Source organism: Anabrus simplex, chromosome 7 (assembly GCF_040414725.1).
Source record: "Anabrus simplex isolate iqAnaSimp1 chromosome 7, ASM4041472v1, whole genome shotgun sequence".
Taxonomy (NCBI): Eukaryota; Metazoa; Arthropoda; class Insecta; order Orthoptera; family Tettigoniidae; genus Anabrus; species Anabrus simplex.
This window is the reverse complement of record NC_090271.1, coordinates 365,963-438,051: the sequence shown is the minus strand read 5'-3', so window position 1 is coordinate 438,051 and position 72,089 is coordinate 365,963.

Sequence of the window (72,089 nt, the reverse complement as noted above, 5' to 3'; positions counted from 1 at the left end):
GGCACTGTACCCCACTGAGTACTACACGGCTGTACAGGCACTGTACTCAACTCAGTACTACACGGCAGTATGCACACAGTACTCCACTCGGTACTACACGGCAGTACAGGCACTGTACACCACTCAGTACTACACGGCAGTATGCACACAGTACTCCACTCGGTACTACACGGCAGTACAGGCACTGTACTATACTCAGTACTACACGGCAGTATACACACATTCCCCCACTCGGTACTACACGTCAGTACAGGCACTGTACCCCACTCAGTACTACACGGCAGCACAGGCACTGTACTCCACTCAGTACTACACGGCACTATACACACTGTACACCACTCGGTTCTACACGGCAGTACAGGCAATGTATTCCACTCAGTACTACACGGAAGTACAGGCACTGTACTCCACTCGGTACTACACGGCACTATACACACTGTACTCCATTCGGTACTACACGGCAGTACAGGCACTGTACTCCACTCAGTACTACACGGCACATTACACACAGTACTCCACTCGGTACTACACGGCAGTACAGGCACTGTACTCCACTCATTACTACACGGCAGTATGCACACAGTACTCCACTGGGGACAACATGGCAGTACAGGCACTGTCCTCCACTCGGTACTACACGGCAGTACAGGCACTGTACCCCACTCAGTACTACACGGCAGTATAAGCACTGTACTCCACTCGGTACTACACGGCACTATACACACAGTACTCCAATCGGTACTACACGGCAATACAGGCACTGTACTCCACTCGGTACTACACGGCACTATACACACAGTACTCCACTCGGTACTACACGGCAGTACATACACTGTACTCCACTCGGTACTACACCACACTATACACACAGTACTCCACTCGGTACTACACGGCAGTACAGGCACTATACTCCACTCGGAACTACACGGCAGTATGCACACAGTCCCCCACTCGGTACTACACGGCAGTACAGGTACTGTACTCCACTCAGCACTACACTGCAATATACACACAGTACTCCACTCGGGACTACTCGGCAGTACAGGTACTGTACTCCACTCAGTACTACACGGCAGTATACACACAGTCCCCCACTCGGTACTACACGGCAGTACAGGCACTGTACTATACTCAGTACTACACGGCAGTAGAGGCACTGTACTCCACTCAGTACTACACGGCAGTACAGGTACAGTACACCACTCAGTACTACACTGCACTATACACACAGTACTCCACTCGGGACTACACGGCAGTACAGGCACTGTACTCCACTTAGTACTACACGGCAGTACAGGCACTGTACTCCACTCCGTACTACACGGCACTGTACACAAAGTACTCCACTCGGGACTACACGGCAGTACAGGCACTGTACTCCACTCCGGACTACACGGCAGTACAGGCACTGTACTCCACTCAGTACTACACGGCAGTACAGGCACTGTACTCCACTCGGTACTACACGGCACTATGCACACAGTACTCCATTCGGGACTACACGGCATTACAGGCACTGTACTCCACTCAGTACTACACGGCAGTACAGGCACTGTACTCCACTCGGTACTACACGGCACTATACACACAGTACTCCACTCAGTACTACACGGCAGTACAGGCACTGTACTCCATTCGGTACTACACGGCACTATACACACAGTACTCCATTCGGGACTACACGGTAGTACAGGCACTGTACTCCACGCAGTACTACACGGCAGTACAGGCACTGTACTCCACTCGGGACTACACGGCAGTACAGCCACTGTACTCCACTCAGTCCTACACGGCAGTACAGGCACTGTACTCCACTCAGTACTACACCGCAGTACAGGCACTGTACTCCACTCGGTACTACACGGCACTATACACACAGTACTCCACTCGGGACTACACGGCAGTACAGGAACTGTACTCCACTCAGTACTACACGGCAGTACAGGCACTGTACTCCACTCAGTACTACACGGCAGTACAGGCACTGTACCCCACTCAGTACTACACGGCAGTACACCCAATGTACTCCACCCGGTACTACACGGCACTATACACACAGTACTCCACTCAGTACTACACGGCAGTACAGGCACAGTACTCCACTCACTACTACACGGCAGTACATGTACTGTACTCCACTCGGGACTACACGGCAGTACAGGCAATGTACACCACTCGGTACTACACGGCACTATACACAGAGTACTCCACTCGGTACTACACGACAGTACAGGTACTGTACTCCACTCAGTACTACACCGCACTATACACACAGTACTCCACTCGGTACTACACGGCACTATACACACTGTACTCCACTCGGTACTACACGGCAATACAGGCACTGTACTCCACTCGGTACTACACGGCAGTACAGGCATTCTACTCCACTCAGTACTATACGGCAGTACAGGCACTGTACTCCACTCGGTACTACACGGCACTATACACACAGTACTCCACTCGGTACTACACGGCAGTACAGGTACTGTACTCCACTCAGTACTACACGGCAGTATGCACACAGTGCTCCACTCGGTACTACACGGCACTATACACATAGTACTCCACTCGGTACTACTCGACAATACAAGCACTGTACTCCACTCGGCACTACACGGCACTATACCCACAGTACTCCACTCGGTACTACACGGGAGTACATGCACTGTACTCCACTCGGTACTACACCGCACTATACACACAGTACTCGACTCGGTAATACACGGCAGTACATGCACTGTACTAAACTCGGTTCTACACGGCACTATACACACAGTACTCCACTCGGTACTACACGGCAGTACAGGCACTGTACTCCACTCAGTACTGCACGGCATTATGCACACAGTACTCCACTCGGTACTACACGGCACTATACACACAGTACTCCACTCGGTACTACACGACAGTATAGGCACTGTACTCCACTCAGTAGTACACGGCAGTATATACACAGTACTCCACTCGGCACTACATGGCAGTACAGGCACTGTACTCCACTCGGTACTACACGGCAGTATACACACAGTACTCCACTCGGGACAACATGGCAATACAGGCACTGTACTCCACTCAGTACTACACGGTAGTATGCACACAAACCCCACTCGGTACTAGACGGCACTATACACACTGTACTCCACTCAGTACTACACGGCAGTATACACACAGTCCCCCACTCGGTACTACACGGCAATACAGGCACTGTACTCCACTCAGTCCTACACGGCAGTACAGGCACTGACTCCACTCAGTACTACACCGCAGTACAGACACTGTACTCCACTCGGTACTACACGGCACTATACACACAGTACTCCACTCGGGACTACACGGCAGTACAGGCACTATACTCCACTCAGTACTACACGGCAGTACAGGCACTGTACTCCACTCAGTACTACACGGCAGTACAGGCACTGTACCCCACTCAGTACTACACGGCAGTACACCCAATGTACTCCACCCGGTACTACACGGCACTATACACACAGTACTCCACTCAGTACTACACGGCAGTACAGGCACAGTACTCCACTCACTACTACACGGCAGTACATGCACTGTACTCCACTCGGGACTACACGGCAGTTCAGGCACAGTACTACACGGCAGTACAGGCAGTGTACTCCACTCGGTACTACACGGCACTATACACACAGTACTCCACTCGGTACTACACGACAGTACAGGTACTGTACTCCACTCAGTACTACACGGCAGTATGCACACAGTACTCCACTCGGTACTACACGGCACTATACACACTGTACTCCACTCGGTACTACACGGCAATACAGGCACTGTACTCCACTCGGTACTACACGGCACTATACACAGAGTACTCCACTCGGTACTACACGGCAGTTCATGCACTGTACTCCACTCGGTATTACACCGCACTATACAAACAGTACTCCACTCAATAATACACGACACTACATGCACTGTACTCCACTCGGTACTACAAGGCACTATACACACAGTACTCCACTCGGTACTACACGGCAGTACAGGCACTGTACTCCACTCAGTACTACACGGCACTATGCACACAGTCCTACACTCGGTACTACACGGCACTATACACACAGTACACCACTCGGTACTACACGGCAGTACAGGCACTGTACTCCACTCAGTACTACACGGTAGTATGCACACAAATCCCACTCGGTACTAGACGGCACTATACACACTGTACTCCACTCAGTACTACACGGCAGTATACACACAGTCCCCCACTCGGTACTACACGGCAATACAGGCACTGTACTCCACTCAGTCCTACACGGCAGTACAGGCACTGACTCCACTCAGTACTACACCGCAGTACAGACACTGTACTCCACTCGGTACTACACGGCACTATACACACAGTACTCCACTCGGGACTACACGGCAGTACAGGCACTGTACTCCACTCAGTACTACACGCCAGTACACAAATCGCACTCCATTCGGTACTACACGACAGTACAGACACCGTAATCCACTCAGCACTACACGCCAGTACACACAACCTAATCCATTCGGTACTACACGGCAGTACACACAAAGTACTCCACTCAGCACTCCACGGCACTCTACATACAGTACTTCACTCAGTACTACACGGCAGTACAGACACCGTACTCCACTCAGTACTACACGGCAGTACAGACACCGTACTCCACTCAGTACTACACGGCAGTACACATACCGTACTCCACTCGGAACTACACGGCAGTACACACACAGTATCCCCACTCGGTACTACATGGCACTGTACACACAGTACTCCACTCTTTACTACACGGCATTACAGGCACTGTACTCCACTCGGTACTACACGGCACTATACACACAGTACTCCAGTCGGTACTACACGGCAGTACATGCAATGTACTACACTCGGTACTACACCGCACTATACACACAGTACTCCACTCGGTACTACACGGCAGCACATGCACCGTACTCCACTCGGTACTACACGGCACCTTACACACAGTACTCCACTCGGTACTACACGGCAGTACAGGCACTGTACTCCACTCAGTACTACACGGCAGTATGCACACAGTACTCCACTCGGTACTACACGGCAGTACAGGCACTGTACACCACTCAGTACTACACGGCAGTATGCACACAGTACTGCACTCAGTACTACACGGCAGTACAGGCACTGTACTATACTCAGTACTACACGGCAGTATACACACAGTCCCCCACTCGGTATTACACGGCAGTACAGGCACTGTACCCCACTGAGTACTACACGGCTGTACAGGCACTGTACTCAACTCAGTACTACACGGCAGTATGCACACAGTACTCCACTCGGTACTACACGGCAGTACAGGCACTGTACACCACTCAGTACTACACGGCAGTATGCACACAGTACTCCACTCAGTACTACACGGCAGTACAGGCACTGTACTATACTCAGTACTACACGGCAGTATACACACATTCCCCCACTCGGTACTACACGTCAGTACAGGCACTGTACCCCACTCAGTACTACACGGCAGCACAGGCACTGTTCTCCACTCAGTACTACACGGCACTATACACACTGTACACCACTCGGTACTACACGGCAGTACAGGCAATGTATTCCACTCAGTACTACACGGAAGTACAGGCACTGTACTCCACTCGGTACTACACGGCACTATACACACTGTACTCCACTCGGTACTACACGGCAGTACAGGCACTGTACTCCACTCAGTACTACACGGCACATTACAAACTGTACTCCACTCGGTACTAGACGGCACTATACACACTGTACTCCACTCGGTACAACACGGCAGTACAGGCACTGTACTCCACTCGGTACTGCACGGCACTATTCACACTGTACTCCCCACAGTACTACACGGCAGTACAGGCACTGTACTCCACTCGGCACTACACGGCACTATACACACAGTACTCCACTCGGTACTACACGCAGTACAGGCACTGTACTCCACTCGGTACTACACGGCATTATACACACAGTACTCCACTCGGTACTACACGGCAGTACATGCACTGTACTCCACTCAGTACTACACGGCAGTATGCACACAGTACTCCACTGGGGACAACATGGCAGTACAGGCACTGTCCTCCACTCGGTACTACACGGCAGTACAGGCACTGTACCCCACTCAGTACTACACGGCAGTATAAGCACTGTACTCCACTCGGTACTACACGGCACTATACACACAGTACTCCAATCGGTACTACACGGCAATACAGGCACTGTACTCCACTCGGTACTACACGGCACTATACACACAGTACTCCACTCGGTACTACACGGCAGTACATACACTGTACTCCACTCGGTACTACACCACACTACACACACAGTACTCCAGTCGGTACTACACTTCAGTACATGCACTGTACTCCACTCGGTACTACACGGCACTATACACACAGTACTCCATTCGGGACTACACGGCAGTACAGGCACTGTACTCCACGCAGTACTACACGGCAGTACAGGCACTGTACTCCACTCGGTACTACACGGCACTATACACACAGTACTCCACTCAGTACTACACGGCAGTACAGGCACTGTACTCCATTCGGTACTACACGGCACTATACACACAGTACTCCATTCGGGACTACACGGCAGTACAGGCACTGTACTCCACGCAGTACTACACGGCAGTACAGGCACTGTACTCCACTCGGGACTACACGGCAGTACAGCCACTGTACTCCACTCAGTCCTACACGGCAGTACAGGCACTGTACTCCACTCAGTACTACACCGCAGTACAGGCACTGTACTCCACTCGGTACTACACGGCACTATACACACAGTACTCCACTCGGGACTACACGGCAGTACAGGCACTGTACTCCACTCAGTACTACACGGCAGTACAGGCACTGTACTCCACTCAGTACTACACGGCAGTACATGCACTGTACTAAACTCGGTTCTACACGGCACTATACACACAGTACTCCACTCGGTACTACACGGCAGTACAGGCACTGTACTCCACTCAGTACTACACGGCAGTATGCACACAGTACTCCACTCGGTACTACACGGCACTATACACACAGTACTCCACTCGATACTACACGACAGTATAGGCACTGTACTCCACTCAGTAGTACACGGCAGTATATACACAGTACTCCACTCGGCACTACATGGCAGTACAGGCACTGTACTCCACTCGGTACTACACGGCAGTATACACACAGTACTCCACTCGGGACAACATGGCAATACAGGCACTGTACTCCACTCAGTACTACACGGTAGTATGCTCACAAACCCCACTCGGTACTAGACGGCACTATACACACTGTACTCCACTCAGTACTACACGGCAGTATAGACACAGTCCCCCACTCGGTACTACACGGCAATACAGGCACTGTACTCCACTCAGTCCTACACGGCAGTACAGGCACTGACTCCACTCAGTACTACACCGCAGTACAGACACTGTACTCCACTCGGTACTACACGGCACTATACACACAGTACTCCACTCGGGACTACGCGGCAGTACAGGCACTATACTCCACTCAGTACTACACGGCAGTACAGGCACTGTACTCCACTCAGTACTACACGGCAGTACAGGCACTGTACCCTACTCAGTACTACACGGCAGTACACCCAATGTACTCCACCCGGTACTACACGGCACTATACACACAGTACTCCACTCAGTACTACACGGCAGTACAGGCACAGTACTCCACTCACTACTACACGGCAGTACATGCACTGTACTCCACTCGGGACTACACGGCAGTTCAGGCACAGTACTACACGGCAGTACAGGCAGTGTACTCCAATCGGTACTACACGGCACTATACACACAGTACTCCACTCGGTACTACACGACAGTACAGGTACTGTACTCCACTCAGTACTACACGGCAGTATGCACACAGTACTCCACTCGGTACTACACGGCACTATACACACTGTACTCCACTCGGTACTACACGGCAATACAGGCACTGTACTCCACTCGGTACTACACGGCACTATACACACAGTACTCCACTCGGTACTACACGGCAGTTCATGCACTGTACTCCACTCGGTATTACACCGCACTATACAAACAGTACTCCACTCAATAATACACGACACTACATTCACTGTACTCCACTCGGTACTACAAGGCACTATACACACAGTACTCCACTCGGTACTACACGGCAGTACAGGCACTGTACTCCACTCAGTACTACACGGCACTATGCACACAGTACTACACTCGGTACTACACGGCACTATACACACAGTACACCACTCGGTACTACACGGCAGTACAGGCACTGTACTCCACTCAGTACTACACGGTAGTATGCACACAAACCCCACTCGGTACTAGACGGCACTATACACACTGTACTCCACTCAGTACTACACGGCAGTATACACACAGTCCCCCACTCGGTACTACACGGCAATACAGGCACTGTACTCCACTCAGACCTACATGGCAGTACAGGCACTGACTCCACTCAGTACTACACCGCAGTACAGACACTGTACTCCACTCGGTACTACATGGCACTATACACACAGTACTCCACTCGGGATTACACGGCAGTACAGGCACTGTACTCCACTGAGTACTACACGCCAGTACACACATCGCACTCCATTCGGTACTACACGAGAGTACAGACACCGTTATCCACTCAGCACTACACGCCAGTACACACAACCTAATCCATTCGGTACTACACGGCAGTACACACAAAGTACTCCACTCAGCACTCCACGGCACTCTACATACAGTACTTCACTCAGTACTACACGGCAGTACAGACACCGTACTCCACTCAGTACTACACGGCAGTACAGACACCGTACTCCACTCAGTACTACACGGCAGTACACACACGTCGTAATCCACTCAGTACTACACGGCAGTACACACATCGTACTCCACACAGTACTACACGGCAGTATGCACACAGTACTCCACTCAGTACCCCACGGCAGTATACACACATTCCTCCACTCGGTACTACATGGCAGTACACACACACAATACTCCACTCGGTGCTACACGGCAGTACACATACCGTACTCCACTCGGAACTACACGGCAGTACACACACAGTACCCCACTCGGTACTACATGGCACTGTACACACAGTACTCCACTCTTTACTACACGGCATTACAGGCACTGTACTCCACTCGGTACTACACGGCACTATACACACAGTACTCCAGTCGGTACTACACGGCAGTACATGCAATGTACTACACTCGGTACTACACCGCACTATACACACAGTACTCCACTCGGTACTACACGGCAGCACATGCACCGTACTCCACTCGGTACTACACGGCACCTTACACACAGTACTCCACTCGGTACTACACGGCAGTACAGGCACTGTACTCCACTCAGTACTACACGGCAGTATGCACACAGTACTCCACTCGGTACTACACGGCAGTACAGGCACTGTACACCACTCAGTACTACACGGCAGTATGCACACAGTACTCCACTCAGTACTACACGGCAGTACAGGCACTGTACTATACTCAGTACTACACGGCAGTATACACACAGTCCCCCACTCGGTATTACACGGCAGTACAGGCACTGTACCCCACTGAGTACTACACGGCTGTACAGGCACTGTACTCAACTCAGTACTACACGGCAGTATGCACACAGTACTCCACTCGGTACTACACGGCAGTACAGGCACTGTACACCACTCAGTACTACACGGCAGTATGCACACAGTACTCCACTCAGTACTACACGGCAGTACAGGCACTGTACTATACTCAGTACTACACGGCAGTATACACACATTCCCCCACTCGGTACTACACGTCAGTACAGGCACTGTACCCCACTCAGTACTACACGGCAGCACAGGCACTGTTCTCCACTCAGTACTACACGGCACTATACACACTGTACACCACTCGGTACTACACGGCAGTACAGGCAATGTATTCCACTCAGTACTACACGGAAGTACAGGCACTGTACTCCACTCGGTACTACACGGCACTATACACACTGTACTCCACTCGGTACTACACGGCAGTACAGGCACTGTACTCCACTCAGTACTACACGGCACATTACAAACTGTACTCCACTCGGTACTAGACGGCACTATACACACTGTACTCCACTCGGTACAACACGGCAGTACAGGCACTGTACTCCACTCGGTACTGCACGGCACTATTCACACTGTACTCCCCACAGTACTACACGGCAGTACAGGCACTGTACTCCACTCGGCACTACACGGCACTATACACACAGTACTCCACTCGGTACTACACGCAGTACAGGCACTGTACTCCACTCGGTACTACACGGCATTATACACACAGTACTCCACTCGGTACTACACGGCAGTACATGCACTGTACTCCACTCAGTACTACACGGCAGTATGCACACAGTACTCCACTGGGGACAACATGGCAGTACAGGCACTGTCCTCCACTCGGTACTACACGGCAGTACAGGCACTGTACCCCACTCAGTACTACACGGCAGTATAAGCACTGTACTCCACTCGGTACTACACGGCACTATACACACAGTACTCCAATCGGTACTACACGGCAATACAGGCACTGTACTCCACTCGGTACTACACGGCACTATACACACAGTACTCCACTCGGTACTACACGGCAGTACATACACTGTACTCCACTCGGTACTACACCACACTACACACACAGTACTCCAGTCGGTACTACACTTCAGTACATGCACTGTACTCCACTCGGTACTACACGGCACTATACACACAGTACTCCATTCGGGACTACACGGCAGTACAGGCACTGTACTCCACGCAGTACTACACGGCAGTACAGGCACTGTACTCCACTCGGTACTACACGGCACTATACACACAGTACTCCACTCAGTACTACACGGCAGTACAGGCACTGTACTCCATTCGGTACTACACGGCACTATACACACAGTACTCCATTCGGGACTACACGGCAGTACAGGCACTGTACTCCACGCAGTACTACACGGCAGTACAGGCACTGTACTCCACTCGGGACTACACGGCAGTACAGCCACTGTACTCCACTCAGTCCTACACGGCAGTACAGGCACTGTACTCCACTCAGTACTACACCGCAGTACAGGCACTGTACTCCACTCGGTACTACACGGCACTATACACACAGTACTCCACTCGGGACTACACGGCAGTACAGGCACTGTACTCCACTCAGTACTACACGGCAGTACAGGCACTGTACTCCACTCAGTACTACACGGCAGTACATGCACTGTACTAAACTCGGTTCTACACGGCACTATACACACAGTACTCCACTCGGTACTACACGGCAGTACAGGCACTGTACTCCACTCAGTACTACACGGCAGTATGCACACAGTACTCCACTCGGTACTACACGGCACTATACACACAGTACTCCACTCGATACTACACGACAGTATAGGCACTGTACTCCACTCAGTAGTACACGGCAGTATATACACAGTACTCCACTCGGCACTACATGGCAGTACAGGCACTGTACTCCACTCGGTACTACACGGCAGTATACACACAGTACTCCACTCGGGACAACATGGCAATACAGGCACTGTACTCCACTCAGTACTACACGGTAGTATGCTCACAAACCCCACTCGGTACTAGACGGCACTATACACACTGTACTCCACTCAGTACTACACGGCAGTATAGACACAGTCCCCCACTCGGTACTACACGGCAATACAGGCACTGTACTCCACTCAGTCCTACACGGCAGTACAGGCACTGACTCCACTCAGTACTACACCGCAGTACAGACACTGTACTCCACTCGGTACTACACGGCACTATACACACAGTACTCCACTCGGGACTACGCGGCAGTACAGGCACTATACTCCACTCAGTACTACACGGCAGTACAGGCACTGTACTCCACTCAGTACTACACGGCAGTACAGGCACTGTACCCTACTCAGTACTACACGGCAGTACACCCAATGTACTCCACCCGGTACTACACGGCACTATACACACAGTACTCCACTCAGTACTACACGGCAGTACAGGCACAGTACTCCACTCACTACTACACGGCAGTACATGCACTGTACTCCACTCGGGACTACACGGCAGTTCAGGCACAGTACTACACGGCAGTACAGGCAGTGTACTCCAATCGGTACTACACGGCACTATACACACAGTACTCCACTCGGTACTACACGACAGTACAGGTACTGTACTCCACTCAGTACTACACGGCAGTATGCACACAGTACTCCACTCGGTACTACACGGCACTATACACACTGTACTCCACTCGGTACTACACGGCAATACAGGCACTGTACTCCACTCGGTACTACACGGCACTATACACACAGTACTCCACTCGGTACTACACGGCAGTTCATGCACTGTACTCCACTCGGTATTACACCGCACTATACAAACAGTACTCCACTCAATAATACACGACACTACATTCACTGTACTCCACTCGGTACTACAAGGCACTATACACACAGTACTCCACTCGGTACTACACGGCAGTACAGGCACTGTACTCCACTCAGTACTACACGGCACTATGCACACAGTACTACACTCGGTACTACACGGCACTATACACACAGTACACCACTCGGTACTACACGGCAGTACAGGCACTGTACTCCACTCAGTACTACACGGTAGTATGCACACAAACCCCACTCGGTACTAGACGGCACTATACACACTGTACTCCACTCAGTACTACACGGCAGTATACACACAGTCCCCCACTCGGTACTACACGGCAATACAGGCACTGTACTCCACTCAGACCTACATGGCAGTACAGGCACTGACTCCACTCAGTACTACACCGCAGTACAGACACTGTACTCCACTCGGTACTACATGGCACTATACACACAGTACTCCACTCGGGATTACACGGCAGTACAGGCACTGTACTCCACTGAGTACTACACGCCAGTACACACATCGCACTCCATTCGGTACTACACGAGAGTACAGACACCGTTATCCACTCAGCACTACACGCCAGTACACACAACCTAATCCATTCGGTACTACACGGCAGTACACACAAAGTACTCCACTCAGCACTCCACGGCACTCTACATACAGTACTTCACTCAGTACTACACGGCAGTACAGACACCGTACTCCACTCAGTACTACACGGCAGTACAGACACCGTACTCCACTCAGTACTACACGGCAGTACACACACGTCGTAATCCACTCAGTACTACACGGCAGTACACACATCGTACTCCACACAGTACTACACGGCAGTATGCACACAGTACTCCACTCAGTACCCCACGGCAGTATACACACATTCCTCCACTCGGTACTACATGGCAGTACACACACACAATACTCCACTCGGTGCTACACGGCAGTACACATACCGTACTCCACTCGGAACTACACGGCAGTACACACACAGTACCCCACTCGGTACTACATGGCACTGTACACACAGTACTCCACTCTTTACTACACGGCATTACAGGCACTGTACTCCACTCGGTACTACACGGCACTATACACACAGTACTCCAGTCGGTACTACACGGCAGTACATGCAATGTACTACACTCGGTACTACACCGCACTATACACACAGTACTCCACTCGGTACTACACGGCAGCACATGCACCGTACTCCACTCGGTACTACACGGCACCTTACACACAGTACTCCACTCGGTACTACACGGCAGTACAGGCACTGTACTCCACTCAGTACTACACGGCAGTATGCACACAGTACTCCACTCGGTACTACACGGCAGTACAGGCACTGTACACCACTCAGTACTACACGGCAGTATGCACACAGTACTCCACTCAGTACTACACGGCAGTACAGGCACTGTACTATACTCAGTACTACACGGCAGTATACACACAGTCCCCCACTCGGTATTACACGGCAGTACAGGCACTGTACCCCACTGAGTACTACACGGCTGTACAGGCACTGTACTCAACTCAGTACTACACGGCAGTATGCACACAGTACTCCACTCGGTACTACACGGCAGTACAGGCACTGTACACCACTCAGTACTACACGGCAGTATGCACACAGTACTCCACTCAGTACTACACGGCAGTACAGGCACTGTACTATACTCAGTACTACACGGCAGTATACACACATTCACCCACTCCGTACTACACGTCAGTACAGGCACTGTACCCCACTCAGTACTACACGGCAGCACAGGCACTGTACTCCACTCAGTACTACACGGCACTATACACACTGTACACCACTCGGTTCTACACGGCAGTACAGGCAATGTATTCCACTCAGTACTACACGGAAGTACAGGCACTGTACTCCACTCGGTACTACACGGCACTATACACACTGTACTCCACTCGGTACTACACGGCAGTACAGGCACTGTACTCCACTCAGTACTACACGGCACATTACACACTGTACTCCACTCGGTACTACACGCAGTACAGGCACTGTACTCCACTCGGTACTACACGGCATTATACACACAGTACTCCACTCGGTACTACACGGCAGTACAGGCACTGTACTCCACTCATTACTACACGGCAGTATGCACACAGTACTCCACTGGGGACAACATGGCAGTACAGGCACTGTCCTCCACTCGGTACTACACGGCAGTACAGGCACTGTACCCCACTCAGTACTACACGGCAGTATAAGCACTGTACTCCACTCGGTACTACACGGCACTATACACACAGTACTCCAATCGGTACTACACGGCAATACAGGCACTGTACTCCACTCGGTACTACACGGCACTATACACACAGTACTCCACTCGGTACTACACGGCAGTACATACACTGTATTCCACTCGGTACTACACCACACTACACACACAGTACTCCAGTCGGTACTACACGGCAGTACATGCACTGTACTCCACTCGGTACTACACTGCACTACACAAACAGTACTCCACTCGGTACTACACGGCAGTACAGGCACTGTAATCCACTCAGTACTACACGGCAGTACAGGCGCTGTACTCCACTCGGTACTACACGGCAGTACATGCACAGTACTCCACTCACTACGCCACGGCAGTACAGGCACTGTACTCCACTCAGTACTACACGGCAGTACAGGCACTGTACACCACTCGGGACTACACGGCAGTACAGGCAATGTACTCCACTCAGTACTGCGTGGCAGTTCAGGCACTGTACTACACTCAGTCCTACACGGCAGTACAGGCTCTGTACTCCACTCGGTACTACACGGCAATATACACACAGTACTCCACTCGGTACTACACGGCAGTACAGGTACTGTACTCCACGCAGTACTACACGGCAGTATGCACACAGTACTCCACTCGGTACTACATGACACTGTACACACAGTACTACACTCTTTACTACACGGCAATACAGGCACTGTATTCCACTCGGTACTACACGGCACTATACACACAGTACTCCACTCGGTACTACACGGCCGTACATGCACTGTACTCCACTCGGTACTACACCGCACTATACACACAGTACTCCACTCGGTACTACACGGCAGTACATGCACCGTACTCCACTCGGTACTACACGGCACCTTACACACAGTACTCCACTCGGTACTACACGGCAGTACAGGCACTGTACTCCACTCAGTACTACACGGCAGTATGCACACAGTACTCCACTCGGTACTACACGGCACTATACACACAGTATTCCACTCGGTACTACACGGAAGTACAGGCACTGTAGTCCACTCGGAACTACACGGCAGTATAAACACAGTCCCCCACTCGGTACTACACGGCAGTACAGGCACTGTACTCCACCCAGTACTACACGGCAGTAGAGGCACTGTACTCCATTCACTACTACGCGGCAGTACAGGCACTGTACTCCACTCGGGACTACACGGCAATACAGGCACTGTACTCCACTCAGTACTACACGCAGTACAGGCACTGTACTCCACTCGGAACTACACGGCAGTATGCACACAGTCCCCCACTCGGTACTACACGGCAGTACAGGTACTGTACTCCACTCAGCACTACACTGCACTATACACACAGTACTCCACTCGGGACTACTCGGCAGTACAGGTACTGTACTCCACTCAGTACTACACGGCAGTATACACACAGTCCCCCACTCGGTACTACACGGCAGTACAGGCACTGTACTATACTCAGTACTACACGGCAGTACAGGTACTGTACTCCACTCAGCACTACACTGCACTATACACACAGTACTCCACTCAGTACTACACGACAGTATACACACAGACCCCCACTCGGTACTACACGGTAGTACAGGCACTGTACTCCACTCAGTACTACACGGCAGTATACACACAGTCCCCCACTCGGTACTACACGGCAGTACAGGTACCGTACTCCACTCAGTACTACACGGCAGTATGCACACAGTATTCCTCTCAGTACTACACGGCAGTACAGGAACTGTACTATACTCAGTACTACACGGCAGTATACACACATTCCCCCACTCGGTACTACACGGCAGTACAGGCACTGTACCCCACTCAGTACTACACGGCAGCACAGGCACTGTACTCCACTCAGTACTACACGGCACTATACACACTGTACTCCACTCGGTACTACACGGCAGTACAGGCAATGTACTCCACTCAGTACTACACGGCAGTACAGGCACTGTACTCCACTCGGTACTACACGGCACTATACACACAGTAGTCCACTCGGTACTACACGGCAGTACAGGCACTGTACTCTACTCAGTACTACACGGCAGTATGCACACAGTATTCCACTCGGGACTACATGGCAGTACAGGCACTGTACTCCACTCACCACTACACTGCACTATACACACAGTCCCCCACTCGGTACTACACGGCAGTACAGGCACTGTACTCCACTCGGGACTACACGGCAATACAGGCACTGTACTCCACTCAGTACTACACGCCAGTACAGGCACTATACTCCACTCGGAACTACACGGCAGTATGCACACAGTCCCCCACTCGGTACTACACGGCAGTACAGGTACTGTACTCCACTCAGCACTACACTGCAATATACACACAGTACTCCACTCGGGACTACTCGGCAGTACAGGTACTGTACTCCACTCAGTACTACACGGCAGTATACACACAGTCCCCCACTCGGTACTACACGGCAGTACAGGCACTGTACTATACTCAGTACTACACGGCAGTAGAGGCACTGTACTCCACTCAGTACTACACGGCAGTACAGGTACAGTACACCACTCAGTACTACACTGCACTATACACACAGTACTCCACTCGGGACTACACGGCAGTACAGGCACTGTACTCCACTTAGTACTACACGGCAGTACAGGCACTGTACTCCACTCGGTACTACACGGCACTGTACACAAAGTACTCCACTCGGGACTACACGGCAGTACAGGCACTGTACTCCACTCCGGACTACACGGCAGTACAGGCACAGTACTCCACTCAGTACTACACGGCAGTACAGGCACTGTACTCCACTCGGTACTACACGGCACTATGCACACAGTACTCCATTCGGGACTACACGGCATTACAGGCACTGTACTCCACTCAGTACTTCACGGCAGTACAGGCACTGTACTCCACTCGGTACTACACGGCACTATACACACAGTACTCCACTCAGTACTACACGGCAGTACAGGCACTGTACTCCATTCGGTACTACACGGCACTATACACACAGTACTCCATTCGGGACTACACGGCAGTACAGGCACTGTACTCCACGCAGTACTACACGGCAGTACAGGCATTGTACTCCACTCGGGACTACACGGCAGTACAGCCACTGTACTCCACTCAGTCCTACACGGCAGTACAGGCACTGTACTCCACTCAGTACTACACCGCAGTACAGGCACTGTACTCCACTCGGTACTACACGGCACTATACACACAGTACTCCACTCGGGACTACACGGCAGTACAGGCACTGTACTCCACTCAGTACTACACGGCAGTACAGGCACTGTACTCCACTCAGTACTACACGGCAGTACAGGCACTGTACCCCACTCAGTACTACACGGCAGTACACCCAATGTACTCCACCCGGTACTACACGGCACTATACACACAGTACTCCACTCAGTACTACACGGCAGTACAGGCACAGTACTCCACTCACTACTACACGACAGTACATGTACTGTACTCCACTCGGGACTACACGGCAGTACAGGCAATGTACACCACTCGGTACTACACGGCACTATACACAGAGTACTCCACTCGGTACTACACGACAGTACAGGTACTGTACTCCACTCAGTACTACACCGCACTATACACACAGTACTCCACTCGGTACTACACGGCACTATACACACTGTACTCCACTCGGTACTACACGGCAATACAGGCACTGTACTCCACTCGGTACTACACGGCAGTACAGGCATTCTACTCCACTCAGTACTATACGGCAGTACAGGCACTGTACTCCACTCGGTACTACACGGCACTATACACACAGTACTCCACTCGGTACTACACGGCAGTACAGGTACTGTACTCCACTCAGTACTACACGGCAGTATGCACACAGTGCTCCACTCGGTACTACACGGCACTATACACATAGTACTCCACTCGGTACTACTCGACAATACAAGCACTGTACTCCACTCGGCACTACACGGCACTATACCCACAGTACTCCACTCGGTACTACACGGGAGTACATGCACTGTACTCCACTCGGTACTACACCGCACTATACACACAGTACTCGACTCGGTAATACACGGCAGTACATGCACTGTACTAAACTCGGTTCTACACGGCACTATACACACAGTACTCCACTCGGTACTACACGGCAGTACAGGCACTGTACTCCACTCAGTACTGCACGGCAGTACATGCACTGTACTAAACTCGGTTCTACACGGCACTATACACACAGTACTCCACTCGGCACTACATGGCAGTACAGGCACTGTACTCCACTCGGTACTACACGGCAGTATACACACAGTACTCCACTCGGGACAACATGGCAATACAAGCACTGTACTCCACTCAGTACTACACGGTAGTATGCACACAAACCCCACTCGGTACTAGACGGCACTATACACACTGTACTCCACTCAGTACTACACGGCAGTATACACACAGTCCCCCACTCGGTACTACACGGCAATACAGGCACTGTACTCCACTCAGTCCTACACGGCAGTACAGGCACTGACTCCACTCAGTACTACACCGCAGTACAGACACTGTACTCCACTCGGTACTACACGGCACTATACACACAGTACTCCACTCGGGACTACACGGCAGTACAGGCACTATACTCCACTCAGTACTACACCGCAGTACAGACACTGTACTCCACCCGGTACTACACGGCACTATACACACAGTACTCCACTCGGTACTACACGGCAGTACAGGCACAGTACTCCACTCACTACTACACGGCAGTACATGCACTGTACTCCACTCGGGACTACACGGCAGTTCAGCACAGTACTACACGGCAGTACAGGCAGTGTACTCCACTCGGTACTACACGGCACTATACACACAGTACTCCACTCGGTACTACACGACAGTACAGGTACTGTACTCCACTCAGTACTACACGGCAGTATGCACACAGTACTCCACTCGGTACTACACGGCACTATACACACTGTACTCCACTCGGTACTACACGGCAATACAGGGACTGTACTCCACTCGGTACTACACGGCACTATACACAGAGTACTCCACTCGGTACTACACGGCAGTTCATGCACTGTACTCCACTCGGTATTACACCGCACTATACAAACAGTACTCCACTCAATAATACACGACACTACATGCACTGTACTCCACTCGGTACTACAAGGCACTATACACACAGTACTCCACTCGGTACTACACGGCAGTACAGGCACTGTACTCCACTCAGTACTACACGGCACTATGCACACAGTCCTACACTCGGTACTACACGGCACTATACACACAGTACACCACTCGGTACTACACGGCAGTACAGGCACTGTACTCCACTCAGTACTACACGGTAGTATGCACACAAACCCCACTCGGTACTAGACGGCACTATACACACTGTACTCCACTCAGTACTACACGGCAGTATACACACAGTCCCCCACTCGGTACTACACGGCAATACAGGCACTGTACTCCACTCAGTCCTACACGGCAGTACAGGCACTGACTCCACTCAGTACTACACCGCAGTACAGACACAGTACTCCACTCGGTACTACACGGCACTATACACACAGTACTCCACTCGGGACTACACGGCAGTACAGGCACTGTACTCCACTCAGTACTACACGCCAGTACACAAATCGCACTCCATTCGGTACTACACGACAGTACAGACACCGTAATCCACTCAGCACTACACGCCAGTACACACAACCTAATCCATTCGGTACTACACGGCAGTACACACAAAGTACTCCACTCAGCACTCCACGGCACTCTACATACAGTACTTCACTCAGTACTACACGGCAGTACAGACACCGTACTCCACTCAGTACTACACGGCAGTACAGACACCGTACTCCACTCAGTACTACACGGCAGTACACATACCGTACTCCACTCGGAACTACACGGCAGTACACACACAGTACCCCACTCGGTACTACATGGCACTGTACACACCGTACTCCACTCTTTACTACACGGCATTACAGGCACTGTACTCCACTCGGTACTACACGGCACTATACACACAGTACTCCAGTCGGTACTACACGGCAGTACATGCAATGTACTACACTCGGTACTACACCGCACTATACACACAGTACTCCACTCGGTACTACAGGGCAGCACATGCACCGTACTCCACTCGGTACTACACGGCACCTTACACACAGTACTCCACTCGGTACTACACGGCAGTACAGGCACTGTACTCCACTCAGTACTGCACGGCAGTATGCACACAGTACTCCACTCGGTACTACACGGCAGTACAGGCACTGTACACCACTCAGTACTACACGGCAGTATGCACACAGTACTGCACTCAGTACTACACGGCAGTACAGGCACTGTACTATACTCAGTACTACACGGCAGTATACACACAGTCCACCACTCGGTATTACACGGCAGTACAGGCACTGTACCCCACTGAGTACTACACGGCTGTACAGGCACTGTACTCAACTCAGTACTACACGGCAGTATGCACACAGTACTCCACTCGGTACTACACGGCAGTACAGGCACTGTACACCACTCAGTACTACACGGCAGTATGCACACAGTACTCCACTCAGTACTACACGGCAGTACAGGCACTGTACTATACTCAGTACTACACGGCAGTATACACACATTCCCCCACTCGGTACTACACGTCAGTACAGGCACTGTACCCCACTCAGTACTACACGGCAGCACAGGCACTGTACTCCACTCAGTACTACACGGCACTATACACACTGTACACCACTCGGTACTACACGGCAGTACAGGCAATGTATTCCACTCAGTACTACACGGAAGTACAGGCACTGTACTCCACTCGGTACTACACGGCACTATACACACTGTACTCCACTCGGTACTACACGGCAGTACAGGCACTGTACTCCACTCAGTACTACACGGCACATTACACACTGTACTCCACTCGGTACTAGACGGCACTATACACACTGTACTCCACTCGGTACAACACGGCAGTACAGGCACTGTACTCCACTCGGTACTGCACGGCACTATTCACACTGTACTCCCCACAGTACTACACGGCAGTACAGGCACTGTACTCCACTCGGCACTACACGGCACTATACACACAGTACTCCACTCGGTACTACACGCAGTACAGGCACTGTACTCCACTCGGTACTACACGGCATTATACACACAGTACTCCACTCGGTACTACACGGCAGTACAGGCACTGTACTCCACTCAGTACTACTTGGCACATTACACACTGTACTCCACTCGGTACTAGACGGCAGTACAGGCAATGTATTCCACTCAGTACTACACGGCAGTACATGCACTGTACTCCACTCGGGACTACACGGCAGTTCAGCACAGTACTACACGGCAGTACAGGCAGTGTACTCCACTCGGTACTACACGGCACTATACACTCAGTACTCCACTCGGTACTACACGACAGTACAGGTACTGTACTCCACTCAGTACTACACGGCAGTATGCACACAGTACTCCACTCGGTACTACACGGCACTATACACACTGTACTCCACTCGGTATACACGGCAATACAGGGACTGTACTCCACTCGGTACTACACGGCACTATACACAGAGTACTCCACTCGGTACTACACGGCAGTTCATGCACTGTACTCCACTCGATATTACACCGCACTATACAAACAGTACTCCACTCAATAATACACGACACTACATGCACTGCACTCCACTCGGTACTACAAGGCACTATACACACAGTACTCCACTCGGTACTACACGGCAGTACAGGCACTGTACTCCACTCAGTACTACACGGCACTATGCACACAAACCCCACTCGGTACTAGACGGCACTATACACACTGTACTCCACTCAGTACTACACGGCAGTATACACACAGTCCCCCACTCGGTACTACACGGCAATACAGGCACTGTACTCCACTCAGTCCTACACGGCAGTACAGGCACTGACTCCACTCAGTACTACACCGCAGTACAGACACTGTACTCCACTCGGTACTACACGGCACTATACACACAGTACTCCACTCGGGACTACACGGCAGTACAGGCACTGTACTCCACTCAGTACTACACGCCAGTACACAAATCGCACTCCATTCGGTACTACACGACAGTACAGACACCGTAATCCACTCAGCACTACACGCCAGTACACACAACCTAATCCATTCGGTACTACACGGCAGTACACACAAAGTACTCCACTCAGCACTCCACGGCACTCTACATACAGTACTTCACTCAGTACTACACGGCAGTACAGACACCGTACTCCACTCAGTACTACACGGCAGTACAGACACCGTACTCCACTCAGTACTACACGGCAGTACACATACCGTACTCCACTCGGAACTACACGGCAGTACACACACAGTACCCCACTCGGTACTACATGGCACTGTACACACAGTACTCCACTCTTTACTACACGGCATTACAGGCACTGTACTCCACTCGGTACTACACGGCACTATACACACAGTACTCCAGTCGGTACTACACGGCAGTACATGCAATGTACTACACTCGGTACTACACCGCACTATACACACAGTACTCCACTCGGTACTACAGGGCAGCACATGCACCGTACTCCACTCGGTACTACACGGCACCTTACACACAGTACTCCACTCGGTACTACACGGCAGTACAGGCACTGTACTCCACTCAGTACTGCACGGCAGTATGCACACAGTACTCCACTCGGTACTACACGGCAGTACAGGCACTGTACACCACTCAGTACTACACGGCAGTATGCACACAGTACTGCACTCAGTACTACACGGCAGTACAGGCACTGTACTATACTCAGTACTACACGGCAGTATACACACAGTCCCCCACTCGGTATTACACGGCAGTACAGGCACTGTACCCCACTGAGTACTACACGGCTGTACAGGCACAGTACTCAACTCAGTACTACACGGCAGTATGCACACAGTACTCCACTCGGTACTACACGGCAGTACAGGCACTGTACACCACTCAGTACTACACGGCAGTATGCACACAGTACTCCACTCAGTACTACACGGCAGTACAGGCACTGTACTATACTCAGTACTACACGGCAGTATACACACATTCCCCCACTCGGTACTACACGTCAGTACAGGCACTGTACCCCACTCAGTACTACACGGCAGCACAGGCACTGTACTCCACTCAGTACTACACGGCACTATACACACTGTACACCACTCGGTACTACACGGCAGTACAGGCAATGTATTCCACTCAGTACTACACGGAAGTACAGGCACTGTACTCCACTCGGTACTACACGGCACTATACACACTGTACTCCACTCGGTACTACACGGCAGTACAGGCACTGTACTCCACTCAGTACTACACGGCACATTACACACTGTACTCCACTCGGTACTAGACGGCACTATACACACTGTACTCCACTCGGTACAACACGGCAGTACAGGCACTGTACTCCACTCGGTACTGCACGGCACTATTCACACTGTACTCCCCACAGTACTACACGGCAGTACAGGCACTGTACTCCACTCGGCACTACACGGCACTATACACACAGTACTCCACTCGGTACTACACGCAGTACAGGCACTGTACTCCACTCGGTACTACACGGCATTATACACACAGTACTCCACTCGGTACTACACGGCATTACAGGCACTGTACTCCACTCAGTACTACTTGGCACATTACACACTGTACTCCACTCGGTACTAGACGGCAGTACAGGCAATGTATTCCACTCAGTACTACACGGCAGTACAGGCACTGTACTCCACTCAGTACTACACGGCACATTACACACTGTACTCCACTCAGTACTACACCGCACTATACACACAGTACTCCACTCGGTAATACACGGCAGTACATGCACTGTACTAAACACGGTACTACACGGCACTATACACACAGTTCTCCACTCGGTACTACACGGCAGTACAGGCACTGTACTCCACTCGGTACTACACGGCACTATACACACAGTACTCCAATCGGTACTACACGGCAATACAGGCACTGTACTCCACTCGGTACTACACGGCACTATACACACAGTACTCCACTCGGTACTACACGGCAGTACATACACTGTACTCCACTCGGTACTACACCACACTACACACACAGTACTCCACTCGGTACTACACGGCAGTACATACACTGTACTCCACTCGGTACTACACCACACTACACACACAGTACTCCAGTCGGTACTACACGGCAGTACAGGCACTGTACTCCACTCAGTACTACACTGCAGTACAGGCACTGTACTCCACTCGGTACTACACGGCAGTACATGCACAGTACTCCACTCGGGACTACACGGCAGTACAGGCACTGTACTCCACTCGGTACTACACCACACTATACACACAGTACTCCAGTCGGTACTACACGGCAGTACATGCACTGTACTCCACTCGGTACTACACGGCACTACACAAATAGTACTCCACTCGGTACTACACGGCAGTACAGGCACTGTACTGCACTCAGTACTACACGGCAGTATGCAAACAGTACTCCACTCGGTACTACACGGCAGTACAGGCACTGTACTCCACTCGGTACTACACGGCAGCACAGGCACTGTACTCCACTCGGTACTACACGGCAGTATGCACACAGTACTCCACTCGGTACTACACGGCAGTACAGGCACTGTACTCCACTCGGTACTACACGGCAGTACATGCACTGTACTCCACTCGGGACTACACGGCAGTACAGGCACTGTACTCCACTCGGTACTACACGGCACTATACAAACAGTACTCCACTCAGTACTACACGGCAGTACAGGCACTGTACTCCACTCAGTACTACACGGCAGTACACCCACTGTACTCCACTCGGTACTACACGGCACTATACACACAGTACTCCACTCAGTACTACACGGCAGTACAGGCACAGTACTCCACTCACTACTACACGGCAGTACAGGCACTGTACTCCACTCGGGACTACACGGCAGTACAGGCATTCTACTCCACTCAGTACTACACGGCAGTACAGGCACTGTACTCCCCTCAGTACTACACGGCAGTATGCAAACAGTACTCCACTCGGTACTACACGGCAGCACAGGCACTGTACTCCACTCGGTACTACACGGCAGTATGCACACAGTACTCCACTCGGTACTACATGGCAGTACAGGCACTGTACTCCACTCGGTACTAGACGGCAGTACATGCACTGTACTCCACTCGGGACTACACGGCAGTACAGGCACTGTACTCCACTCGGTACTACACGGCACTATACAAACAGTACTCCACTCAGTAATACACGGCAGTACAGGCACTCTACTCCACTCGGGACTACACGGCAGTACAGGCACTGTACTCCACTCAGTACTACACGGCAGTACAGGCACTGTACTCCACTCAGTACTACACGGCAGTACACCCACTGTACTCCACTCGGTACTACACGGCACTATACACACAGTACTCCACTCAGTACTACACGGCAGTACAGGCACAGTACTCCACACACTACTACACGGCAGTACAGGCACTGTACTCCACTCGGGACTACACGGCAGTACAGGCATTCTACTCCACTCAGTACTATACGGCAGTACAGGCACTGTACTCCACTCGGTACTACACGGCCCTATACACACAGTACTCCACTCGGTACTACACGGCAGTACAGGTACTGTACTCCACTCAGTACTACACGGCAGTATGCACACAGTGCTCCACTCGGTACTACACGGCACTATACACACAGTACTCCACTCGGTACTACACGACAGTATAGGCACTGTACTCCACTCAGTAGTACACGGCAGTATATACACAGTACTCCACTCGGCACTACATGGCAGTACAGGCACTGTACTCCACTTGGTACTACACGGCAGTATACACACAGTACTCCACTCGGGACAACATGGCAATACAGGCATTGTACTCCACTCAGTACTACACGGTAGTATGCACACAAAGCCCACTCGGTACTAGACGGCACTATACACATAGTACTCCACTCGGTACTACTCGACAATACAAGCACTGTACTCCACTCGGCACTACACGGCACTATACCCACAGTACTCCACTCGGTACTACACGGCACTATACAACAGTACTCCACTCGGTACTACACGATAGTATAGGCACTGTGCTCCACTCAGTAGTACACGGCAGTATATACACAGTACTCCACTCGGCACTACATGGCAGTACAGGCACTGTACTCCACTTGGTACTACACGGCAGTATACACACAGTACTCCACTCGGGACAACATGGCAATACAGGCATTGTACTCCACTCAGTACTACACGGTAGTATGCACACAAACCCCACTCGGTACTAGACGGCACTATACACACTATACTCCACTCAGTACTACACGGCAGTATACACACAGTCCCCCACTCGGTACTACACGGCAGTACAGGCACTGTACTCCACTCAGTACTACACTGCACTACACACACAGTACTCAACTCAGTACTACACTGCACTATACACACTGTACTCCACTCGGGACTACTCGGCAGTACAGGGAATGTACTCCACTCTGTACTACACGGCAGTATGCACACAGCACTCCACTCGGGACTACACGGCAGTACAGGCACTGTACTCCACTCAATACTACACGGCACTATACACACTGTACTCCACTCAGTACTAGACGGCACTATGACGCTGTACTCCACTCGGTACAACACGGCAGTACAGGCACTGTACTCCACTCGGTACTACACGGCACTATTTACACTGTACTCCACTCAGTACTACACGGCAGTACAGGCACTGTACTCCACTCGGCACTACACGGCACTATACACACAGTACTCCACTCGGTACTACACGCAGTACAGGCACTGTACTCCACTCGGTACTAAACGGCACTATACACACAGTACTCCACTCGGTACTACACGGCAGTACAGGCACTGTACTCCACTCAGTACTACACGGCAGTATGCACACAGTACTCCACTCGGGACAACATGGCAGTACAGGCACTGTACTCCACTCGGTACTACACGGCAGTACAGGCACTGTACTCCACTCAGCACTACACTGCACTATACACACAGTACTCCACTCGGGACTACACGGCAGTACATCCACTGTACTCCACTCAGTACTACACTGCACTATACACACAGTACTCCACTCGGCACTACACGGCAGTACAGGCACTGTACCCCACTCAGTACTACACGGCGGTATTCTAGGAGATCAGCCTCACAAGGGTTATCTGGTGCATCAGCTTCCTCAGTGTGAGCCTCTGCAATAGCGACACCAAGGTGCTATGGTTGATCAACCTCCGCAGCATGGGGTCGTTCAGCTGTTCTCTGCAGCTTCATCCCGACTGTGCTTCGGTGTTATGCTCATGCACCAAATCGCACTGATGACACTGATTCAGCAAAGCAGGGTGCTGAAGACGATGCGCCAGAGCAAAAACCTGGGAGGCATATTCATCAGACCATACTGGGAAGGGTATTCAGGCAGAGCATACTGGTAACGCGAATGCGCGAGACAACATTGGGAAGGCTCATCGAGCAAACCTGGGTAGCCTGAAACACCGAAGCACACGTCTGGCAAAAGCTGAAGAGAACATAAGTTAGAACGATGCACCATCGCACACTGGGAAGGGTGAAATACTGAAGGACAAACGCACACTGATGAGACAGATGCTCTAGAGCACACTGGGCAATTTGTACCACCAGACCAAAGAGGAAGGCTGACGAACCTCAGCACACCGCTGACGCCGATACGCCAGAACCACCCTATGAGGCCTATACACCAGATCATGCTGGGGAAGGTGATCATCCAGAGAACCTTGGTACGCTATTGCAGAGGCTCACACTGAGGAAGCTGATGCACCAGATAACCCTTGTGAGGCTGGTCTCCTAGAATACGCTACAGAGGCTAACGCCTTATACCACAGTCTGGAGGGCGACGAAGGGACGAGACAAAACTGGCTTATTGCAACATGGTTATATGAGACTAAATTTAAGTAGATTGACGGGGAGATAATGGCAGCTCACATTGTATAGCCCATATATAGCCCTCCCAGTGTGGACAGCTCTACGGGCCTCACAGTTTTGCTCTGGCGCTTCGAGTTCATCAGTGTGTTCTGGTTACATGTTGTGTTTTCCTAAGGCAGCCTTCTAGTTAAGGTCTATACGAATAGGGTATAGCAGTCGTCACGCATAGCATACTGGTGACGCCAATACGAAAGAACGATCCTATGAGGCATATACACTAGATCATCCTGGGGAGGGTGAACAAGCAGAGCACCTCGGTGACGCTATTGCAGAGGATCACACTGAGGAAGATAACATTTGTTGGGTGATCTCCTAGAACACAATACAGAGGCTAACACCTTAGACCACAGTGTGGAGGACGATGGACTAGACCAAACTGAGGAAGGATAAAATGGGAATTCTGGGCCAGGGGCTAATTCGCAAGAAGGCCGCTATACATGGGACTCTCTCCTTGCAATTGGGCTAAGGGCTACTGCGCAGGATGTTGCTAAACATAAGCTCTTATAGAGGAAGCTAGCACGTGTGCACGTGCGAAACAAAGCGTCTATTCATAGGCTCTTATGGAGAAAGGTGGCACATGGGAGACATAGGAGATAAGGGGACGCAATAAGGGCTGATCGCAGGATGGAGGCCGCGTGCAACTTCCTAGTGCTAGGACACCCCAAACAAGATAGCTGCTGAACATTTGGTTCTATCGGGTAAATTGAATTAAATGGACCAGGAAAACACACGGGTAACCAGAACACACTTGTGAGGCCAAAGCGGCAGAGGCAAACTGTGATGCCTCTAGAGCAGCCCACACTGGGAAGGCTGATATACCAAACCACACTCGGGGCGCTGATACACCACAGGGCACTGTGGAGCTGACACCCCGCAGCACACCGGAGGAACTGCTTGACCAAGGCTCAATGGGTGCTTATACACCGGAGCTCATTGCTGGGAGAGAGCGCACTGTTGAAGGCGATGCACTTAGTGTCGGATAATACACCAGACCGCACTGAGAAGGCTCATGCACCAGAACGCACTAATGACAGTGAAGGAGCAGAGCAGGGTGCTGAAGACGATGCGCCAGAGCGCAACTGCGCATGGTGGTAAGTATACATGGTCTCTTATGGGACTAACTCCTTGCACTTGGGCAAGGGGCTACTGCGCAAGATGTCCACCCTACATTGGATCTTATGGGATCAACTCTTTGCACCTGGGCTAGGGGCTACTGCGCAAGGTGGTGGTTATACATAGGCTCTAATGGAGAAAGGTTGCGCGAGATGGTGTCCGCGTGCAACGTCCTAGTGATAGTACACCCGAGGCCAGATGTTTATTGAACTATGGTTATATGAGACTAAATTTAAGTAGATTGACCGGGAGATAGTGGCAGCTCACATTGTATAGCCCCTATAATAGCTTGCGCAGTAGCCCCAAGCTCAGGTGCAAAAGTTAGTCCCATAAGAGCCCATGTATAGCGGCCAACTTACGCATTACCCCCTGTTCCAGGATTCACTTTTTATCCCTCCCCATTTTGGTGTAGTCCATTGCGGTCCACACTTTGGTATAAGACGTTAGCCTCTGTAGTGTGTTCTAGGTGATAAGCCTCATAAGTGTTATTTAGTGCATCAGCTTCCTCAATGTGATCCTCTGCAATAGCGACACCAAGGTGTATGGTATGGTCTGGTGTATAGGCCTCATGGGGTCGTTCTGTTGTTCTCTGCAGCTTCTGTCCTACTGTGCTTCGGTGTTTCAGTGCACTGTGGTCTATCAGGTCCCCGAATGTCGTCTGGTACATTAGCCTTCCCAGTAGGGACAGCACTACCGGCCTCAAAGTTTTGCTCTGGCTCTTCGAACACACCAGTGTGTTCTGGTTACGTGTTGTGTTCTCCTAAGGCAGCCTTCTAGTTAAGGTCTATACGAATAGAATAGAGCAGTCGGCACGCATAGCATACTGGTGACGCCGATACGAAAGAACGATCCTATGGCGCATATACACTAGATCATGGTGGTTAGTGTGAACCACAAGAGCTCCTAGTGCTACGACACTCCACACAAGATGCTTGCTGAACATTTGTGGCTATGGGGTAAATTGAATTAGATGGACCAGGAAAACAACGGGTAACCAGAACACACTGGTGAGGTCGAAGCGCCAGAGGCTGATGTACCAAACCACACTCGGGGCGCTTATACACCACAGGGCACTGTGGACCTGACACCTCGCAGCACACCGGAGGAGCTGCTTGACCTTAGCTCACCGGAGCACATTGGGGACACCGATGGGAGAGAGCGCACTGTTGAAGGCGATACACTATATGACCTTAGTGTCGGATAATACACCAGCCCGCACTCAGGAGGCTCATGCACCAGATCGCACTGATGACACTGAAGGAGCAGAGCAGGGTGCTGAAGACGATGCGCCAGAGCAAAAACCTGGGAGGCATATTCACCAGACCATACTGGAAAGGGTATTCAGGCAGAGCATATTGGTAACGCTAATGCACGAGACAACACTGGGAAGGCTCATCGAGCACACCTGGGTAGCATGAAACACCGAAGCACAGGCCGGGCTGAAGCTGAAGAGAACATCAGTTAGAACGATGCACCATAGCACACTGGGAAGGGTGAAATACTGAAGGACAAACGGACACTGATGAGACATATGCTCCAGAGCACACTGGGCAATCTGTACCACCAGACCAAAGAGGAAGGCTGATGAACCAGTGCACACTGGTGACGCCGATACGCCAGAACCACCTATGAGGCCTATACACCAGATCATGCTGGGGAGGGTGATCATCCAGAGAACCTTGGTACGCTATTGCAGAGGCTCACACTGAGTAAGAGGCAGTATAGTGCCTGACCTTTGGTTATATGAGACTAAAATTACGGAGATGGACCAGAAGATCATGGTGATACATTGTTCTTAAAGATCTATCTCCACGGAGATGCCTCAGGAGCTCACATTGTCAACTTATGAACTATTGGTTGATCATCCTGAAATTCCAAAACAGCTGTGTTAGCCTTTGTACTGTGTTCTAGGAGATCAGCCTACAAGTGTTATTTAGTGCATCATCTTCCTCAGTGTGGTCCTCTGCAATAGCGTCACCGAGGTGCTCAGGTTGTTCACACTAACCAGCATGATCTAGTGTTATGCCTCACAGGATCGTTCTTTCGTATCGGCGTCACCAGTATGCTATGCGTGACGACTGCTATACTCTATTCGTATAGACCTTAAGTAGAAGGCTGCCTTAGGAAAACACAACACGTAACCTGAACACACTGGTCAGGTCGAAGAGCTAGAGCAAAACTGTGAGGCCCGTAGAGCTGTCCACACTGGGAAGGCTAATGTACCAGACGACATTCGGGGACCTGATAGACCACAGTGGACTGAAACACCGAAGCACAGTCGGGCTGAAGCTGCAGAGAACAGCTGAACGACCCCATGCTGCGGAGCACCTTGGTGTCGCTATTGCAGAGGATCACATTGAGGAAGCTGATGCAGTAAATAACACTTATGAGGCTGATCACCTAGAACACACTACAGAGGCTAACGTCTTATACCAAAGTGTGGACGGCAATGGACTATACCAAAATGGGGAGGGATAAAAAGTGAATCTGGAACAGGGGGTTATGCGTAAGTTGGCCGCTATACATGGGCTCTTTCGGGACTAACTCCTTGCACCTGAGCTTGGGGCTACTGCGCAAGCTATACATGGGCTATACAATGTGAGCTGCCATTATCTCCCGGTCAATCTACTTAAATTTAGTCTCATATAACCATTGTTCAATAAACATCTAGCCTCGGGTGTACTAGCACTAGGAAGTTGCACGCGCAACCTTTCTCCATTAGAGCCTATGTATAACCACCACCTTGCGCAGTAGCCCCTAGCCCAGGTGCAAAGAGTTGATCCCATAAGAGCCAATGTAGGGTGGACATCTTGCGCAGTAGCCCCTAGCCCAGGTGCAACGAGTTAGTCCCATAAGAGACCATGTATAGTGACCACCATGCGCAGTAGCCCCTACTTCAGGTGCAAGCAGTTAGTCCCGTAAGAGAGAATGTAAAGCGGCCAACATGCGCATTAACCCTGTTCCAGAATTCAATTATTATCCCTGGCCAGTTTTTTCTCGTCCGTTCGTCGCCCTCCACATGTGGTATAAGGCGTTAGCCTCTGTAGTGTGTACTAGGAGACGAGCCTTACAAGGGTTATCTGGTGCATCAGCTTACTCAGTGTGAGCCTCTGCAATAGCGTACCAAGGTTCTCTGGATGATCACCCTCCCCAGCATGATCTGGTGTATAGGCCTCATAGGGTGGTCCCGGCGTATCGGCGTCATCAGCCTTCCTCTTTGGTCTGGTGGTACAGATTGCCCAGTGTGCTCTGGAGCATATGTCTCATCAGTGTGCGTTTGTCCTTCAGTATTTCACCCTTCCCAGTGTGCTATGGTGCATCGTTCTAACTGATGTTCTCTTCAGCTTCAGCCCGGCCTGTGCTTCGGTGTTTCATGCTACCCAGGTGTGCTCGATGAGCCTTCCCAGTGTTGTCTCGTGCATTAGCGTTACCAATATGCTCTGCCTGAATACCCTTTCCAGTATGGTCTGGTGAATATGCCTCCCAGGTTTTTGCTCTGGCGCATCGTCTTCAGCACCGTGCTCTGCTCCTTCAGTGTCATCAGTGCGATCTGGTGCATGAGCCTCCTGAGTGCGGGCTGGTGTATTATCCGACACTAAGGTCATATAGTGCATCGCCTTCAACAGTGCGCTCTCTCCCATCGGTGTCCCCAATGTGCTCCGGTGAGCTAAGGTCAAGCAGCTCCTCCGGTGTGCTGCGGGGTGTCAGGTCCACAGTGCCCTGTGGTGTATAAGCGCCCCGAGTGTGGTTTGGTACATCAGCCTCGGGCGCTTCGACCTCAGCAGTGTGTTCTGGTTACCCGTTGTTTTCCTGGTCCATCTAATTCAATTTACCCCATAGCCACAAATGTTCAGCAAGCATCTTGTGTGGAGTGTCCTAGCACTAGGAGCTCTGGTGGTTCATACTAACCAGCATGATCTAGTGTATATGCGCCATAGGATCGTTCTTTCGTATCGGCGTCACCAGTATGCTATGCGTGCCGACTGCTATATTCTATTCGTATAGACCTTAACTAGAAGGATGCCTTAGGAGAACACAACACGTAACCAGAACACACTGGTGAGGTCGAAGAGCCAGAGCAAAACTGTGAGGCCGGTAGTGCTGTCCATACTGGGAAGGCTAATGTACCAGACGACATTCGGGGACCTGATAGACCACAGTGCACTGAAACACCGAAGCACAGTAGGAGAGAAGCTGCAGAGAACAACAGAACGACCCCATGAGGCCTATACACCAGACCAGACCATACACCTTGGTGTCGCTATTGCAGAGGATCACATTGAGGAAGGTGATGCACTAAATAACACTTATGAGGCTGATCACCTAGAACACACTACAGAGGCTAACGTCTTATACCAAAGTGTGGACGGCAATGGACTACACCAAAATGGGGAGGGATAAAAAGTGAATTCTGGAACAGGGGGTAATGCGTAAGTTGGCCGCTATACATGGGCTCTTATGGGACTAACTCCTTGCACCTGAGCTTGGGGCTACTGCGCAAGCTATTAATGGGCTATACAATGTGAGCTGCCACTATCTCCCGGTCTATCTACTTAAATTTAGTCTCATATACCCATAGTTCAATAAACATCTGGTCTCGGGTGTACTAGCACTAGGACGTTGCAAGCGGACACCATCTCGCGCAACCTTTCTCCATTAGAGCCTATGTACAACCACCACCTTGCGCAGTAGACCCTAGCCCAGGTGCAAAGAGTTGATCCCATAAGATCCAATGTAGGGTGGACATTTTGCGCAGTAGCCCAGGTGCAAGGAGTTAGTCTCATAAGAGACCATGTATTGTGACCACCATGCGCAGTAGCCCCTACTTCAGGTGCAAGTAGATAGTCCCATAAGAGAGAATGTATAGCGGCCATCATGCGCATTAACCCTGTTCCAGAATTCAATTATTATCCCTCGCCAGTTTTGTCTCGTCCGTTCGTCGCCCTCCACACTGTGGTATAAGGCGTTAGCCTCTGTAGTGTGTTCCAGGAGACCAGCCGACAAGTGATATTTAGTGCATCATCTTCCTCATTGTGGTCCTCTGCAATAGCGTCACGAGGTGCTCTGCTTGTCCACTCTCCACAGCATGATCTAGTGTATATGCCTCATAGGATCGTTCTTTCGTATCGGCGTCACCATTATGCTATCCGTGACGAATGCTATACTCTATTCGTATAGACCTTAACTAGAAGGCTGCCTTAGAAAAACACAACACGTAACCAGAACACACTGGTGAAGTCAAATGGCCAGAGCAAAACTATGAGGCCCGTCGAGCTGTCCACACTGGGAGGGCTATATATGGGCTATACAATGTGAGCTGCCATTATCTCCCGGTCAATCTACTTAAATTTAGACCACTGGGTACTACACGGCAGTACAGGTACTGTACTCCACTCAGTAGTACACGGCAGTATGCACACAGTACTCCACTCGGTACTACACGCACTATACACACGGTACTCCACTCGGTACTACACGGCAATACAGGCACTCTACTCCACGCGGTACTACAGGGCACTATACACACAGTACTCCACTCGGTACTACACGGAAGTACATGCACTGTACTCCACTCGGTACTACACCGCACTATACACACAGTACTCCAGTCGGTACTACACGGCAGTACATGCACTGTACTCCACTCGGTACTACACGGCACTATACAAACAGTACTTAACTCGGTACTACACGGCAGTACAGCACTGTACTCCACTCAGTACTACACGGCAGTATGCACACAGTACTCCACTCGGTACTACACGGCGGTACAAGCACTGTACTCCACTCGGTACTACACGGCAGTACAGGCTCTGTACTCCACTCGGTACTACACGGCAGTATACGCACAGTCCCCCACTCGGTACTACACTGCAGTACAGGCACTGTACTCCACACAGTACTACATGGCTGTATACACACAGTCCCTCACTCGGTACTACACGGCAGTACAGGCACTGTACAATACTCAGTACTACAGGGCACTACAGGTACTGTACTCCACTCAGCACTACACTGCACTATACACACTGTACTCCACACAGTACTACACGGCAGTATACACACAGTCCCCCACGCTGTACTACACGGCAGTACAGGCACTGTACTCCACTCACTAGTACACGGCAGTATACACACAGTGCCCCACACGGTACTACACGGCAGTACAGGAACTGTACTCCACTCAGTACTACACGGCAGTATACACACAGCCCCCACTCGGTACTACACGGCAGTACAGGTACTGTACTCCACTCAGTACTACACGGCAGTTTGCACACAGTACTCCACTCGGTACTACACGGCAGTACAGGCACTGTACTATACTCAGTACTACACGGCAGTATACACACAGTCCCCCACTCGGTATTACACGGCAGTACAGGCACTGTACCCCACTCAGCATTCCACGGCACTCCACATACTGTACTTCACTCAGTACTACACGGCAGTACACACACCGTACTCCACTCAGAACTACACGGCAGTACAGACACTGTACTCCACTCAGTACTACACGCCAGTACACACACCGCACTCCATTCGGTACTACACGACAGTACAGACACCGTACACCACTCAGTACTACACGCCAGTACACACAACCTAATCCATTCGGTACTACACGGCAGTACACACAAAGTACTCCACTCAGCACTCCACGTCACTCTACATACAGTACTTCACTCAGTACTACACGGCAGTACAGACACCGTACTCCACTCAGTACTACACGGCAGTACAGACACCGTACTCCACTCAGTACTACACGGCAGTACACACACATCGTAATCCACTCAGTACTACACGGCAGTACACACATCGTACTCCACACAGTACTACACGGCAGTATGCACACAGTACTCCACTCAGTACCCCCCGGCAGTATACACACATTCCTCCACTCGGTACTACATGGCAGTACACACACACAATACTCCACTCGGTGCTACACGGCAGTACACATACCGTACTCCACTCGGAACTACACGGCAGTACACACACAGTACCCCACTCGGTACTACATGGCACTGTACACACAGTACTCCACTCCTTACTAGACGGCATTACAGGCACTGTACACCACTCGGTATTACACGGCACTATACAAAGAGTACTTAACTCGGTACTACACGGCAGTACAAGCACTGTACTCCACTCGGTACTACACGGCAATACAGGCTCTGTACTCCACTCGGTACTACACGGCAGTATGCACACAGTACTCCACTCGGTACTACACGGCGGTACAAGCACTGTACTCCACTCGGTACTACACGGCAGTACAGGCTCTGTACTCCACTCGGTACTACACGGCAGTATGCACACAGTACTCCACTCGGTACTACACGGCAGTACAGGCACTGTACTCCACTCGGTACTACACGACAGTACATGCACTGTACTCCACTCGGTACTACACGGCAGTACAGGCACTGTACTCCACTCGGTACTACAGGGAATGTACTCCACTCAGTACTACACGGCAGTATGCACACAGCACTCCACTCGGGACTACACGGCAGCACAGGCACTGTACTCCACTCAGTACTACACGGCAGTATACGCACAGTCCCCCACTCGGTACTACACGGCAGTACAGGCACTGTACTCCACTCAGTACTACACGGCTGTATACACACAATCCCTCACTCGGTACTACACGGCCGTACAGGCACTGTACAATACTCAGTACTACAGGGCACTACAGGTACTGTACTCCACTCAGCACTACACTGCACTATACACACTGTACTCCACACAGTACTACACGGCAGTATACACACAGCCCCCACTCGGTACTACACGGCAGTACAGGTACTGTACTCCACTCAGTACTACACGGCAGTTTGCACACAGTACTCCACTCGTTACTACACGGCAGTACAGGCACTGTACTATACTCAGTACTACACGGCAGTATACACACAGTCCCCCACTCGGTATTACACGGCAGTACAGGCACTGTACCCCACTCAGCATTCCACGGCACTCTACATACAGTACTTCACTCAGTACTACGCGGCAGTACACACACCGTACTCCACTCAGAACTACACGGCAGTACAGACACTGTACTCCACTCAGTACTACACGCCAGTACACACACCGCACTCCATTCGGTACTACACGACAGTACAGACACCGTACACCACTCAGTACTACACGCCAGTACACACAACCTAATCCATTCGGTACTACACGGCAGTACACACAAAGTACTCCACTCAGCACTCCACGGCACTCTACATACAGTACTTCACTCAGTACTACACGGCAGTACAGACACCGTACTCCACTCAGAACTACACGGTAGTACAGACACCGTACTCCACTCAGTATTACACGGCAGTACACACACATCGTAATCCACTCAGTACTACACGGCAGTAAACACATCGTATTCCACACAGTACTACACGGCAGTATGCACACAGTACTCCACTCAGTACCCCCCGGCAGTATACACACATTCCTCCACTCGGTAATACATCGCAGTACACACACACAATACTCCACTCGGTGCTACAGAGCAGTACACATACCGTACTCCACTCGGAACTACACGGCAGTGCACACACTGTACTCCACTCAGTACTACACGCCAGTACACACATCGCACTCCATTCGGTACTACACGACAGTACAGACACCGTAATCCACTCAGTACTACACGCCAGTACACACAACCTAATCCATTCGGTACTACACGGCAGTACACACAAAGTACTCCACTCAGCACTCCACGGCACTCTACATACAGTACTTCACTCAGTACTACACGGCAGTAGAGACACCGTACTCCACTCAGTACTACACGGCAGTACAGACACCGTACTCCACTCAGTACTACACGGCAGTACACACACATCGTAATCCACTCAGTACTACACGGCAGTACACACATCGTACTCCACACAGTACTACACGGCAGTATGCACACAGTACTCCACTCAGTACCCCACGGCAGTATACACACATTCCTCCACTCGGTACTACATGGCAGTACACACACACAATACTCCACTCGGTGCTACACGGCAGTACACATACCGTGCTCCACTCGGAACTACACGGCAGTACACACACAGTACCCCACTCGGTACTACATGGCACTGTACACACAGTACTCCACTCTTTACTACACGGCATTACAGGCACTGTACTCCACTCGGTACTACACGGCACTATACACACAGTACTCCAGTCGGTACTACACGGCAGTACATGCAATGTACTACACTCGGTACTACACCGCACTATACACACAGTACTCCACTCGGTACTACACGGCAGCACATGCACCGTACTCCACTCGGTACTACACGGCACCTTACACACAGTACTCCACTCGGTACTACACGGCAGTACAGGCACTGTACTATACTCAGTACTACACGGCAGTATACACACAGTCCCCCACTCGGTATTACACGGCAGTACAGGCACTGTACCCCACTGAGTACTACACGGCTGTACAGGCACTGTACTCAACTCAGTACTACACGGCACTATGCACACAGTACTCCACTCGGTACTACACGGCAGTACAGGCACTGTACACCACTCAGTACTACACGGCAGTATGCACACAGTACTCCACTCAGTACTACACGGCAGTACAGGCACTGTACTATACTCAGTACTACACGGCAGTATACACACATTCCCCCACTCGGTACTACACGTCAGTACAGGCACTGTACCACACTCAGTACTACACGGCACCACAGGCACTGTACTCCACTCAGTACTACACGGCACTATACACACTGTACACCACTCGGTACTACACGGCAGTACAGGCAATGTATTCCACTCAGTACTACACGGAAGTACAGGCACTGTACTCCACTCGGTACTACACGGCACTATACACACTGTACTCCACTCGGTAGTACACGGCAGTACAGGCACTGTACTCCACTCAGTACTACACGGCACATTACACACTGTACTCCACTCGGTACTAGACGGCACTATACACACTGTACTCCACTCGGTACAACACGGCAGTACAGGCACTGTACTCCACTCGGTACTGCACGGCACTATTCACACTGTACTCCCCACAGTACTACACGGCAGTACAGGCACTGTACTCCACTCGGCACTACACGGCATTATACACACAGTACTCCACTCGGTACTACACGCAGTACAGGCACTGTACTCCACTCGGTACTACACGGCATTATACACACAGTACTCCACTCGGTACTACACGGCAGTACAGGCACTGTACTCCACTCAGTACTACACGGCAATATGCACACAGTACTCCACTGGGGACAACATGGCAGTACAGGCACTGTCCTCCACTCGGTACTACACGGCAGTACAGGCACTGTACCCCACTCAGTACTACACGGCAGTATAAGCACTGTACTCCACTCGGTACTACACGGCACTATACACACAGTACTCCAATCGGTACTACACGGCAATACAGGCACTGTACTCCACTCGGTACTACACGGCAGTACATACACAGTACTCCACTCGGTACTACACGGCAGTACATACACTGTACTCCACTCGGTACTACACCACACTACACACACAGTACTCCACTCGGTACTACACGGCAGTACATACACTGTACTCCACTCGGTACTTCACCACACTACACACACAGTACTCCACTCGGGACTACACGGCAGTACAGGCATTCTACTCCACTCAGTACTATACGGCAGTACAGGCACTGTACTCCACTCGGTACTACACGGCACTATACACACAGTACTCCACTCAGTACTACACGGCAGTACAGGCACAGTACTCCACTCACTACTACACGGCAGTACAGGCACTGTACTCCACTCGGGACTACACGGCAGTACAGGCATTCTACTCCACTCAGTACTATACGGCAGTACCGGCACTGTACTCCACTCGGTACTACACGGCACTATACACACAGTACTCCACTCGGTACTACACGGCAGTACAGGTACTGTACTCTTCTCAGTACTACACGGCAGTATGCACACAGTACTCCACTCGGTACTACACGGCACTATACACACAGTACTCCACTCGGTACTACACGGGAGTACATGCACTGTACTCCACTCAGTACTACACCGCACTATACACACAGTACTCCACTCGGTAATACACGGCAGTACATGCACTGTACTAAACACGGTACTACACGGCACTATACACACAGTTCTCCACTCGGTACTACACGGCAGTACAGGCACTGTACTCGACTCGGTACTACACGGCACTATACACACAGTACTCCAATCGGTACTACACGGCAATACAGGCACTGTACTCCACTCGGTACTACACGGCACTATACACACAGTACTCCACTCGGTACTACACGGCAGTACATACACTGTACTCCACTCGGTACTACACCACACTACACACACAGTACTCCACTCGGTACTACACGGCAGTACATACACTGTACTCCACTCGGTACTACACCACACTACACACACAGTACTCCAGTCGGTACTACACGGCAGTACAGGCACTGTACTCCACTCAGTACTACACTGCAGTACAGGCACTGTACTCCACTCGGTACTACACGGCAGTACATGCACAGTACTCCACTCGGGACTACACGGCAGTACAGGCACTGTACTCCACTCGGTACTACACCACACTATACACACAGTACTCCAGTCGGTACTACACGGCAGTACATGCACTGTACTCCACTCGGTACTACACGGCACTACACAAATAGTACTCCACTCGGTACTACACGGCAGTACAGGCACTGTACTGCACTCAGTACTACACGGCAGTATGCAAACAGTACTCCACTCGGTACTACACGGCAGTACAGGCACTGTACTCCACTCGGTACTACACGGCAGCACAGGCACTGTACTCCACTCGGTACTACACGGCAGTATGCACACAGTACTCCACTCGGTACTACACGGCAGTACAGGCACTGTACTCCACTCGGTACTACACGGCAGTACATGCACTGTACTCCACTCGGGACTACACGGCAGTACAGGCACTGTACTCCACTCGGTACTACACGGCACTATACAAACAGTACTCCACTCAGTACTACACGGCAGTACAGGCACTGTACTCCACTCAGTACTACACGGCAACAAAACATACTCCACTCAGTACTACACGGTAGTACAGGCACTCTACCCCCCTCGGGACTACACGGCAGTACAGGCACTGTACTCCACTCAGTACTACACGGCAGTACAGGCACTGTACTCCACTCAGTACTACACGGCATTACACCCACTGTACTCCACTCGGTACTACACGGCACTATACACACAGTACTCCACTCAGTACTACACGGCAGTACAGGCACAGTACTCCACTCACTACTACACGGCAGTACAGGCACTGTACTCCACTCGGGACTACACGGCAGTACAGGAATTCTACTCCACTCAGTACTACACGGCAGTACAGGCACCGTACTCCACTCGGGACTACACGGCAGTACAGGCATTCTACTCCACTCAGTACTACACGGCAGTACAGGCACTGTACTCCACTCGGTACTACACGGCACTATACACACAGTACTCCACTCGGTACTACACGGCAGTACAGGTACTGTACTCCACTAGTACTACACGGCAGTATGCACACAGTACTCCAATCGGTACTACACGGCACTATACACACAGTACTCCACTCGGTACTACACGGCAGTACAGGCACTGTACTCCACTCGGTACTACACGGCACTATACCCACAATACTCCACGCGGTACTACACGGCAGTACAAGCACTGTACTCCACTCGGTACTACACCGCACTATTCACACAGTACTCTACTCGGTAATACACGGCAGTACATGCACTGTACTAAACTCGGTACTACACGGCACTATACACACAGTACTCCACTCGGTACTACACGGCAGTACAGGCACTGTACTCCACTCCGTACTCACGGCAGTATGCACACAGTACTCCACTCGGTACTATATGGCAGTACAGGCACTGTACTCCACTCGGTACTACACGGCACTATACACACAGTACTCCACTCGGGACAACATAGCAGTACAGGCACTGTACTCCACTCAGTACTACACGGCAGTATGCACACAAACCCCACTCGGTACTACACGGCACTATACACACTGTACTCCACTCAGTACTACACGGCAGTATACACACAGTCCCCCACTCGGTACTACACGGCAGTACAGGCACTGTACTCCACTCAGTACTACACTGCACTATACACACAGTACTCCACTCTCTACTACACTGCACTATACACACAGTACTCCACTCGGGACTACTCGGCAGTACAGGGACTGTTCTCCACTCAGTACTACACGGCAGTATGCACACAGCACTCCACTCGGGACTACACGGTAGTACAGGCACTGTACTCCACTCAGTACTACACGGCAGTATACACACAGTCCCCCACTCGGTACTACACGGCAGTACAGGCACTGTAATCCACTCAGTACTGCACGGCAGTATACACACAGTCCCCCACTCGGTACTACACGGCAGTACAGGCACTGTACCATACTCAGTACTACACGGCAGTACAGGTACTGTACTCCACTCAGCACTACACTGCACTATAAACACAATAATCCACTCGGTACTACACGGCAGTACAGGCACTGTACTCCACTCTGCACTACACTGCACTATACACACTGTACTCCACTCAGTACTACACGGCAGTATACACACAGTCCCCACTCGGTACTACACGGCAGTACAGGCACTGTACTCCACTCAGTTGTACACGGCAGAATACACACAGTCCCCCACTCGGGACCACACGGCAGTACAGGCACTGTACTCCACTCAGTACTACACGGCAGTATACACACAGTCCCCCACTCGGTACTACACGGCAGTACAGGTACTGTACTCCACTCAGTACTACACGGCAGAATGCACACAGTACACCACTCGGTACTACACGGCAGTACAGGCACTGTACTATACTCAGTACTACACGACAGTATACACACAGTCCCCCACTCGGTACTACACGGCAGTAAAGGCACTGTACCCCACTCAGTTCTACACGGCTGTACAGGCACTGTACTCCACTCAGTACTACACGGCACTATACACACTGTACTCCACTCGGTACTACACAGCAGTACAGGCACTGTACTCCACTCAGTACTACACGGCAGTACAGGCACAGTACACCACTCGGTACTACACGGCACTATACACACTGTACTCCAATCGGTACTACACGGAAGTACAGGCAGAGTACACCACTCGGTACTACACGGCACTATACACACTGTACTCCACTCGGTACTACACGGCAGTACAGGCACTGTACTCCACTCAGTACTACACGGCAATATACAAACTGTACTCCACTCGGTACTAGACGGCACTACACGCACAGTACTCCACTCGGTACTACACGGCAGTACAGGCACTGTACTCCACTCGGTACTACACGGCACTATACACACAGTACTCCACTCGGTACTACACGCAGTACAGGCACTGTACTCCACTCGGTACTACACGGCACTATACACACAGTACTCCACACGGTACTCCACGGCAGTACATGCACTGTACTCCACTCAGTACTACACTGCACTACACAAACTGCATTCCACTGGGGACTACACGGCAGTACAGGCACAATACTCCACCCAGTACTACACGGCAGTACAGGCACTGTACTCCACTCGGTACTACACGGCAGTACAGCCACTGTAATCCACTCAGTACTACACGGCAGTATGCACACAGTACTCCACCTGGGACTACACGGCAGTACAGGCACTGTACTCCACTCGGTACTACACGGCAGTACAGGCACTGTACTCCACTCAGTACTACACTGCAGTACACACACAGTACTCCACTCGGGACTACACGGCAGTACATGCACTGTACTCCACTCAGTACTACACTGCACTATACACACAGTACTCCACTCGGCACTACACGACAGTACAGCCACTGTAATCCACTCAGTACTACACGGCAGTATGCACACAGTACTCCACCTGGGACTACACGGCAGTACAGGCACTGTACTCCACTCAGTACTACACGGCAGTACAAGCAATGTACTCCACTCGGTACTACACGGCAGTACAGGCACTGTACTCCAATCAGTACTACACGGAAGTACAGGCACTGTACTCCACTCGGGACTACACGGCAGTACAGGTACTGTACTCCACTCAGTACTACACGGCAGTACAGGCAATGTACTCCACTCGGTACTACACGGCACTATACACACAGTACTCCACTCGGTACTACACAGCAGTACATGCACTGTACTCCACTCAGTACTACACTGCACTACACAAACTGTATTCCACTGGGGACTACACGGCAGTACAGGCACTGTACTCCACCCAGTACTACACGGCAGTACAGACACTGTACTCCACTCGGTACTACACGGCAGTACAGACACTGTACTCCACTCACTACTACACGGCAGTATGCACACACTACTCCACCTGGGACTACACGGCAGTACAGGCACTGTACTATACTCGGTACTACACGGCAGTACAGGCACTGTACTCCACTCAGTACTACACTGCACTATACACACAGTACTCCACTCGGGACTACACGGCAGTACATGCACTGTACTCCACTCAGTACTACACTGCACTATACACACAGTACTCCACTCGGCACTACACGACAGTACAGGCACTGTACTCCACTCAGTACTACACTGCAGTACAAGCAATGTACTCCACTCGGTACTACACGGCGGTACAGGCACTGTACTCCAATCAGTACTACACGGAATACAGGCACTGTACTCCAATCGGGACTACAGGGCAGTACAGGCACTGTACTCCACTCAGTACTACACGGCAGTACAGGCACTGTACTCCACTCGGTACTACACGGCACTATACACACAGTACTCCACTCAGTACTACACGGCAGTACAGGCACTGTACTCCACTCGGTACTACACGGCAGTACAGGCACTCTACTCCACTCAGTACTAACGCCAGTACAGGCACTGAACTCCACTCGGAACTACACGGCAGTATGCACAAAGTCCCCCACTCGGTACTACACGGCAGTAAAGGTACTGTACTCCACTCAGCACTACACTGCACTATACACACAGTACTCCACTCGGGACTGCTCGGCAGTACAGGTACTGTACTCCACTCAGTACTAAACGGCAGTATACACACAGTCCCCCACTCGGTACTACACGGCAGTACAGGCACTGTACTATACTCAGTACTACACGGCAGTACAGGTACTGTACTCCACTCAGCACTACACTGCACTATACACACAGTACTCCACTCGGTACTACACGGCAGTACAGGCACTGTACTCCACTCAGCACTATACTGCACTATACACACAGTATTCCACTCGGTACTACACGGCAGTGTACACACAGTCACCCACTCGGTTCTACACGGCAGTACAGGGACTGTACTCCACTCAGTACTACACGGCAGTATACAAACAGTCCCCCACTCGGTACTACACGGTAGTACAGGCAGTGTACTCCACTCAGTACTATAGGGCAGTATACAAACAGTCCCCCACTCGGTACTACACGGCAGTACAGGTACTGTACTCCACTCAGTACTACACGGCAGTATACACACAGTACTCCACTCGGTTCTACACGGCAGTACAGGCACTGTACTGTACTCAGTACTACACGGCAGTATACACACATTCCCCCACTCGGTACTACACGGCAGTACAGGCACTGTACCCCACTCAGTACTACACGGCAGCACAGGCACTGTACTCCACTCAGTACTACACGGCACTATACACATTGTACTCCACTCGGTACTACACGGCAGTACAGGTACTGTACTCCACTCAGTACTACACGGCACTATACACACTGTATTCCACTCGGTACTAGACGGCACTATACACACTGTACTCCACTCGGTACTACACGGCAGTACAGGCACTGTACTCCACTCGGTACTACACGGCAGTACAGGCACTGTACTCCACTCGGTACTACACGGCACTATTCACACTGTACTCCACTCAGTACTACACGGCAGTACAGGCACTGTACTCCACTCAGTACTACACGGCAGTATGCACACAGTACTCCACTCGGGACTACATGGCAGTACAGTCACTGTACTCCACTCGGTACTACACAGCAGTACAGGCACTGTACACCACCCAGCACTACTCTGCACTATACACACTGTATTCCACTCGGTACTAGACGGCACTATACACACTGTACTCCACTCGGTACTACACGGCAGTACAGGCACTGTACTCCACTCGGCACTACACGGCACTATACACACAGTACTCCACTCGGTACTACACGCAGTACAGGCACTGTACTCCACTCGGTACAACACGGCATTATACACACAGTACTCCACTCGGTACTACACGGCAGTACAGGCACTGTACTCCACTCAGTACTACACGGCACTATACACACAGTACTCCACTCGGTACTACACGGCAGTACAGGCACTGTACTCCACTCGGTACTACACGGCACTATTCACACTGTACTCCACTCAGTACTACACGGCAGTACAGGCACTGTACGCCACTCGGTACTACACGGCACTATACACACAATACTCCACCTGGTACTACACGCAGTACAGGCACTGTACTCCACTCGGTACTACACGGCACTATACACACAGTACTCCACTCAGTACTACACGGCAGTACAGGCACTGTACTCCACTCAGTACTACACGGTAGTACAGGCACTGTACTCCAATAAGTACTACACGGCAGTACAGGCACTGTACTCCACTCGGTACTACACGGCAGTACAGGCACTGTACTCCACTCAGTACTAGACGGCACTATACACACTGTACTCCACTCTGTACTAGACGGCACTATACACACCGTACTCCACTAGGTAATACACTCCAGTACAGCCACTGTATTCCATTCAGTACTACACGGCAGTACAGGCACTGTACTCCACTCAGTACTACACGGCAGTACAGGCACTGTACTCCACTCAGTACTACACGGCAGTACTTGCACTGTACTCCACTCAGTACTACAAGGCAGTACATGCAGTGTACCCCACTAGGTACTACACGGCACTATACACACTGTACTCCACTCGGTACTACACGGCACTATACACACTGTACACCACCCAGTACTACACGGCAGTATGCACACAGTACTCTACTCGGTACTACACGGCACTATACACACAGTACTCCACTCGGTACTACACGGCAATACAGGCACTGTACTCCACTCGGTACTACACGGCACTATACACACAGTACTCCGCTCGGTACTACACGGCAGTACATGCAATGTACTCCACTCGGTACTACACCGCACGATACACACAGTACTCAACTCGATACTACACGGCAGTACATGCAGTGTACTCCATTCGGTACTACACGGCACTATACAAACATTACTCCACTCGGTACTACACGGCAGTACAGGCTCTATACTCCACTCAGAACTACACGCCAGTATGCACACAGTACTCCACTCGGTAATACACGGCAGTACAGGCACTGTACTCCACTCGGTACTACACGGCACTATACACACAGTACTCCACTCGGTACTACACGGCAGTACAGGCACTGTACTCCGCTCGGGACTACACGGAAATATACACACAGTACTCCACTCGGTACTACACGGCAGTACAGGCACTGTACTCCACTCGGTACTACACAGCAGTACATGCACTGTACTCCACTCGGTACTACACCGCACTATACAAACAATACTCCACTCGGTACTACACGGCAGTACATGCACTGTACTCCACTCGGTACTACACGGCAGTACAGGCACTGTATTCCACTCAGTACCACACGGCATTACAGGCGCTGTACTCCAATCGGTACTACACGGCAGTACAGGCACTGTACTCCACTCAGTACCACACGGCACTATACACACTGTACTCCACTCTGTACTAGACGGCACTATACACACTGTACTCCACTAGGTAGTACACTCCAGTACAGCCACTGTATTCCATTCAGTACTACACGGCAGTACAGGCACTGTACTCCACTCAGTACTACACGGCAGTACAGGCACTGTACTCCACTCAGTACTACACGGCAGTACTTGCACTGTACTCCACTCAGTACTACACGGCAGTACATGCAGTGTACTCCACTAGGTACTACACGCACTATACACACTGTACTCCACTCGGTACTACACGGCACTATACACACTGTACACCACCCAGTACTACACGGCAGTATGCACACAGTACTCCACTCGGTACTACACGGCACTATACACACAGTACTCCACTCGGTACTACACGGCAATACAGGCACTCTACTCCACTCGGTACTACACGGCACTATACACACAGTACTCCGCTCGGTACTACACGGCAGTACATGCAATGTACTCCACTCGGTACTACACCGCACGATACACACAGTACTCAACTCGATACTACACGGCAGTACATGCAGTGTACTCCACTCGGTACTACACGGCACTATACAAACATTACTCCACTCGGTACTACACGGCAGTACAGGCTCTATACTCCACTCAGTACTACACGGCAGTATTCACACAGTACTCCACTCGGTAATACACGGCAGTACAGGCACTGTACTCCACTCGGTACTACACGGCACTATACACACAGTACTCCACTCGGTACTACACGGCAGTACAGGCACTGTACTCCGCTCGGTACTACACGGAAATATACACACAGTACTCCACTCGGTACTACACGCAGTACAGGCACTGTACTCCACTCGGTACTACACAGCAGTATACACACAGTCCCCCACTCGGTACTACACGGCAGTACAGGCACTGTACTCCACCCAGTACTACACGGCAGTAAAGGAACTGTACTCCACTCAGTACTACACGGCAGTACAGGCACGGTACTCCACTCGGTACTATACGGCACTATACACACAGTACTCCACTCAGTACTACACGGCAGTACAGGCACTGTACTCCACTCAGTACTACACGGCAGTACAGGCACTGTACTCCACTCGGTACTACACGGCTGTACAGGCACAGTACTCCACTCGGTACTACACGGCAGCACAGGCACTGTACTCCACTCAGTACTACACTGCACTATACACAAAGTACTCCATTCGGGACTACACGGCAGTACAGGGACTGTACTCCACTCAGTACTACACGGCAGTACAGGCACTGTACTTCACTCGGTACTACACGGCACTATACACTCAGTACCCCACTCGGGACTACACGGCAGTACAGGCACTGTAGTCCACTCAGTACTACACGGCAGTACTGGCACTGTACTCCACTCAGTACTACACGGCATTTCAAGGCACTGTACTTCACTCAGTACTACACGGCACTATACACACAGTACTCCACTCTGTACTACACGGCAGTACAGGCACTGTACTCCACTCGGTACAACACGGCAGTACAGGCAGTGTACTCCACTCGGTACTACACGGCACTATACACACAGTACTACATTCGGGACTACACGGCAGTACAGGCACTGTACTCCACTCAGTACTACACGGAAGTACAGGCACTGTACTCCACTCAGTACTACACGGCACTGCAGACACTGTATTCCACTCGGTACTACACGGCACTATACACACAGTACTCCACTCGGTACTACATGGCAGTACAGGCACTGTACTCCACTCGGGACTACACGGCAGTACAGGCACTGTACTCCACTCAGTACTACACGGCAGTACAGGCACTGTACTCCACTCAGTACTACACGGCAATACAGGCACTGTACTCCACTCGGTACTCACGGCACTATACACACAGTACTCCACTCAGTACTACACGGCAGTACAGGCAATGTACAACACTCGGGACTACACGGCAGTACACCCACTGTACTCCACTCAGTACTACACGGCAGTACAGGCACTCTACTCCACTCAGTACTACACGGCACTACACCCACTGTACTCCACGCGGTACTACACGGCACTATACACAGAGTACTCCACTCAGTACCACACGGCAGTACAGGCACAGTACTCCACTCACTACTACACGGCAGTACAGGCACTGTACTCCACTCGGGACTACACGGCAGTACAGGCACTGTACTCCCTTCGGTACTACACGGCACTACACACACAGTACTCCACTCAGGACTACACGGCAGTACAGGCACTCTACTCCACTCCGGACTACACGGCAGTACAGGCACTGTACTCCACTCAGTACTACACGGCACTATTCACACAGTACTCCATTCGGGACTACACGGCAGTACAGGCACTGTACTCCAATCAGTAATACACGGCAGTACAGGCACTGTACTCCAATAAGTACTACACGGCAGTACAGGCACTGTACTCCACTCGGTACTACACTGCACTAAACACACAGTACTCGACACGGGACTACACGTTAGTACAGGCACTGTACTCCACTCAGTACTACACGGCAGTACAGGCACTGTACTCCACTCCGTACTACACGGCACTATACACACAGTACTCCATTCGGGACTACACGGCAGTACAGGCACTGTACTCCACTCAGTAATACACGGCAGTACAGGCACTGTACTCCACTCAGTACTACACGGCAGTACAGGCACTGTACTCCACGCGGTACTACACGGCACTATACACACAGTACTCCACTTAGTACTACACGGCAGTACAGGCACTGTACACCACTCAAGACTACACGGCAGTACAGGCACGGTACTCCACTCGGTACTACACGGCACTATACACACAGTACTCCACTCAGTACTACACGGCAGTACAGGCACTGTACTCCACTCAGTACTACACGGCAGTACAGGCACTGTACTCCACTCAGTACTACACGGCTGTACAGGCACTGTACTCCACTCAGTACTACACGGCAATACAGGAATTTTCCTCCACTCGGTACTACACGGCACTATACACACAGTACTCCACTCTGTACTACACTGCAGTACAAGCACTGTACTCCAGTCGGGACTACACGGCAGTACAGGCACTGTACTCCACTCAGTACTACACGGCAGTACAGGCACTGTACTCCACTCGGTACTACACGGCACTATACAAACAGTACTCCACTCGGTACTACACGGCAGTACAGGCACTATACTCCACACAGTACTACATGGCAGTATGCACACAGTACTCCACTCGGTACTACACGGCAGTACAGGCACTGTACTCCACTCGGTACTACACGGCACTATACACACAGTACTCCACTCGGTACTACACGGCAGTACAGGCACTGTACTCCACTCGGTACTACACAGCAGTATACACACAGTCCCCCACTCGGTACTACACGGCAGTACAGGCACTGTACTCCACCCAGTACTACACGGCAGTACAGGAACTGTACTCCACTCAGTACTACACGGCAGTACAAGCACTGTACACCACTCAGCACTACACTGCACTATACACACAGTACTACACTCGGGACTACACGGCAGTACAGTCACTGTACTCCACTTAGTACTACACGGCAGTACAGGCACTGTACTCCCCTCGGTACTACACGGCACTATACACACAGTACTCCACTCAGGACTACACGGCAGTACAGGCACTGTACTCCACTCCGGACTACACGGCAGTACAGGCACTGTACTCCACTCAGTACTACACGGCACTATACACACAGTACTCCACTCGGGACTACACGGGAGTACAGGCACTGTACTCCACTCAGTACTACACGGCAGTACAGCAATTGTACACCACTCAGTACTACACTGCACTAAACACACAGTACTCTACTCGGGACTACACGTTAGTACAGGCACGGTACTCCACACAGTACTACACGGCAGTACAGGCACTGTACACCACTCAGCACTACACTGCACTATACACACAGTGCTACACTCGGGACTACACGGCAGTACAGCCACTGTACTCCACTTAGTACTACACGGCAGTACAGGCACTGTACTCCCCTCGGTACTACACGGCACTATACACACAGTACTCCACTCAGGACTACACGGCAGTACAGGCACTGTACTCCACTCCGGACTACACGGCAGTACAGGCACTGTACTCCACTCAGTACTACACGGCACTATACACACAGTACTCCACTCGGGACTACACGGCAGTACAGGCACTTTACTCCACTCGGTACTACACGGCACTATACACACAGTACTCCACTCTGTACTACACGGCAGTACAGGCACTGTACTCCAGTCGGGACTACACGGCAGTACAGGCACTGTACTCCACTCAGTACTACACGGCAGTACAGGCACTGTACTCCACTCAGTACTACACGGCAGTACATGCACGGTACTCCACTCGGTACTACACGGCACTATACACACAGCACTCCACTCAGTACTACACGTCAATACAGGTACTGTACTCCACTGTGTACTACACGGCAATACATTCACTGTACTCCACTCGGTACTACACGGCACTATACACACAGTACTCCACTCGGGACTACACGGCAATACAGGCACTGTACTCCACTCGGTACTACACGGCACTATACACACAGTACTCCACTCGGGACTACACGGCAAACATGCACTGCACTCCACTCGGTACTACACCGCACTATACAAACAATACTCCACTCGGTACTACACGGCAGTACATGCACTGTACTCCACTCGGTACTACACGGCACTATACACACAGTACTCCACTCGGTACTACACGGCAGTTCAGGGACTGTACTCCACTCAGTCTTACACGGCACTATACACACAGTACTCCACTCGGTACTACACGGCAGTACAGGCAATGTACTCCACTCAGTACTACATAGCAGTATGCACACAGTACTCCACTCGGTACTACACGGCAGTACAGGTACTGTACTCCACTCAGCACTACACGGCAGTATACACAAGTACTCCACTCGGTACTACACGGCAGTACAGGCACTGTACCCACTCAGTACTACACGGCAGTACAGGCACTGTACTCCACTCAGTACTACACTGCACTATACACAAAGTACTCCATTCGGGACTACACGGCAGTACAGGCACTGTACTCCACTCAGTACTACACGGCAGTACAGGCACTGTACTTCACTCGGTACTACACGGCACTATGCACTCAGTACCCCACTCGGGTCTACACGGCAGTACAGGCACTGTAGTCCACTCAGTACTACACGGCAGTACTGGCACTGTACTCCACTCAGTACTACACGGCATTTCAAGGCACTGTACTTCACTCAGTACTACACGGCACTATACACACAGTACTCCACTCTGTACTACACGGCAGTACAGGCACTGTACTCCACTCGGTACAACACGGCAGTACAGGCAGTGTACTCCACTCGGTACTACACGGCACTATACACACAGTACTACATTCGGGACTACACGGCAGTACAGGCACTGTACTCCACTCAGTACTACACGGAAGTACAGGCACTGTACTCCACTCAGTACTACACGGCACTGCAGGCACTGTATTCCACTCGGTACTACACGGCACTATACACATAGTACTCCACTCAGTACTACATGGCAGTACAGGCACTGTACTCCACTCAGTACTACACGGCAGTACAGGCACTGTACTCCACTCAGTACTACACGGCAATACAGGCACTGTACTCCACTCGGTACTCACGGCACTATACACACAGTACTCCACTCAGTACTACACGGCAGTACAGGCAATGTACTCCACTCGGGACTACACGGCAGTACACCCACTGTACTCCACTCAGTACTACACGGCAGTACAGGCACTCTACTCCACTCAGTACTACACGGCACTACACCCACTGTACTCCACGCGGTACTACACGGCACTATACACTCAGTACTCCACTCAGTACCACACGGCAGTACAGGCACAGTACTCCACTCACTACTACACGGCAGTACAGGCACTGTACTCCACTCGGGACTACACGGCAGTACAGGCACTGTACTCCCCTCGGTACTACACGGCACTACACACACAGTACTCCACTCAGGACTACACGGCAGTACAGGCACTGTACTCCACTCCGGACTACACGGCAGTACAGGCACTGTACTCCACTCAGTACTACACGGCACTATTCACACAGTACTCCATTCGGGACTACACGGCAGTACAGGCACTGTACTCCAATCAGTAATACACGGCAGTACAGGCACTGTACTCCACTCAGTACTACACGGCAGTACAGGCACTGTACTCCACGCGGTACTACACGGCACTATACACACAGTACTCCACTTAGTACTACACGGCAGTACAGGCACTGTACTCCACTCAAGACTACACGGCAGTACAGGCACGGTACTCCACTCGGTACTACACGGCACTATACACACAGTACTCCACTCAGTACTACACGGCAGTACAGGCACTGTACTCCACTCAGTACTACACGGCTGTACAGGCACTGTACTCCACTCAGTACTACACGGCTGTACAGGCACTGTACTCCACTCAGTACTACACGGCAATACAGGCACTTTACTCCACTCGGTACTACACGGCACTATACACACAGTACTCCACTCTGTACTACACGGCAGTACAAGCACTGTACTCCAGTCGGGACTACACGGCAGTACAGGCACTGTACTCCACTCAGTACTACACGGCAGTACAGGCACTGTACTCCACTCGGTACTACACGGCACTATACAAACAGTACCCCACTCGGTACTACACGGCAGTACAGGCACTATACTCCACACAGTACTACATGGCAGTATGCACACAGTACTCCACTCGGTACTACACGGCAGTACAGGCACTGTACTCCACTCGGTACTACACGGCACTATACACACAGTACTCCACTCGGTACTACACGGCAGTACAGGCACTGTACTCCACTCGGTACTACACAGCAGTATACACACAGTCCCCCACTCGGTACTACACGGCAGTACAGGCACTGTACTCCACCCAGTACTACACGGCAGTACAGGCACTGTACTCCACTCAGTACTACACGGCAGTACAAGCACTGTACACCACTCAGCACTACACTGCACTATACACACAGTACTACACTCGGGACTACACGGCAGTACAGTCACTGTACTCCACTTAGTAATACACGGCAGTACAGGCACTGTACTCCCCTCGGTACTACACGGCACTATACACACAGTACTCCACTCAGGACTACACGGCAGTACAGGCACTGTACTCCACTCCGGACTACACGGCAGTACAGGCACTGTACTCCACTCAGTACTACACGGCACTATACACACAGTACTCCACTCGGGACTACACGGGAGTACAGGCACTGTACTCCACTCAGTACTACACGGCAGAACAGCAATTGTACACCACTCAGTACTACACTGCACTAAACACACAGTACTCTACTCGGGACTACACGTTAGTACAGGCACTGTACTCCACTCAGTACTACACGGCAGTTCAGGCACTGTACACCACTCAGCACTACACTGCACTATACACACAGTACTACACTCGGGACTACACGGCAGTACAGCCACTGTACTCCACTTAGTACTACACGGCAGTACAGACACTGTACTCCCCTCGGTACTACACGGCACTATACACACAGTACTCCACTCAGGACTACACGGCAGTACAGGCACTGTACTCCACTCCGGACTACACGGCAGTACAGGCACTGTACTCCACTCAGTACTACACGGCACTATACACACAGTACTCCACTCGGGACTACACGGCAGTACAGGCACTTTACTCCACTCGGTACTACACGGCACTATACACACAGTACTCCACTCTGTACTACACGGCAGTACAGGCACTGTACTCCAGTCGGGACTACACGGCAGTACAGGCACTGTACTCCACTCAGTACTACACGTCAGTACAGGCACTGTACTCCACTCAGTACTACACGGCAGTACATGCACGGTACTCCACTCGGTACTACACGGCACTATACACACAGCACTCCACTCAGTACTACACGGCAATACAGGTACTGTACTCCACTCTGTACTACACGGCAATACAGGCACTGTACTCCACTCGGTACTACACGGCACTATACACACAGTACTCCACTCGGGACTACACGGCAGTACAGGCACTGTACCCACTCAGTACTACACGGCAGTACAGGCACTGTACTCCACTCAGTACTACACGGCACTATGCACACTGTACTCCACTCGGTACTACACGGCAGTACAGGCACTGTATTCCACTCAGTACCACACGGCAGTACAGGCACTGTACTCCAATCGGTACTACACGGCAGTACAGGCACTGTACTCCACTCAGTACTACACGGCACTATACACACTGTACTCCACTCTGTACTAGACGGCACTATACACACCGTACTCCACTAGGTAATACACTCCAGTACAGCCACTGTATTCCATTCAGTACTACACGGCAGTACAGGCACTGTACTCCACTCAGTACTACACGGCAGTACAGGCACTGTACTCCACTCAGTACTACACGGCAGTACTTGCACTGTACCCCACTCAGTACTACAAGGCAGTACATGCAGTGTACTCCACTAGGTACTACACGGCACTATACACACTGTACTCCACTCGGTACTACACGGCACTATACACACTGTACACCACCCAGTACTACACGGCAGTATGCACACAGTACTCTACTCGGTACTACACGGCACTATACACACAGTACTCCACTCGGTACTACACGGCAATACAGGCACTGTACTCCACTCGGTACTACACGGCACTATACACACAGTACTCCGCTCGGTACTACACGGCAGTACATGCAATGTACTCCACTCGGTACTACACCGCACGATACACACAGTACTCAACTCGATACTACACGGCAGTACATGCAGTGTACTCCATTCGGTACTACACGGCACTATACAAACATTACTCCACTCGGTACTACACGGCAGTACAGGCTCTATACTCCACTCAGAACTACACGCCAGTATGCACACAGTACTCCACTCGGTAATACACGGCAGTACAGGCACTGTACTCCACTCGGTACTACACGGCACTATACACACAGTACTCCACTCGGTACTACACGGCAGTACAGGCACTGTACTCCGCTCGGTACTACACGGAAATATACACACAGTACTCCACTCGGTACTACACGGCAGTACAGGCACTGTACTCCACTCGGTACTACACAGCAGTACATGCACTGTACTCCACTCGGTACTACACCGCACTATACAAACAATACTCCACTCGGTACTACACGGCAGTACATGCACTGTACTCCACTCGGTACTACACGGCAGTACAGGCACTGTATTCCACTCAGTACCACACGGCATTACAGGCGCTGTACTCCAATCGGTACTACACGGCAGTACAGGCACTGTACTCCACTCAGTACTACACGGCACTATACACACTGTACTCCACTCTGTACTAGACGGCACTATACACACTGTACTCCACTAGGTAATACACTCCAGTACAGCCACTGTATTCCATTCAGTACTACACGGCAGTACAGGCACTGTACTCCACTCAGTACTACACTGCAGTACAGGCACTGTACTCCACTCAGTACTACACGGCAGTACTTGCACTGTACTCCACTCAGTACTACACGGCAGTACATGCAGTGTACTCCACTAGGTACTACACGGCACTATACACACTGTACTCCACTCGGTACTACACGGCACTATACACACTGTACACCACCCAGTACTACACGGCAGTATGCACACAGTACTCCACTCGGTACTACACGGCACTATACACACAGTACTCCACTCGGTACTACACGGCAATACAGGCACTCTACTCCACTCGGTACTACACGGCACTATACACACAGTACTCCGCTCGGTACTACACGGCAGTACATGCAATGTACTCCACTCGGTACTACACCGCACGATACACACAGTACTCAACTCGATACTACACGGCAGTACATGCAGTGTACTCCACTCGGTACTACACGGCACTATACAAACATTACTCCACTCGGTACTACACGGCAGTACAGGCTCTATACTCCACTCAGTACTACACGGCAGTATTCACACAGTACTCCACTCGGTAATACACGGCAGTACAGGCACTGTACTCCACTCGGTACTACACGGCACTATACACACAGTACTCCACTCGGGACTACACGGCAATACAGGCACTGTACTCCCCTCGGTACTACACGGCACTATACACACAGTACTCCACTCAGGACTACACGGCAGTACAGGCACTGTACTCCACTCCGGACTACACGGCAGTACAGCCACTGTACTCCACTCAGTACTACACGGCACTATACACACAGTACTCCACTCGGGACTACACGGGAGTACAGGCACTGTACTCCACTCAGTACTACACGGCAGTACAGCAATTGTACACCACTCAGTACTACACTGCACTAAACACACAGTACTCTACTCGGGACTACACGTTAGTACAGGCACTGTACTCCACTCAGTACTACACGGCAGTACAGGCACTGTACACCACTCAGCACTACACTGCACTATACACACAGTACTACACTCGGGACTACACGGCAGTACAGCCACTGTACTCCACTTAGTACTACACGGCAGTACAGGCACTGTACTCCCCTCGGTACTACACGGCACTATAGACACAGTACTCCACTCAGGACTACACGGCAGTACAGGCACTGTACTCCACTCCGGACTACACGGCAGTACAGGCACTGTACTCCACTCAGTACTACACGGCACTATACACACAGTACTCCACTCGGGACTACACGGCAGTACAGGCACTTTACTCCACTCGGTACTACACGGCACTATACACACAGTACTCCACTCTGTACTACACGGCAGTACAGGCACTGTACTCCAGTCGGGACTACACGGCAGTACAGGCACTGTACTCCACTCAGTACTACACGGCAGTACAGGCACTGTACTCCACTCAGTACTACACGGCAGTACATGCACGGTACTCCACTCGGTACTACACGGCACTATACACACAGCACTCCACTCAGTACTACACGGCAATACAGGTACTGTACTCCACTCTGTACTACACGGCAATACAGGCACTGTACTCCACTCGGTACTACACGGCACTATACACACAGTACTCCACTCGGGACTACACGGCAATACAGGCACTGTACTCCCCTCGGTACTACACGGCACTACACACACAGTACTCCACTCAGGACTACACGGCAGTACAGGCACTCTACTCCACTCCGGACTACACGGCAGTACAGGCACTGTACTCCACTCAGTACTACACGGCACTATTCACACAGTACTCCATTCGGGACTACACGGCAGTACAGGCACTGTACTCCAATCAGTAATACACGGCAGTACAGGCACTGTACTCCAATAAGTACTACACGGCAGTACAGGCACTGTACTCCACTCGGTACTACACTGCACTAAACACACAGTACTCGACACGGGACTACACGTTAGTACAGGCACTGTACTCCACTCAGTACTACACGGCAGTACAGGCACTGTACTCCACTCCGTACTACACGGCACTATACACACAGTACTCCATTCGGGACTACACGGCAGTACAGGCACTGTACTCCACTCAGCAATACACGGCAGTACAGGCACTGTACTCCACTCAGTACTACACGGCAGTACAGGCACTGTACTCCACGCGGTACTACACGGCACTATACACACAGTACTCCACTTAGTACTACACGGCAGTACAGGCACTGTACTCCACTCAAGACTACACGGCAGTACAGGCACGGTACTCCACTCGGTACTACACGGCACTATACACACAGTACTCCACTCAGTACTACACGGCAGTACAGGCACTGTACTCCACTCAGTACTACACGGCAGTACAGGCACTGTACTCCACTCAGTACTACACGGCTGTACAGGCACTGTACTCCACTCAGTACTACACGGCAATACAGGCACTTTACTCCACTCGGTACTACACGGCACTATACACACAGTACTCCACTCTGTACTACACTGCAGTACAAGCACTGTACTCCAGTCGGGACTACACGGCAGTACAGGCACTGTACTCCACTCAGTACTACACGGCAGTACAGGCACTGTACTCCACTCGGTACTACACGGCACTATACAAACAGTACTCCACTCGGTACTACACGGCAGTACAGGCACTGTACTCCACTCGGTACTACACAGCAGTATACACACAGTCCCCCACTCGGTACTACACGGCAGTACAGGCACTGTACTCCACCCAGTACTACACGGCAGCACAGGAACTGTACTCCACTCAGTACTACACGGCAGTACAAGCACTGTACACCACTCAGCACTACACTGCACTATACACACAGTACTACACTCGGGACTACACGGCAGTACAGTCACTGTACTCCACTTAGTACTACACGGCAGTACAGGCACTGTACTCCCCTCGGTACTACACGGCACTATACACACAGTACTCCACTCAGGACTACACGGCAGTACAGGCACTGTACTCCACTCCGGACTACACGGCAGTACAGCCACTGTACTCCACTCAGTACTACACGGCACTATACACACAGTACTCCACTCGGGACTACACGGGAGTACAGGCACTGTACTCCACTCAGTACTACACGGCAGTACAGCAATTGTACACCACTCAGTACTACACTGCACTAAACACACAGTACTCTACTCGGGACTACACGTTAGTACAGGCACTGTACTCCACTCAGTACTACACGGCAGTACAGGCACTGTACACCACTCAGCACTACACTGCACTATACACACAGTACTACACTCGGGACTACACGGCAGTACAGCCACTGTACTCCACTTAGTACTACACGGCAGTACAGGCACTGTACTCCCCTCGGTACTACACGGCACTATACACACAGTACTCCACTCAGGACTACACGGCAGTACAGGCACTATACTCCACTCCGGACTACACGGCAGTACAGGCACTGTACTCCACTCAGTACTACACGGCACTATACACACAGTACTCCACTCGGGACTACACGGCAGTACAGGCACTTTACTCCACTCGGTACTACACGGCACTATACACACAGTACTCCACTCTGTACTACACGGCAGTACAGGCACTGTACTCCAGTCGGGACTACACGGCAGTACAGGCACTGTACTCCACTCAGTACTACACGGCAGTACAGGCACTGTACTCCACTCAGTACTACACGGCAGTACATGCACGGTACTCCACTCGGTACTACACGGCACTATACACACAGCACTCCACTCAGTACTACACGGCAATACAGGTACTGTACTCCACTCTGTACTACACGGCAATACAGGCACTGTACTCCACTCGGTACTACACGGCACTATACACACAGTACTCCACTCGGGACTACACGGCAATACAGGCACTGTACTCCACTCGGTACTACACGGCACTATACACACAGTACTCCACTCGGGACTACACGGCAAACATGCACTGTACTCCACTCGGTACTACACCGCACTATACAAACAATACTCCACTCGGTACTACACGGCAGTACATGCACTGTACTCCACTCGGTACTACACGGCACTATACACACAGTACTCCACTCGGTACTACACGGCAGTTCAGGGACTGTACTCCACTCAGTCTTACACGGCACTATACACACAGTACTCCACTCGGTACTACACGGCAGTACAGGCACTGTACTCCACTCAGTACTACATAGCAGTATGCACACAGTACTCCACTCGGTACTACACGGCAGTACAGGTACTGTACTCCACTCAGCACTACACGGCAGTATACACAAGTACTCCACTCGGTACTACACGGCAGTACAGGCACTGTACCCACTCAGTACTACACGGCAGTACAGGCACTGTACTCCACTCAGTACTACACTGCACTATACACAAAGTACTCCATTCGGGACTACACGGCAGTACAGGCACTGTACTCCACTCAGTACTACACGGCAGTACAGGCACTGTACTTCACTCGGTACTACACGGCACTATACACTCAGTACCCCACTCGGGACTACACGGCAGTACAGGCACTGTAGTCCACTCAGTACTACACGGCAGTACTGGCACTGTACTCCACTCAGTACTACACGGCATTTCAAGGCACTGTACTTCACTCAGTACTACACGGCACTATACACACAGTACTCCACTCTGTACTACACGGCAGTACAGGCACTGTACTCCACTCGGTACAACACGGCAGTACAGGCAGTGTACTCCACTCGGTACTACACGGCACTATACACACAGTACTACATTCGGGACTACACGGCAGTACAGGCACTGTACTCCACTCAGTACTACACGGAAGTACAGGCACTGTACTCCACTCAGTACTACACGGCACTGCAGGCACTGTATTCCACTCGGTACTACACGGCACTATACACACAGTACTTCACTCAGTACTACATGGCAGTACAGGCACTGTACTCCACTCGGGACTACACGGCAGTACAGGCACTGTACTCCACTCAGTACTACACGGCAGTACAGGCACTGTACTCCACTCAGTACTACACGGCAATACAGGCACTGTACTCCACTCGGTACTCACGGCACTATACACACAGTACTCCACTCAGTACTACACGGCAGTACAGGCAATGTACTCCACTCGGGACTACACGGCAGTACACCCACTGTACTCCACTCAGTACTACACGGCAGTACAGGCACTCTACTCCACTCAGTACTACACGGCACTACACCCACTGTACTCCACGCGGTACTACACGGCACTATACACACAGTACTCCACTCAGTACCACACGGCAGTACAGGCACAGTACTCCACTCACTACTACACGGCAGTACAGGCACTGTACTCCACTCGGGACTACACGGCAGTACAGGCACTGTACTCCCCTCGGTACTACACGGCACTACACACACAGTACTCCACTCAGGACTACACGGCAGTACAGGCACTGTACTCCACTCCGGACTACACGGCAGTACAGGCACTGTACTCCACTCAGTACTACACGGCACTATTCACACAGTACTCCATTCGGGACTACACGGCAGTACAGGCACTGTACTCCACTCAGTAATACACGGCAGTACAGGCACTGTACTCCAATAAGTACTACACGGCAGTACAGGCACTGTATTCCACTCGGTACTACACTGCACTAAACACACAGTACTCGACACGGGACTACACGTTAGTACAGGCACTGTACTCCACTCAGTACTACACGGCAGTACAGGCACTGTACTCCACTCCGTAATACACGGCACTATACACACAGTACTCCATTCGGGACTACACGGCAGTACAGGCACTGTACTCCACTCAGTAATACACGGCAGTACAGGCACTGTACTCCACTCAGTACTACACGGCAGTACAGGCACTGTACTCCACGCGGTACTACACGGCACTATACACACAGTACTCCACTTAGTACTACACGGCAGTACAGGCACTGTACTCCACTCAAGACTACACGGCAGTACAGGCACGGTACTCCACTCGGTACTACACGGCACTATACACACAGTACTCCACTCAGTACTACACGGCAGTACAGGCACTGTACTCCACTCAGTACTACACGGCAGTACAGGCACTGTACTCCACTCAGTACTACACGGCTGTACAGGCACTGTACTCCACTCAGTACTACACGGCAATACAGGCACTTTACTCCACTCGGTACTACACGGCACTATACACACAGTACTCCACTCTGTACTACACGGCAGTACAAGCACTGTACTCCAGTCGGGACTACACGGCAGTACAGGCACTGTACTCCACTCAGTACTACACGGCAGTACAGGCACTGTACTCCACTCGGTACTACACGGCACTATACAAACAGTACTCCACTCGGTACTACACGGCAGTACAGGCACTATACTCCACACAGTACTACATGGCAGTATGCACACAGTACTCCACTCGGTACTATACGGCAGTACAGGCACTGTACTCCACTCGGTACTACACGGCACTATACACACAGTACTCCACTCGGTACTACACGGCAGTACAGGCACTGTACTCCACTCGGTACTACACAGCAGTATACACACAGTCCCCCACTCGGTACTACACGGCAGTACAGGCACTGTACTCCACCCAGTACTACACGGCAGTACAGGAACTGTACTCCACTCAGTACTACACTGCACTATACACAGAGTACTCCACTCAGTACTACACTGCACTATACACACAGTACTCCACTCGGGACTGCACGGCAGTACAGGCAATGTACTCCACTCAGTACTACACGGCAGTACAGGCAATGTACTCCACTCGGTACTACACGGCAGTACAGGCACTGTACTCCACTCAGTACTACACGGCAGTATGCACACAGTACTCCACCTGGGCTACACGGCAGTACAGGCACTGTACTCCACTCAGTACTACACGGCATTATACACACAGTACTCCACTCAGTACTACACTGCACTATACACACAGTACTCCACTCAGTACTACACTGCACTATACACACAGTACTCCACTCGGGACTACACGGCAGTACAGGCACTGTACTCCACTCAGTACTACACGGCAGTACAGGCACTGTACTCCACTCGGTACTACACGGCAGCACAGGCACTGTACTCCACTCAGTACTACACTGCACTACACACAGAGTACTCCACTCGGGCCTACAAGGCAGTACATGCACTGTACTCCAGTCAGTACTACACGGCAGTACAGGCACAGTACTCCACTCAGTACTACACTGCACTATACACACAGTACTCCACTCAGTACTACACTGCACTATACACACAGTACCCCACTCGGGACTACACGGCAGTACAGGCACTGTACTCCACTCAGTACTACACGGCAGTACAGGCACTGTACTCCACTCGGTACTACACGGCAGCACAAGCACTGTACTCCACTCAGTACTACACTGCACTATACACAGAGTACTCCACTCGGGCCTACACGGCAGTACATGCACTGTACTCCACTCAGTACTTCACTGCACTATACACACAGTACTCCACTGGCCACTACACGGCAGTACAGGCATTGTACTCCACTCAGTACTACACGGCAGTACAAGCACTGTACTCCACTCGGTACTACACGGCAGTACAGGCACTGTACTCCAATCAGTACTACACGGCAGTACAGGCACTGTACTCCACTCGGGACTACACGGCGTTACAGGAACTGTACTCCACTCAGTACTGCACGGCAGTACAGGCACTGTACTCCACTCGTTACTACACGGCACTATACACACAGTACTCCACTCGGTACTACACGGCATTACAGGCACTGTACTCCACTCAGTACTACACGGCAGTACAGGCACTGTACTCCACTCGGTACTACACGGCACTATACACACAGTACTCCACTCGGAACTACACGGCAGAACAGGTACTGTACTCCACTCATTACTACACGGCAGTATGCACACAGTACTCCACTCGGTACTACACGGCACTATACACACAGTACTCCACTCGGTACTACACGGCAATACAGGCACTGTACTCCACTCGGTACTACACGGCACTGTACACACAGTACTCCACTCGGTACTACACCGCAGTACATGCAATGTACTCCACTCAGTACTACACGGCACTATACACACAGTACTCCACTCGGTACTACACGGCATTACAGGCACTATACTCCACACAGTACTACACGGCAGTATGCACACAGTACTCTACTCGGTACTACACGACAGTACAGGCACTGTACTGCACTCAGTACTACACGGCAGTACAGGCACTGCACTCCACTCAGTACTACACGGCACTATACACACAGTACTCCACTCGGTACTACACGGCATTACAGGCACTGTACTCCACTCAGTACTACACGGCAGTACAGGCACTGTACTCCACTGTGTACTACACGGCACTATACTCACAGTACTCCACTCGGTACTACACGGCAGTACATGTACTGTACTCCACTCAGTACTACACGGCACTATACACACAGTACTCCACTCAGTACTACACTGCACTATACACACAGTACTCCACTCGGTACTACACGGCAGTATATGCACTGTACTCCACTCAGTACTACACTGCACTACACAAACTGTATTCCACTGGGGACTACACGGCAGTACAGGCACTGTAATCCACCCAGTACTACACGGCAGTACAGGCACTGTACTCCACTCAGTACTACACGGCAGTATGCACACAGTACTCCACTCGGTACTACACGGCAGTACAGGCACTGTACTCCACTCAGTACTACACGGCACTATACACACAGTACTCCACTCAGTACTACACGGCACTATACACACAGTACTCCACTCGGGACTGCACGGCAGTACAGGCAATGTACTCCACTGAGTACTACACGGCAGTACAGGCACTGTACTCCACTCAGTACTACACGGCAGTATGCACACAGTACTCCACTCGGTACTACACGGCAGTACAGGCACTGTACTCCACTCAGTACTACACGGTAGTATGCACACAGTACTCCACCTGGGACTACACGGCAGTACAGGCACTGTACTCCACTCAGTACTACACGGCACTATACACACAGTACTCCACTCAGTACTACACTGCACTATACACACAGTCCTCCACTCAGTACTACACTGCACTATACACACAGTACTCCACTCGGGACTACACGGCAGTGCAGGCACTGTACTCCACTCAGTACTACACGACAGTACAGGCACAGTACTCCACTCGGTACTACACGGCATTACAGGCACTGTACTCCACTCAGTACTACACGGCAGTATGCACACAATACTCCACTCGGGACTACACGGCAGTACAGGCACTGTACTCTACTCGGTACTACACGGCAGCACAGGCACTGTACTCCACTCAGTACTACACTGCAGTATACACAGAGTACTCCACTCGGGCCTACACGGCAGTACATGCACTGTACTCCACTCAGTACTTCACTGCACTATACACACAGTACTCCACTGGCCACTACACGGCAGTATGCACACAGTACTCCACTCGGTACTACACGGCAGTACAGGCACTGTACTCCACTCAGTACTACACGGCACTATACACACAGTACTCCACTCAGTACTACACTGCACTATACACACAGTACTCCACTCGGGATTGCACCGCAGTACAGGCAATGTACTCCACTCGGTACTACACGGCAGTACAGGCACTGTACTCCACTTGGTACTACACGGCAGTACAGGCACTGTACTCCACTCAGTACTACACGGCAGTATGCACACAGTACTCCACCTGGGACTACACGGCAGTACAGGCACTGTACTCCACACAGTACTACACGGCACTATACACACAGTACTCCACTCAGTACTACACTGCACTATACACACAGTACTCCACTCAGTACTACACTGCACTATACACACAGTACTCCACTCGGGACTGCACGGCAGTAGAGGCATTGTACTCCACTCAGTACTACACGGCAGTATACACACAGTCCCAAACTCGGTACTACACGGCAGTACAGGTACTGTACTCCACTCAGTACTACACGGCAGTATACACACAGTACTCCACTCGGTACTACACGGCAGTACAGGCACTGTACCCACTCAGTACTACACGGCAGTACAGGCACTGTACTCCACTCAGTACTACACGGCACTATACACACAGTACTCCACTCGGGACTGCACGGCAGTACAGGCAATGTACTCCACTCAGTACTACACGGCACTATACACACAGTACTCCACTCGGTACTACACGGCATTACAGGCACTGTACTCCACTCAGTACTACACGGCAGTACAGGCACTGTACTCCACTGTGTACTACACGGCACTATACTCACAGTACTCCACTCGGTACTACACGGCAGTACAGGTACTGTACTCCACTCAGTACTACACGGCACTATACACACAGTACTCCACTCAGTACTACACTGCACTATACACACAGTACTCAACTCGGTACTACACGGCAGTACATGCACTGTACTCCACTCAGTACTACACTGCACTATACAAACTGTATTCCACTGGGGACTACACGGCAGTACAGGCACTGTACTCCACCCAGTACTACACGGCAGTACAGGCACTCTACTCCACTCAGTACTACACGGCAGTATGCACACAGTACTCCACTCGGTACTACGCGGCAGTACATGCACTGTACTCCACTCAGTACTACACGGCACTATACACACAGTACTCGACTCAGTACTACACTGCACTGTACACACAGTACTCCACTCTGGACTGCACGGCAGTACAGGCAATGTACTCCACTCGGTACTACACGGCAGTACAGGCACTGTACCTCACTCAGTACTACACGGCAGTATGCACACAGTAATCCACCTGGGACTACATGGCAGTACAGGCACTGTACTTCACTCAGTACTACACGGCATTATACACACAGTACTCCACTCAGTACTACACTGCACTATACACACAGTACTCCACTCAGTACTACACTGCACTATACACACAGTACTCCACTCGGGACTACACGGCAGTACAGGCACTGTACTCCACTCAGTACTACACGGCAGTACAGGCACTGTACTCCACTCGGTACTACACGGCATTACAGGCACTGTACTCCACTCAGTACTACACGGCAGTATGCACACAGTACTCCACTCGGGACTACACGGCAGTACAGGCACTGTACTCCACTCGGTACTACACGGCAGCACAGGCACTGTACTCCACTCAGTACTACACTGCACTATACACAGAGTACTCCACTCGGGCCTACACGGCAGTACATGCACTGTACTCCACTCAGTACTTCACTGCACTATACACACAGTACTCCACTGGCCACTACACGGCAGTAGAGGCACTGTACTCCACTCAGTACTACACGGCAGTACAAACACTGTACTCCACTCGGTACTACACGGCAGTACACGCACTGTACTCCAATCAGTAGTACACGGCAGTACAGGCACTGTACTCCACTCGGGGCTACACGGCAGTACAGGCACTGTACTCCACTCGTTACTACACGGCACTATACACACAGTACTCCACTCGGTACTACACGGCATTACAGGCACTGTACTCCACTCAGTACTACACGGCGGTACAGGCACTGTACTCCACTCGGTACTACACGGCACTATACACACAGTACTCCACTCGGAACTACACGGCAGAACAGGCACTGTACTCTACTCAGTACTACACGGCAGTACACAAACAGTCCCCCACTCGCTACTACACGGCAGTACAGGCACTTCACTCCACTCAGTAATACACGGCAGTATGCACACTGTACTCCACTCGGTACTACACGGCAGTACAGGAAATGTACTCCACTCAGTACTACACTGCACTATACATACAGTACTCCACTCGGCACTACACGGCAGTACATGCACTGTACTCCACTCAGTACTACACTGCACTATACACACAGTACTCCACTCGGCACTACACGGCAGTACAGGCACTGTACTTCACGCAGTACTACACGCAGTACAAGCACTGTACTCCACTCGGTACTACAAGGCAGTACAGGCACCATTACTCCACACAGTACTACACGGCAGTATGCACACAGTACTCTACACGGTACTACACGACAGTACAGGCACTGTACTGCACTCGGTACTACACGGCAGTACAGGCACTGCACTCCACTCAGTACTACACGGCACTATACACACAGTACTCCACTCGGGACTGCACAGCAGTACAGGCAATGAACTCCACTCAGTACTACACGGCACTGTACACACAGTACTCCACTCGGTACTACACGGCATTACAGGCACTGTACTCCACTCAGTACTACACGGCAGTACAGGCACTGTACTCCACTGTGTACTATACGGCACTATACTCACAGTACTCTACTCGGTACTACACGGCAGTACAGGTACTGTACTCCACTAAGTACTACACGGCACTATACACACAGTACTCCACTCAGTACTACACTGCACTATACACACAGTAATCCACTCGGTACTACACGGCAGTACATGCACTGTACTCCACTCAGTACTACACTGCACTCACAAACTGTACTCCACTGGGGACTACACGGCAGTACAGGCACTGTACTCCACCCAGTACTACACGGCAGTACAGGCACTGTACTCCACTCAGTACTACACGGCAGTATGCACACAGTACTCCACTCGGTACTACAGGGCAGTACAGGCACTGTACTCCACTCAGTACTACACGGCACTATACACACAGTACTCCACTCAGTACTACACTGCACTATACACACAGTACTCCACTCGGGACTACACGGCAGTACAGGCACTGTACTCCACTCAGTACTACACGGCAGTACAGGCACTGTACTCCACTCGGTACTACACGGCATTACAGGCACTGTACTCCACTCAGTACTACACGGCAGTATGCACACAATACTCCACTCGGGACTACACGGCAGTACAGGCACTGTACTCCACTCGGTACTACACGGCAGCACAGGCACTGTACTCCACTCAGTACTACACTGCACTATACACACTGTACTCCACTCGGGACGACACGGCAGTACAGGCACTGTACTCCACTCAGTACTACACGGCATTATACACACAGTACTCCACTCAGTACTACACTGCACTATACACACAGTACTCCACTCAGTACTACACTGCACTATACACACAGTACTCCACTCGGGACTACACGGCAGTACAGGCACTGTACTCCACTCAGTACTACACGGCAGTACAGGCACTGTACTCCACTCGGTACTACACGGCATTACAGGCACTGTACTCCACTCAGTACTACACGGCAGTATGCACACAGTACTCCACTCGGGACTACACGGCAGTACAGGCACTGTACTCCACTCGGTACTACACGGCAGCACAGGCACTGTACTCCACTCAGTACTACACTGCACTATACACAGAGTACTCCACTCGGGCCTACACGGCAGTACATGCACTGTACTCCACTCAGTACTTCACTGCACTATACACACAGTACTCCACTGGCCACTACACGGCAGTAGAGGCACTGTACTCCACTCAGTACTACACGGCAGTACAAACACTGTACTCCACTCGGTACTACACGGCAGTACAGGCTTTGTACTCCAATCAGTACTACACGGCAGTACAGGCACTGTACTCCACTCGGGGCTACACAGCAGTACAGGCACTGTACTCCACTCGCTACTACACGGCACTATACACACAGTACTCCACTCGGTACTACACGGCATTACAGGCACTGTACTCCACTCAGTACTACACGGCAGTACAGGCACTGTACTCCACTCGGTACTACACGGCACTATACACACAGTACTCCACT